Raw genomic sequence first — 72,089 nt, 5'->3', positions numbered from 1 at the left:
AGAGCGGTGCACCGGAGGCAGGTCGGCAGAGCCGGATCTCTGCAGGAGCAGTAGTCGGCCCGAGGAGACTCGGCGGGTGGCTGGTGGTGAGGTGCGCGGCAGCGGGCAGAGCAGAGGTCTGCAAGCCCTCCATCGGACTGTGGAGGAGGTGAAGGAGAGGCTCTCCCTCCCTAGAATCCCACGTGGCGACGGCAGTGAGGCTCCGCAGACACGCTCACCGGAGTTTCTACAGGCAGGACTCTGATAAGTGCGCGGATCGCACTACACAGAAGAGGAAGGTGAGCAGGATAGTGCTGGCCCCGGCTGGACAGGGGATTCCCTAGGGCATCCGCCATAGTACCCCAGTGCTGTTCATTTTCCCGCCAGTGAGAGGACGGTCGCCATCTTGGGGTTGGATCCCCTCTCAGTGAGACACCATCTTGGGGCGGGCTTATTCAGAACACCTGGCACTTTTGCAAATTGTCTCTCACATAGCCCTTACTGCAGAAAAGGAGAAGCCACCTTACCTCCACCACTTCCTGGGCTGTAATTGCGTTTTATTTTCAGTAACACTGGGAAGCAAAACATCAGCTTACCACTTAATAAGCCTGTATTTTCCAACTCTAGTCCTCTGGCGACACCTAGTGCTGGGACCGTGTATGACATCCAGAGGCTCATCTTCCCTGGTTCAGGACACAATATATGCTTCACCAACCTTACGGCCATAATCAAATACACCCTGGAGGGGGCTTGCTGATGGGGAGTTGTGCTTAATGTGGTGATCACTGCACCCCCATGCCCCCCTGAGCAATATAACAGGCAAACAGCGACAGCAGATATATATGGGTAAAAATAAGAAGATTTCTGGGCAACCTTCAAGCTTACACAGGGAGCCTCCTATTGAGGATATGGAACGATTCTTGAACCAGGCACTCCAAACAAGAAACACCAGATCAGCAATGTCGCAAACTCCGCATAAAAATAGTTCCTCTTCAAAAGACCCACAGACCTCTCATAACTCTCCTAGGAAACCAACAGATAATGGTGGTGGAGACGGAGACATGCCTGAGGACATGAATATTGCTGAACTGAGTAAATATATTAAAGCTCTTCCTACTAAAACAGATCTGGAAAGTTTTGCATGCAGGCTTGAGAACTCGTACAAAAAGGAGATACATAACCTGCAGATGGAATTTACATCACGTATAGAGGACGTGGAAAAGACACAAGAAGATATTGCTCAAGAACTTCAGACGCACAGAGAAATCTTAATGGACCATACCAGGGCCGTTTCTTCAACAGGGCGGGCAGGGCGGCCACACGGGGCGCCGTGGGGCCGGGGGGCGCAGGAGAGGCCTCGGGCCCCGGTGGTCCCCTGCCCGCTGCTGCTGCTGTTTAAGGGCTGTCAGGGGCGCGGATGCCGCGCTCAGTGCTGAGCGCGGGCGCGCCCTGCCCGAACTCAGCTGCAAATCTGACAGCTGAGCGGTCAGATCATCGCCTCGCGTCGCCGCGCCCCCCCCCCCGCACCGCACATAATGGTTGCGGCCACCTCGGCGCCGCCACTCACCCATACCTCCCAACCGTCCCGATTTCAGCGGGACAGTCCCGCTTTGGCACCGGGGTCCCGCTGTCCCGCTTCGGGCATTTAAAATCCCGAATTTGCGGCCGCCGGTGAAGCCCCGCCCACTTCCGGGACGTAGAGAGAGCCTGTTTTTTTTTTTTTTTATATAAAAGCTGCCTCCTGACCGCCCGCGCAACACCCCCCCCCCCTCCCGCCCCCTGTGCGGCGCTGCCACGCTGAAGGAGAGAGCCTGCAGCAATCAAGAAGAAAGGTCAGCGATTCACTACCTCTGGCTGTGTGTGCACGGAGCTCCGGCTTCTGCTCTTAGCTGCTATCCCGGCAGAGAAGGAGAGACGGGGGAGGTGCCGGGATAGTGCAGAGCTGTGAGCAGGAGACTGAAGACTTCAGCAGAGAGCTGCACATGGACATCAGCCGCCCCTGCATCACAGAGGAGATTGTGTGTGTGTGAATTGATGTGTGTGATGGCTGCGTGTGTGTGTGTGTGATGGCTGGGTGTGTGTGTGTGATGGCTGTGTGTGTGTGATGGCTGCGTGTGTGTGTGTGTGATGGCTGCGTGTGTGTGATGGCTGCGTGTGTGTGTGTGATGGCTGTGTGTGTGTGATGGCTGCGTGTGTGTGTGTGTGATGGCTGCGTGTGTGTGTGTGTGATGGCTGCGTGTGTGTGTGTGATGGCTGCGTGTGTGTGTGATGGCTGCGTGTGTGTGTGTGATGGCTGCGTGTGTGTGTGTGATGGCTGCGTGTGTGTGTGATGGCTGCATGTGTGATGGCTGCGCGTGTGTGTGTGTGTGTGATGGCTGCGTGTGTGTGTGTGATGGCTGTGTGTGTGATGGCTGCGTGTGTGTGTGATGGCTGCGTGTGTGTGTGTGATGGCTGCGTGTGTGTGATGGCTGCGTGTGTGTGATGGCTGCGTGTGTGTGATGGCTGCGTGTGTGTGATGGCTGCGTGTGTGTGATGGCTGCGTGTGTGTGATGGCTGCGTGTGTGTGTGATGGCTGTGTGTGTGTGATGGCTGCGTGTGTGTGATGGCTGCGTGTGTGTGATGGCTGTGTGTGTGTGATGGCTGTGTGTGTGTGATGGCTGTGTGTGTGTGATGGCTGTGTGTGTGTGATGGCTGCGTGTGTGTGATGGCTGCGTGTGTGTGTGATGGCTGCGTGTGTGTGTGTGTGTGATGGCTGCGTGTGTGATGTCTGCGTGTGTGTGTGATGGCTGCATGTGTGTGTGATGGCTGCGTGTGTGTGTGTGTGTGATGGCTGCGTGTGTGTGTGTGATGGCTGCGTGTGTGTGTGTGTGATGGCTGCGTGTGTGTGTGTGTGATGGCTGCGTGTGTGTGTGATGGCTGCGTGTGTGATGCATTTGTGTCAAAGCTGCATGTGTTTGTGAGCTGCGTGCGTGTGAGCTGCGTGCCTGTGTGTGAGCTGCGTGCCTGTATGTCATTATACAGTATGGAGCATCATGTGTGGTCATTATACAATATGGAGCATCATGTGCGGTCATTATACAGTATGGAGCATCATGTGCGGTCATTATACAGTATGGAGCATTATGTGTGGCCATTATACAGTATGGAGCATCATGTGCGGTCATTATACAGTATGGAGCATCATGTGCGGTCATTATACAATATGGAGCATCATGTGCGGTCATTGTACAGTATGGAGCATCATGTGCGGTCATTATACAGTATGGAGCATCATGTGCGGTCATTATACAGTATGGAGCATCATGTGTGGCCATTATACAGTATGGAGCATCATGTGCGGCCATTATACAGTATGGAGCATCATGTGTGGCCATTATACAGTATGGAGCATCATGTGCGGCCATTATACAGTATGGAGCATCATGTGCGGTCATTATACAGTCTGGAGCATCATGTGCGGTCATTATACAGTCTGGAGCATCATGTGCGGTCATTATACAGTCTGGAGCATCATGTGCGGTCATTATACAGTCTGGAGCATCATGTGCGGTCATTATACAGTCTGGAGCATCATGTGCGGTCATTATACAGTCTGGAGCATCATGTGCGGTCATTATACAGTATGGAGCATCATTTGCGGTCATACAGTATGGAGCATCATGTGCGGTCATTATACAGTATGGAGCATCATGTGCGGTCATTATACAGTATGGAGCATCATGTGGGGTCATTATACAGTATGGAGCATCATGTGCGGTCATTATACAGTCTGGAGCATCATGTGCGGTCATTATACAGTATGGAGCATCATTTGCGGTCATACAGTATGGAGCATCATGTGCGGTCATTATACAGTATGGAGCATCATGTGCGGTCATTATACAGTATGGAGCATCATGTGGGGTCATTATACAGTATGGAGCATCATGTGCGGTCATTATACAGTCTGGAGCATCATGTGCGGTCATTATACAGTATGGAGCATCATTTGCGGTCATACAGTATGGAGCATCATGTGTGTTCATTATACAGTATGGAGCATCATGTGCGGCCATTATACAGTATGGAGCATCATGTGGGGTCATTATACAGTATGGAGCATCATGTGCGGTCATTATACAGTATGGAGCATCATGTGCGGTCATACAGTATGGAGCATCATGTGTGTTCATTATACAGTATGGAGCATCATGTGTGGCCATTATACAGTATGGAGCGTCATGTGTGTTCATTATACAGTATGGAGCATCATGTGTGGCCATTATACAGTATGGGGCACTGTGTGGCCATATTTTTTTGTTTATAATTATTGTATATGAAACAGTGTGATCGGCAGTGCTAAATGGGTGTGGTTGGGATGTGGATATGGGTGTGACTAATTATGAATGGGTGTGGTCAGAGGCGTGGCCTAAAATTTGCCGCGGCGCGCAAAGCGCGCCGCAAACTTTGTCCCTCTTTCCCATCTTCAAAAGTTGGGAGGTATGACTCACCTCCGCTCCGCGCTGGATGAACAGCGAGAATGAACAGCCAGGATGAGGCAGCTCGGCCACTCCCACACTGATAGCAGGGGCGCCGCGCTCTCGGCTGAGCACGGGCGCTCCCTGAGACAGTGATCAAAGAGCTAAGCACACACACTATCACTGTCAGACTAGGCTGCCTGGCTGTTGCCAATTTCAATGCTGGACAGGACAGGCTGCAGTCTAGTCTGACAGTGGTAGCAGTATAGCAAAAATGCCCACCCCCTGCCTATGGATTAGTCCTTCCCTTCCCAGCAGCCCCATTTAGCAGTCTGAGCGCGCTCAGACTCAGAGGGCAGAGGGCACTGACACACTGAACAGGTGAGGGGGTCTGAGGGATGGGATGGGTTGGGCTAGCCTTTTTTTTTGGATGGGGACCCCCACACCTGCCCCCCCCCCAACCACCCTTGGGGCATGCTGATTTGGCATGCCCCACAGCATGAAACCCGGGAGGGGGCCCAGCTGACTTACCTCATCTTTGGCAGTCTGGTGGCATCCTCACCCAGGCGAGAAGTGTTGGAAAGAGTTATGGCAGTAACTGTATACCTGGCAACCAATAATTTAGCTTTTCGAGGATCGTCAAATACATTGTTTACACCAAATAATGGACATTTCCTTGGGCTTATAGAGCTTCTTGGAAAATTTGAACCAGTAATGAGAGATCATTTAAAACGAATTACTTCCCAGGAAATCCATACACATTACTGTGGAAATTTAATTCAAAATGAAATTATCTGCTTGATGGCCTCTCAGGTGAAGAAATGTATTCTAGAAAAAGCCAAAAGATCTAAGTATTTTTCAATAATGTTGGACTGCACACAAGATGCAGGTCACACTGAACAGTTGTCATACACCTTAAGATTTGTTGATATAGATGATGATCACGTAGCAATAAAGGAACATTTTATTGGCTATCGTCCTGCTACTGATACATCTGGGGAAAGTCTCGCCAATCTCCTTTTAGAAGAGATTAGTAAATGTGACCTGGAATTAGAAAATGAACTGGCAGAAAAGCTGAATTATTCGGAAGCTATTAATGCTTTTGCAGCGGCTAAATCTAGAAGAGTCAGTTTCTCATAAATCTGCAACCTACAATTTTTAGGATCTGTTTCCAAAATAATTAATAGATATTATTTACCTACAACTTTGTTCTCACCGTTAATAATTAGCATACTTGTCCCTTTTCCCCAAGTTCTATATAAGTTAAAGGCAAATTATAATTTATTAAAAAAAGGGAAGATACAAGCCTGCTCTCTATTTATTACTCAAGCCCACAAAAATAATGTTTATTATTTTCGGTGCCGGGGGGGGGGGGGGGGGGGGAGAAATTTCCTACTCTCGCCCTGTGTCATTTTTGGGCTAGAAACTGCCCTGGACCATACTATGAAATTAGAGGAAATGTCGTCCGGTCTTGAGGACCTGGAGAATCGCAACAGGCGTAATAATATCCGCATACGTGGTCTTCCAGAATCCGTCGGTCCTCAGGACCTAGACCGCACAGCTCAGAGAATATTCCTGGACATTCTTGGCGACTATGAAGACAACACCATTGAATTTGACAGAATTCATAGATCTCTTGGTCCCAAACCCACGTCTGATTCACGCCCTAGAGACGTCATCTGCAGGGTACATTACTTCAGAATTAACCCCTTCCCGACATGTGACGGTATAGTACGTCACATGTCGGGACCCCCGCTTTGATGTGCGCTCCGGCGGTGAGCGCACATCAAAGTCGCGACATGTCAGCTGTTTTTTACAGCTGACATGTGCGCGCAATAGCGGCGGGTGAAATCGCGATCACCCGCCGCTATTAACTAGTTAAATGCCGCTGTCAAACGCAGACAGCGGCATTTAACTACCGCATCCGGCCGTGCGGCCGGATATGAGCGCATCGCCGACCCCTGTCACATGATCGGGGGTCGGCGATGCTCCTCCATTGTAACCATAGAGGTCCTTGAGACCTCTATGGTTACTGATTGCCGGTGGCTGTGAGCGCCCCCCTGTGGTCGGCGCTCACAGCACACCTGCATTTTAGCTACATAACAGCGATCTGATGATCGCTGTTATGTAGCAGAGCCGATCGGGCTGTGCCTGCTTCTAGCCTCCCATGGAGGCTATAGAAGCATAGCAAAAGTAAAAAAAAAAAGTTTTTAAAAATGTGAAAAAAATAAAAAAAACATAAAAGTTTAAATCACCCCCCTTTCGCCCCAATCAAAATAAATCAATAAAAAAAAAACAAAACCTACACATATTTGGTATCGCCGCGTTCAGAATCGCCCAATCTATCAATTAAAAAAAAGCATTAACCTGATCGCTAAATGGCGTAATGAGAAAAAAATTCGAAACGCCAGATTTACGTTTTTTTGGTCGCCACGACATTGCATTAAAATGCAATAACGGGCGATCAAAAGAACGTATCTACACCAAAATGCTATCATTAAAAACGCCAGCTCGGCACGCAAAAAATAAGCCCTCACCTGACCCCAGATCACGAAAAATGGAGACGCTACGAGTATCGGAAAATGGCGCAATTTTGTTTTGTTTTGTTTTTTGCAAAGTTTGGAATTTTTTTTCACCACTTAGGTGAAAAATAACCTAGTCATGTTAGGTGTCTATGAACTCGTAGTGACCTGGAGAATCATAATGGCAGGTCAGTTTTAGCATTTAGTGAACCTAGCAAAATAGGCAAGCAAAAAACAAGTGTGGGATTGCACTTTTTTTGCAATTTCACTGCACTTGGAATTTTTTTCCCGTTTTCTAGTACACGACATGCTAAAACCAATGATGTCGTTCAAAAGTACAACTCGTCCCGCAAAAAATAAGCCCTCACATGGCCAAATTGACGGAAAAATAAAAAAGTTATGGCTCTGGGAAGGAGGGGAGCGAAAAACGAAAACGGAAAAACGGAAAAAGCTCCGGGGGTGAAGGGGTTAAGGAGGCCATTATGACAGCCTCTAGAAAAAAAGGATCCATTCAATTTGAAGGCCAACCAATTCTACTCCTATCAGACCTATCAAGACGTACTCTATTCTTACGCAAAGCCCTGAAACCTCTGTTGGCGGTTTTCAAGGAGAGGGATATCCCCTACAGGTGGGGGTTCCCTTTTCAACTAATAGCTTTCAAAGGAGGCAAAAGCGCATACTTCCGTCGGATTGGAGACTTAGCCAACTTTCTTGGCACGTTTGAACTCCCACTAATAGAACTTCCAGACTGGCCTCTGGTCCCGACTCTTCCAGATGCTCCTCCTAGATGGCTCAAGGTCCCCAGTTCCAAGAATCGGCGCGTCAATGAGAGCTCCTCTGATCCTCCATGACGCTCTTCTTCTGCGTTCTCATTTATCTATTGGTGTTTATTAGTTTCTGCTCGTTGCTGCAAAGTATATATACACTCTGCTGCGGTTGAATGGCCCCATAGATATTTGTTGCTGATTGATTGATTTTATTAGCGGGGCAGATTGTCCCACTGTTGGTTTGCCTGGGAGGTCTGATTCTGATCCCTGATCATTTGGACACGCAATATCCCGCATGCAGTCGGTATAACATGTATACAAATATATGTGTATATTAGCCTGAACAAGGGCTATTACTCTGTTTAACTTTACTTGTTTGTAAATCCCTATCCATAGGGCTTGCTGAGTTCGCGGAGGGATGGGGGGCTAATGCTTCTCTCGGCTTCCCTTGTCCACTTGAGGTGTACAGGTGAGAGAGGGGGGGGAAATTTTTCCCTCTCCATTTCTCGCTCTAATTTCACAGATGTACAGTTTGACCTGGTGCGCAAACCCCAGCGCACCTTCTTCGTTGTTTTCCATGCTATATTATTTCTTCTTTAACCTGTCTTCTTCCCTCCCCTCCTACTGTTTTTTCCCTATTACCCACGGCTGTCGTGTGCTTTGGCGGATGGGGTGCACGTTATTGCGAGCTGGCACAAAGATATTTGATAATGGATGAAATTAAATTCTGTTCCTTTAATGTAAAGGGACTAAATGTGCCAGAAAAAAGACGTCAGGTCCTATTTGATAGTCACAAGCAACGGATCTCTATGCTACTGCTCCAGGAGACACACTTCAAAACTGGTGCGGTGCCACAGTGTATCACAAAAAATTATCCAAAATGGTTTCACAGCCCAAATCCATTCTCAAAGTCTAAGGGTGTCTCAATAGCCTTCCACAGGTCCTTTGTGCCTGAGATCTTGGATTCACTAATTGATAAAAACGGCAGATTTATCTTCTTACTTATCACATGGGCAGCTCATAAACTTGTAATAGCTAACATATATTTCCCAAACCAAGGGCAGCAGAAGTTTGGAGCCGATTGCAAAAGACGCCTCGAGGAGTTCGCTGGTTCCTCTCCTGTGATGCTTGGGGGCGACTTTAATATCCCAATGAATCCTGCGGTGGATGTCTCCTCGGGTAAGTCTTCATATCCTGCATCTTCCATTAATAAAATAAGATCCCAACTACACAGCATGAGACTGATAGATGTCTGGAGGGTCCTCAACCCGTCAGCTAGGGACTATAGCTTCTTCTCAAAAATACATAATTCTTACAGCAGAATAGATTATTTTTTTATTTCACATAAGCTGCTTGATATGCAGGTGAAGGCTGGCGTGGGGTCGATTCTCTGGTCAGACCACGCTCCTATTTACCTAACAATCTCGCTTCATTCTGCCGCGAGACCATGTTTCTCCTGGCGTTTGAACGAAAACTTACTTCAGGATCACATATGTAAAACTAGGATTGAACAAACAATCACAGAATTCATGGCTGACCACCAGGGCCGGCTCCAGGTTTTCATGGGCCCTTGGGCGACAGAACCTCAGTGGGCCCCCTTGTGGAGCAAATCATGTGGCGACAGTAAAACAGCAGGGACCACAGAGACCCAAATATTTTATTTAGAAAAAAACTATGTAAACTTTATAAAAACACTAGTGCAAAATAGAGAAAGTGCAATATATCAGGGAAACTTTTGATAAATTTGCTTCTCTGTAAGTTGTAAAAGACTTTTTTGACTTTTTTGTAAAAGACATTCAAAGACTGCCGCAAGGAACACGGACATGCTGCGATCTTAAAAGAAGCGCCACATGTCCGGAGTCGCAGGGCCGCCGGGTGCGTGTTACCACGCATAGCGGAGACGGGATTTCATAAAATCCCCTTCACTATGCTGGAACATCTGGACGCTGCGTGTTTGACGCTGTGGCCCCACGCAGCGTCAAACACGCAGCGTTTACTTAACGTGGACACATACCCTAACCGTTCCCATCACCAGATCACACATCTAGCCGGCAGCTTTTGTTTTGGCCAAAAGATTTTGTAAGCCGCCACCATAACACGGTAGACTCTTTTGGTGAGGCCCTACTCTGCTGTAACCTATTAAATATTTGTTAAAATATGCAATACAATTTAGGTATATTTTTATTTATTTTTCAATTTTTAAAATGACCAATAATATCACATAAAAAGAACAAATACCGCTACACCATGACCAGATGACATATTACCACCACAGTGATCGAATAATATCACATACAAAGAACAAATACCGCTACACCATGACCAGATGACATATTACCACCACAGTGATCGAATAATATCACATACAAGGGACAAATACCGCAACACCATGTCCAGACCACATATTACCACCACATAGTGACTGAATACTACAATTCTGATCAGTAATAAAAAAAAAAGCACCACACTATCACCATCAGTGCCATTATACACAGGAGATCTGTACTTAGTATGCAGTGTCTGTGTAGAGGTAATACAGTGATCACTAGTGAGATTATACACAGGAGCTCTGTATATAGTATACAGTGTATAGTGTCAGTGTATAGGTAACACTGACTTACCAGTGACGTCTCTAGGTTAAGTCCTTCATCTTTCATCCAGCACAGACCGCCATCATGTCTTCCAGCCAGGACTCGTCTCTGCAGGAAATAACAGAGTTATCTCGCGCTCCGCTTGTAGAACACATTACTTAATTTTTCCGAACTTCTACATTACACCGCATAAAGAAAAAGAGGCGACATAGTGTCACTCTACACAGTAACAGGACCGCCCCCTCATTTAAAACAGTGTCCTCAAAAAATAAATACATCACTGCAGTAATAATATCCCTTAATTAGTCCCTATGGTAATAATATTCCCCATCCTGGCCCCCGTGTGTCTCATTCCTGGCGTCAGCCATATGTTCTCCCATCCTGCCCTCATGAGTATCCTTTCTGCACCATATGATCTCCCCATCCTGCCCCATCTGTCTCCATCGTATCCATCCTGCCCCATGATCCTGCCCCATCTGTCTCCAATCCTGCCTCCAGTGTCTCCAATCATGCCCGTATCACCATTCTGCCCCGTCTCCAATCAGGCCCCCATTTCTGCAATCATGCCCCCTGTGTCTCAATTCTGCCCCATCTGTTTCCATTCCTGCCCCAGTGTCTCCAGTCATGCCCCAGTGTCTCCAGTCATGCCGCCATGTCTGTCATCCTGCCCCTTGTCTCCAATCATGCCGTTTCTCCTTTCTGCCCCCGTGTCCAGCTTTCTGCCCCCGTGTCCAGCGCTCTGCCCCCTCCTGTGTCCAGCGCTCTGCCCCCTCCTGTGTCCAGCGCTCTGCCCCCTCCTGTGTCCAGCGCTCTGCCCCCTCCTGTGTCCAGCGTTCTGCCCCCTCCTGTGTCCAGCGTTCTGCCCCCTCCTGTGTCCAGCGTTCTGCCCCCTCCTGTGTCCAGCGTTCTGCCCCCTCCTGTGTCCAGCGTTCTGCCCCCTCCTGTGTCCAGCGTTCTGCCCCCTCCTGTGTCCAGCGTTCTGCCCCCTCCTGTGTCCAGCGTTCTGCCCCCTCCTGTGTCCAGCGTTCTGCCCCCTCCTGTGTCCAGCGTTCTGCCCCCTCCTGTGTCCAGCGTTCTGCCCCCTCCTGTGTCCAGCGTTCTGCCCCCTCCTGTGTCCAGCGCTCTGCCCCCTCCTGTGTCCAGCGTTCTGCCCCCTCCTGTGTCCAGCGTTCTGCCCCCTCCTGTGTCCAGCGTTCTGCCCCCTCCTGTGTCCAGCGTTCTGCCCCCTCCTGTGTCCAGCGTTCTGCCCCCTCCTGTGTCCAGCGTTCTGCCCCCTCCTGTGTCCAGCGTTCTGCCCCCACCTGTGTCCAGCGTTCTGCCCCCTCCTGTGTCCAGCGTTCTGCCCCCTCCTGTGTCCAGCGCTCTGCCCCCTCCTGTGTCCAGCGCTCTGCCCCCTCCTGTGTCCAGCGCTCTGCCCCCTCCTGTGTCCAGCGTTCTGCCCCCTCCTGTGTCCAGCGTTCTGCCCCCTCCTGTGTCCAGCGTTCTGCCCTCTCCTGTGTCCAGCGTTCTGCCCCCTCCTGTGTCCAGCGTTCTGCCCCCTCCTGTGTCCAGCGTTCTGCCCCCTCCTGTGTCCAGCGTTCTGCCCCCTCCTGTGTCCAGCGTTCTGCCCCCTCCTGTGTCCAGCGTTCTGCCCCCTCCTGTGTCCAGCGTTCTGCCCCCTCCTGTGTCCAGCGTTCTGCCCCCTCCTGTGTCCAGCGTTCTGCCCCCTCCTGTGTCCAGCGTTCTGCCCCCTCCTGTGTCCAGCGTTCTGCCCCCTCCTGTGTCCAGCGCTCTGCCCCCTCCTGTGTCCAGCGTTCTGCCCCCTCCTGTGTCCAGCGTTCTGCCCCCTCCTGTGTCCAGCGTTCTGCCCCCTCCTGTGTCCAGCGTTCTGCCCCCTCCTGTGTCCAGCGCTCTGCCCCCCCCTGTGTCCAGCGTTCTGCCCCCCCTGTGTCCAGCGTTCTGCCCCCTCCTGTGTCCAGCGTTCTGCCCCCTCCTGTGTCCAGCGTTCTGCCCCCTCCTGTGTCCAGCGTTCTGCCCCCTCCTGTGTCCAGCGTTCTGCCCCCTCCTGTGTCCAGCGTTCTGCCCCCTCCTGTGTCCAGCGTTCTGCCCCCTCCTGTGTCCAGCGTTCTGCCCCCTCCTGTGTCCAGCGTTCTGCCCCCTCCTGTGTCCAGCGTTCTGCCCCCTCCTGTGTCCAGCGTTCTGCCCCCTCCTGTGTCCAGCGTTCTGCCCCCTCCTGTGTCCAGCGTTCTGCCCCCTCCTGTGTCCAGCGTTCTGCCCCCTCCTGTGTCCAGCGTTCTGCCCCCTCCTGTGTCCAGCGTTCTGCCCCCTCCTGTGTCCAGCGTTCTGCCCCCTCCTGTGTCCAGCGTTCTGCCCCCTCCTGTGTCCAGCGTTCTGCCCCCTCCTGTGTCCAGCGTTCTGCCCCCTCCTGTGTCCAGCGCTCTGCCCCCTCCTGTGTCCAGCGTTCTGCCCCCTCCTGTGTCCAGCGCTCTGCCCCCTCCTGTGTCCAGCGTTCTGCCCCCTCCTGTGTCCAGCGTTCTGCCCCCTCCTGTGTCCAGCGTTCTGCCCCCTCCTGTGTCCAGCGTTCTGCCCCCTCCTGTGTCCAGCGTTCTGCCCCCTCCTGTGTCCAGCGTTCTGCCCCCTCCTGTGTCCAGCGTTCTGCCCCCTCCTGTGTCCAGCGTTCTGCCCCCTCCTGTGTCCAGCGTTCTGCCCCCTCCTGTGTCCAGCGCTCTGCCCCCTCCTGTGTCCAGCGTTCTGCCCCCTCCTGTGTCCAGCGTTCTGCCCCCTCCTGTGTCCAGCGTTCTGCCCCCTCCTGTGTCCAGCGTTCTGCCCCCTCCTGTGTCCAGCGTTCTGCCCCCTCCTGTGTCCAGCGTTCTGCCCCCTCCTGTGTCCAGCGTTCTGCCCCCTCCTGTGTCCAGCGTTCTGCCCCCTCCTGTGTCCAGCGTTCTGCCCCCTCCTGTGTCCAGCGCTCTGCCCCCTCCTGTGTCCAGCGTTCTGCCCCCTCCTGTGTCCAGCGTTCTGCCCCCTCCTGTGTCCAGCGTTCTGCCCCCTCCTGTGTCCAGCGTTCTGCCCCCTCCTAAAAGTAAAAAAAAAAAAACACTACATACTCACCGTCTGTTGCCCGTCACGTCCCCTGGAGCTTGCCGTACTGACTGTCTCAGCGCCGTCCGGCCGTAAAGCAGAGCCCAGCGGTGAACCTGCAGTAACAGCGGTTCACCGCTGGGCACCGCTGTTACGGCCGGCCGGTGCTGAGACACAGTCAGTGCGGCAAGCGCCGAGGGACATGAAGGACGACAGAAGGTGCGTATGTAGTGTTTTTTTTTTTTTTTACATGGGGACTTCGGCATCGCTGAAGACAGTTTCAGCGATGCCGAAGTCGCTTGGTCGCTGGAGAGAGCTGTCTGTGTGACAGCTCCCCAGCGACCACACAGCAACTTAGTAAGATTCAGCCTGAATCCCACCCCTGTGGGCGGGGCTTTCAGCGGGGACTCCGTCTCCTCCGTCCCCTCTGTCTCTGGATCGGCGAGTCGGCGGCCAGTCCCAAGTAAGAAAAAAAAAATAAAAAAAAATTGCCGTCGGATCCTAGGGGGGCCCCCAGAAGTCAGGGGGCCCCGGCATCTGCCCGACCCTGCCGTCCGCTGACGCCGGCCCTGCTGACCACGAGAGGGACACCACGTCCCCTACTGTGAAATGGGAGGCTTTAAAAAGTGTAATAAAAGGTGTCCTCATCTCTCACGGTGCTCGCCTGAAGAGGGAAAGAGCGGCAGAAATAGTCAGCTTAACAGAGCAAATTCACCAATTGGAAAACAAACATAAACAAAACCTTGAGGCTAACACATTCGCTCAGCTCTCTACAGCCAGACAAAAGTTGTTAACCATTATAGACCAAAAATCCAGGTGTCTTAGAGAGAGACTCAAGAGCCGATTCTACCAGCTCAGAAATAAGAGTGGTAGGCTCTTGGCCAGAGCCCTTAATCAACGTAATCCCAATACCTACATCCCTTTTATTAGGAGCAGACAGGGGACAAAAGTGTTTCATACTAGGGATATTCTTTCCAACTTTAGTGAATACTATAAATCTCTATATAATATAGCTGGACATTATAAAGACGCTCCACTACATTCGTTACGTAGCAAAATAAAATCATACCTACAGGAACACAAATTACCCATATTGCCTGACGGTGATTTGCTTGATCTTGAAAGGGAATTCTCAGTGGAGGAAGTTTCTGAAACCATTAGAGACTTGAAACAAGGAAAGAGCCCGGGCCCTGACGGGTTTTCAGCAGGTTTCTACAAGTCGTTTAACACATTACTCAGTCTAATATTTCTGAAGGCTTGTAACTCTGTCTCTCTTAGAGAGCCCTTTCCTTCTCAGGCACTCACCGCTCACATAACAGTTCTACCCAAGCCCGGTAAAGACCCCTCTACATGCAATAACTATCGCCCGATCTCTTTGATAAATTTAGATATTAAAATATATGCGAAGATGTTAGCCAATAGGTTACGCCCCTTGTTGCCAAAATTAATAAACCAAGATCAGGTGGGCTTTGTGCCAGGACGAGAAGCAAGAGACAACACAATTCGTACTATATCCCTACTTGATAAGTCGGGTGAGGGGGGGGGATCCCCTATGTATCATGTCAATCAATGCTGAAAAAGCTTTTGACCGGGTGCATTGGGAGTTCATCTTTCAGACCCTAGAGGAAATTGGCCTAAAAGAAAATATGTTGCGCAGGATCTCCGCCTTATATTCCTCCCCTAGTGCACAGGTCAAGGTAAACGGTGTATTATCGGATTTGTTTCCAATCAGAAATGGTACGAGGCAGGGGTGCCCGCTTTCCCCCCTTTTATATGTGCTAACAATGGAGCATCTGGCTGTGGCCCTGAGAAATAACCCCTCAATTAAGGGTATAAAATTACGGTCTGAAGAACATAAACTAGCACTTTTCGCGGATGACATCCTCCTATATATCACATCCCCCTCTACGAGCTTACCAAACATTATCTCGGAACTAAACAAATTCGGCCTTTTAAGTAATTTTAAAATAAACTCCCTTAAATCCGAAATCCTGAATATTTCACTTCCACTCCCCTTGGTAGATAAATTGAGAACGACCTTCCCATTTAAATGGCGTTTTGACTTTCTCACCTACCTGGGTATCAAAATTACAAGTAGAACGTCTAAATTGTTTGAGACTAACTTTGCGCCAACCCTTCAAAAAGCAATATCGGATTTAGAGAAATGGCACAAGCTCCAATTGTCATGGTTAGGCAGGATTAACGCAGTTAAAATGGATCTTCTGCCTCGCCTCTTATATTTTTTTCAAACAATTCCTCTATTCTTACCAGCCTCTTTCTTTTCTCGCCTCAAACAAATAATCACTCGCTTCGTCTGGTCTCATAACCGGGCACGCATCTCCTACTCATTATTAAGTAGATCCAAACTGATGGGTGGCCTGGGCCTCCCGGATTTTGCGATCTATAGTTATGCATCAATAGGATCATGCATCCTGGATCTTTATCACAGTAAAACAAGTAAAAAATGGGTAAACCTGGAAAACGATCTTAATGGTTGTGATTCTCAGGTTGTTCTCTGGTTTGGAGGCAGGGGGACGGGGCTGGATGTTTATATACCCTTTCTCACAAGAAACATATTGCTCCTAATTAAAAACAGAAACAAAGACCTCCAGATTGCAACTGTCCCGGGCCCCTTGACTCCGATTTATGATAATCCCACTTTCCCGGCAGGGCTACATAAAGAGATGTTTTTAAATAAAAGAAAAGATTCCAAACCCATCGTCCATGATTATTTGAAGGATAATCGGATGAAGTCCCTTCGGGAATTATTCCCAGAGGAAGAAACGCACTCTGTTGACTGGTTTTTCTATGAGCAGCTGAAAAGTTATATCCACAAGGCTATTAAACAAACTAATATCAGTAGGCCGCTAACTCCCTTTGAGGTACTCTGCATATCAACAAACCCCTCAGACCACACTGTCTCACTGCTATATAAAATCTTCAAAGAGGGGGGAGCTTCGCCGCAGGGTTGGCCAATGTTTTTCTCGAGATGGGAGGGTGATTTGAGGAGACCCTTATCTTCCGAGGACGGGGGAAAAATCCTTCTCTTCTCGTCTAGATCGTCATTGTGCGCGGTATCACAGGAGAGGAGCTACGAGATCCTGGCTAGATGGTATAGATGCCCATCCATGGTACATGCGGTGTTCCCCACGACACCTGACACCTGTTGGAGATGCTTAAAGGAAATAGGCTCTTACATGCATATTTGGTGGGACTGCCCCCCCATAAAGGATCTGTGGTTGGCTATTTTTGAACTTCATAACAAGCTGTCTATTACACAGATCCAACCTTCAGCGAGTCTAGCATTGCTGTCCTTATGTGACTTATCGATATCTAGATTCAAAAAAGGCATCCTTAGACATTTTCTCACCGCAGTTAGGAATCTAATTCCATGCTTTTGGAAACAAGAAAAATCTCCTTCTCGTGCGGAATTTGTGGCTGAACTCAATAACATTTATAGAATGGAGCAACTGATAAATCAGTCACCTAATAATTTTGAAAAAACCTACAATACTTGGGCCCCTTGGATTGCCTTTAGGGAAACCCCTGAGCTAGAGCTCTGGATTTCTAGAACTTGATGTATCATACAGCTCACTCATGTGAGCCCCCGGATCATTTTGTGGCCTGCGCTTTGGCCGCCGGATGGGACGACAGCCACTCTCCCCCCTTTTTTCTCACATTCCCATACCTTCATCCACCCCTCTCTTCTTCTTTCTACCTCCCTTTCTTTTCTTTTCTTACTCTAATTGTTTGTCTCCCCCATAACTGGTTTGAATATATATTATATTCTTAATTGTTTACAAAACAACTTAATGATAATTACTAAATACCTCTAAGGTTAGTATTTCACAGTTTCAAGACGAATAACAACATTATCAGTCAGACATCTAAATTGTAAGATTTAAGTATTGTAACGTTGTTTTTTCTAATTAATATGTAACAGTATACTGTCTAATAATGCACAGATTTACTAATTTGTATTTTCAAATGTTTTCTTTATTGTTCTGACCAATAAAACTGATTTATACAAAAATTCGATTGGAACTATTAATATGTGATTGGTGAGGATGTGGTGCAGAATTTGAGTTTTTCCAAGAGTGGACCGTGGGAGACTGTGGAAGGTTCAAGGGGTGGAGGAGGAGCTGGGTTCGAGTTGGGCGGAGTTCCAAAGGAGCCATAAAATGTTGCCAGTATGGGGCCCTGAAAGTCCTAGTGGCTAGGGTTGAGCGACTTTCATTTTTTTAAGATCGAGTCTGGTTTTGTGAAACCCGATTTAGTCCAGAGTCGAGTCGAGTGAAGTCGGCCGATTATCGCTAAAAGTCGGGGATCGACCGAAACACGAAACCCAATGCAAGTCAATGGGGAAGCATAGCCGGCAGTGAGTGGAGGCCAGGAAAACACCTACAGTGCCCATTTTACTGCCAAAAACATCCATTCTTGTTTTCTGAAGCTTGTCAATCTTAATTAACTTTATAATAATAGTTGGGCACTGGAAATTGGGGGTCATTTGGCAAAAGTTGTGGGGGTAGGGCTGGTTCAAGGTTTTAGTGGGCCCAGGAAACATGGACTACGTCATGGCGGTGGAGCAGGGAGGGTTTAGTATTTCAACGTTGCAAGTGCTGTGATCCTGAGCAAGCAGGGGGGGCCCACTCGTTCGCATTGGCACTGGCACAGGGCCCCTCAAAGTACGGCGGTGTGTTTGCATGGCGGGGGCGCCTCCCACCAGCAGCGACACTTTTGCGTACTCTGAGTGGCCCTGTGCCAGTGACGTCGCCAACGAGTATGCCCCCCCACCTGATGAAGGAACCTGCACTTTCATCTGCACCTTCCTCTTTGTCCCTGTGTAAGGTGGTATAATATGCGGGAAGGGGAACCTTACTTTCAGCAGGGTCAGATTCTGGCTGTGTAGAGTACAAGGGGAATGTAGTGGTCTAAGTCAATGTACCAGCAGACTCATCTAGCAGTGGCTGGGCAATGGGCAGGATGATGAGGAAACAGATATAGGGCCAAAGAATAAAGTAGGCTAAATGCAGATCAAAATTGGTAACAGGACTAAACAGGCGGCATTGCTTTGTTCAGTGGAGTAGCAAACCCAAGAGCAGCAGACACTGTTTCAAGGGCCTAACCACACTAGTAGGCCAAATGCAGTTTAATATCTGATAGTATAGGCCGAAAGCCAGAATGTGGAAGCTCAGCTTTGTTCAGTTGAGGACAACACCAGGGAGGGGCAGACACCGTTAGTAGGCCCTAACCACCATTTTGTTTTTTAAAAAACACTTAATGAGAGCCAGAAGGTTGAAGCTCAGCTTTATTCAGTTGAGGGCAACACCAGGGAGGGGCAGACACCGTTAGTAGGCCCTAAACACCATTTTGTTTTTTAAAAAACACTTAATGAGAGCCAGAAGGTTGAAGCTCAGCTTTATTCAGTTGAGGGCAACACCAGGCAGGGGCAGACACCGTTAGTAGGCCGGAACCAGCAATGTGTTTAAAAACAGCAGTTAATCAGAGCCGGAAGGTAGAAGCTCAGCTTTATTCAGTTGAGGGCAACACCAGGGAGGGACAGAAGCTGTTAGTAGGCCCTAACCACCATTTTGTTTTTTAAAAAACACTTAATGAGAGCCAGAAGGTTGAAGCTCAGCTTTATTCAGTTGAGGGCAACACCAGGCAGGGGCAGACACCGTTAGTAGGCCGGAACCACCATTTTGTTTTTTAAAAAACACTTAATGAGAGCCAGAAGGTTGAAGCTCAGCTTTATTCAGTTGAGGGCAACACCAGGCAGGGGCAGACACCGTTAGTAGGCCGGAACCAGCAATGTGTTTAAAAACAGCAGTTAATCAGAGCCGGAAGGTAGAAGCTCAGCTTTATTCAGTTGAGGGCAACACCAGGGAGGGACAGAAGCCGTTAGTAGGCCCTAACCACCATTTTGTTTTTTAAAAAACACTTAATGAGAGCCAGAAGGTTGAAGCTCAGCTTTATTCAGTTGAGGGCAACACCAGGCAGGGGCAGACACCGTTAGTAGGCCGGAACCAGCAATGTGTTTAAAAACAGCAGTTAATCAGAGCCGGAAGGTAGAAGCTCAGCTTTATTCAGTTGAGGGCAACACCAGGGAGGGGCAGAAGCCGTTAGTAGGCCCTAACCACCATTTTGTTTTTTAAAAAACACTTAATGAGAGCCAGAAGGTTGAAGCTCAGCTTTATTCAGTTGAGGGCAACACCAGGCAGGGGCAGACACCGTTAGTAGGCCGGAACCAGCAATGTGTTTAAAAACAGCAGTTAATCAGAGCCGGAAGGTAGAAGCTCAGCTTTATTCAGTTGAGGGCAACACCAGGGAGGGGCAGAAGCCGTTAGTAGGCCCTAACCACCATTTTGTTTTTTAAAAAACACTTAATGAGAGCCAGAAGGTTGAAGCTCAGCTTTATTCAGTTGAGGGCAACACCAGGCAGGGGCAGACACCGTTAGTAGGCCGGAACCAGCAATGTGTTTAAAAACAGCAGTTAATCAGAGCCGGAAGGTAGAAGCTCAGCTTTATTCAGTTGAGGGCAACACCAGGGAGGGACAGAAGCCGTTAGTAGGCCCTAACCACCATTTTGTTTTTTAAAAAACACTTAATGAGAGCCAGAAGGTTGAAGCTCAGCTTTATTCAGTTGAGGGCAACACCAGGCAGGGGCAGACACCGTTAGTAGGCCGGAACCACCATTTTGTTTAAAAACAGCAGTTAATCAGAGCCGGAAGGTAGAAGCTCAGCTTTATTCAGTTGAGGGCAACACCAGGGAGGGGCAGAAGCCGTTAGTAGGCCCTAACCACCATTTTGTTTTTTAAAAAACACTTAATGAGAGCCAGAAGGTTGAAGCTCAGCTTTATTCAGTTGAGGGCAACACCAGGCAGGGGCAGACACCGTTAGTAGGCCGGAACCACCATTTTGTTTAAAAACAGCAGTTAATCAGAGCCGGAAGGTAGAAGCTCAGCTTTATTCAGTTGAGGGCAACACCAGGGAGGGGCAGAAGCCGTTAGTAGGCCCTAACCACCATTTTGTTTTTTAAAAAACACTTAATGAGAGCCAGAAGGTTGAAGCTCAGCTTTATTCAGTTGAGGGCAACACCAGGCAGGGGCAGACACCGTTAGTAGGCCGGAACCACCATTTTGTTTAAAAACAGCAGTTAATCAGAGCCGGAAGGTAGAAGCTCAGCTTTATTCAGTTGAGGGCAACACCAGGGAGGGGCAGAAGCCGTTAGTAGGCCCTAACCACCATTTTGTTTTTTAAAAAACACTTAATGAGAGCCAGAAGGTTGAAGCTCAGCTTTATTCAGTTGAGGGCAACACCAGGCAGGGGCAGACACCGTTAGTAGGCCGGAACCACCATTTTGTTTTTTAAAAAACACTTAATGAGAGCCAGAAGGTTGAAGCTCAGCTTTATTCAGTTGAGGGCAACACCAGGCAGGGGCAGACACCGTTAGTAGGCCGGAACCACCATTTTGTTTTTTAAAAAACAGTTAATGAGAGCCAGAAGGTTGAAGCTCAGCTTTATTCAGTTGAGGGCAACACCAGGCAGGGGCAGACACCGTTAGTAGGCCGGAACCACCATTTTGTTTAAAAACAGCAGTTAATCAGAGCCGGAAGGTAGAAGCTCAGCTTTATTCAGTTGAGGGCAACACCAGGGAGGGGCAGAAGCCGTTAGTAGGCCCTAACCACCATTTTGTTTTTTAAAAAACACTTAATGAGAGCCAGAAGGTTGAAGCTCAGCTTTATTCAGTTGAGGGCAACACCAGGCAGGGGCAGACACCGTTAGTAGGCCGGAACCACCATTTTGTTTTTTAAAAAACACTTAATGAGAGCCAGAAGGTAGAAGCTCAGCTTTATTCAGTTGAGGACAACTTGAATTAGGGACTGCATACAGACTTAGCAGGCTGTCCCCTGTGTGGACCATGCATCCAATACATTAACCCATTGAGCCACAAAGGACACGTAACCTTCCGTGGCCATGCCTACAGGTCCATGTGTCTGTTGTCAGGTGTACCTTTGTCAGTGTAGGCCTATTGGAAGGAGGGACCGCAGACAGGCTTCAAAGGCCTAACACAATAAAATGGGCTGGCTGTAGGCACTTTAAAATTGGTTCCAGGGGTACACGGGCAGCAGTGGTCTGGTCTGTGGAGGCCTAGTGGAAGGAGGGACCGCAGACAGGCTTCGAAGGCCTAACACAATAAAATGGGCTGGCTGTAGGCACTTTAAAATTGGTTCCAGGGGTACACGGGCAGCAGTGGTCTGGTCAGTGGAGGCCTAGTGGAAGGAGGGACCGCAGACAGGCTTCGAAGGCCTAACACAATAAAATGGGCTGGCTGTAGGCACTTTAAAATTGGTTCCAGGGGTACACGGGCAGCAGTGGTCTGGTCAGTGGAGGCCTAGTGGAAGGAGGGACCGCAGACAGGCTATCAAAGGCCTAAAATAACAAACAATAGGCTCATGGCAGTTTTACAGCGGTTACATGGATACACGGGCAGGCAGCTGGTGATGAGTGGAGGAGTATTTAAAGTAGGGACCGCAGACAGGCTATCAAAGGCCTAAAATAACAAACAATAGGCTCATGGCAGTTTTACAGCGGTTACATGGATACACGGGCAGGCAGCTGGTGATGAGTGGAGGAGTATTTAAAGTAGGGACCGCAGACAGGCTATCAAAGGCCTAAAATAACAAACAATAGGCTCATGGCAGTTTTACAGCGGTTACATGGATACACGGGCAGGCAGCTGGTGATGAGTGGAGGAGTATTTAAAGTAGGGACCGCAGACAGGCTATCAAAGGCCTAAAATAACAAACAATAGGCTCATGGCAGTTTTACAGCGGTTACATGGATACACAGGCAGCTGGTGATGAGTGGAGGAGTATTTAAAGTAGGGACCGCAGACAGGCTATCAAAGGCCTAAAATAACAAACAATAGGCTCATGGCAGTTTTACAGCGGTTACATGGATACACAGGCAGCTTGGTGGTGAGTGGAGGAGTATTTAAAGTAGGGACCGCAGACAGGCTATCAAAGGCCTAAAATAACAAACAATAGGCTCATGGCAGTTTTACAGCGGTTACATGGATACACAGGCAGCTTGGTGGTGAGTGGAGGAGTATTTAAAGTAGGGACCGCAGACAGGCTATCAAAGGCCTAAAATAACAAACAATAGGCTCTTGGCAGTTTTACAGCGGTTACATGGATACACGGGCAGGCAGCTGGTGATGAGTGGAGGAGTATTTAAAGTAGGGACCGCAGACAGGCTATCAAAGGCCTAAAATAACAAACAATAGGCTCATGGCAGCTTTACAGCGGTTACATGGATACACAGGCAGCTTGGTGGTGAGTGGAGGAGTAGTGCAAGGAGTGTCTGTCCCAGTACTCCCAAAATATAAATAGATGTTAATGTCTCGCAAAACAACCAAAACAAAAAAAAAGGTGGCATACTTAGGTACAGGGGTGGGCTCATCTACTGAGTTTCTGACATAGTAATTTGGCAGTAACTATTTAATGGTGCCAATATAGGACACAGACACAGACTACTTTAAGTTGCATCATAGATGTCTACAAATTTGTATTGTCAGTGCCAGACATTGAATGATGTCAGCGAATAGACTAAAGATTGGTGGAGCTGTGCGACATAATTTTGCACGTGGTAGAGCACATTTTGAGCTGGGGTAGGGGGGAACTCTCTTGAGGCCGGCGGGACCGCCCCAGGGCCCCTCATGTTACAACGGTGTGTCTGACGTTGGGTGCGCACCGCCACCGCCAGAGACACTACATTGTACTATGAGGGACCCAGTAGCAATGCCGTCAACCAAAAGCGAGCACACCCACCTCTTCAGACAAACAGCAGTCTCACGGGTGCTTGCGCCAAGTCGCGATACCACGGCCCTGTGTGGGGAGTTTTGCCATTTAGGGAGGTGTAAACATGTCGTATGCTGTACAATCAGCTGCAGCAAATTAGACATTAGAAAAGTAATTCACAGGCAAGAGCTTTTCATAGGAAAGCTAGGTGTCGGCCGGGCAAGGTGGGGCAAAAGATTTCGAAATCCAGTTGTGGTTCATTTTAATGAATGTTAGATCGTCAACATTTTGGGTAGCCAGACGAGTCCTTTTTTCGGTTAATATTGAACCTGCAGCACTGAATACTCTTTCTGATAGGACACTTGCTGCCGGGCAAGCAAGCTCCTGCAATGCATATTCTGCCAATTCTGGCCAGGTGTCTAATTTGGAGGCCCAGTAATCAAATGGGAATGACGGTTGAGGGAGAACATCGATAAGGGATGAAAAATAGTTAGTAACCATACTGGACAAATGTTGTCTCCTGTCACTTTCAATTGATGCAGCAGTACCTGTCCTGTCTGCGGTCATAGCAAAATCACTCCACAACCTGGTCAGAAAACCCCTCTGTCCAACGCCACTTCTGATGTGTGCACCCCTAACACTCCTAGTCTGCTGCCCCCTGGAGCTCGTGTGAGAACGATCACGTGCGCTGTGTGCTGGGAATGCCTGAAGCAAACGGTCAACAAGAGTTGATTGTTTGGTTGCTAATATTAGTTCCAAGTTCTCATGTGGCATAATATTTTGCAATTTGCCTTTATAGCGTGGATCAAGGAGGCAGGCCAACCAGTAATCGTCATCGTTCATCATTTTCGTAATGCGTGTGTCCCTTTTTAGGATACGTAAGGCATAATCCGCCATGTGGGCCAAAGTTACAGTTGTCAAATCTCCGGTTGTGATTGGTTGAGGGGCAGTTGCAGGCAAATCTATGTCACTTGTGTCCCTCAAAAAACCAGAACCCGGCCGTGACACGCAACCAATTTCCTGTGCCCCCGGGAAAGGTTCGGCATTAAAAATATACTCATCCCCATCATCCTCCTCGTCCTCCACCTCCTCTTCGCCCGCTACCTCGTCCTGTACACTGCCCTGACCAGACAATGGCTGACTGTCATCAAGGCTTTCCTCTTCCTCTGGTGCAGACGCCTGCTCCTTTATGTGCGTCAAACTTTGCATCAGCAGACGCATTAGGGGGATGCTCATGCTTATTACGGCGTTGTCTGCACTAACCAGCCGTGTGCATTCCTCAAAACACTGAAGGACTTGACACATGTCTTGTATCTTAGACCACTGCACACCTGACAACTCCATGTCTGCCATCCTACTGCCTGCCCGTGTATCCTCCCACAAATAAATAACAGCACGCCTCTGTTCGCACAGTCTCTGAAGCATGTGCAGTGTTGAGTTCCACCTTGTTGCAACGTCTATGATGAGGCGATGCTGGGGAAGGTTCAAAGACCGCTGATAGGTCTGCATACGGCTGGCGTGTACAGGCGAACGTCGGATATGTGAGCAAAGTGCACGCACTTTGAGGAGCAGGTCGGAGAACCCAGGATAAGTTTTCAATAAGCACTGCACCACCAGGTTTAAGGTGTGAGCCAGGCAAGGAATGTGTTTCAGTTGGGAAAGGGAGATGGCAGCCATGAAATTCCTTCCGTTATCACTCACTACCTTGCCTGCCTCAAGATCTACTGTGCCCAGCCACGACTGCGTTTCTTGTTGCAAGAACTCGGACAGAACTTCCGCGGTGTGTCTGTTGTCGCCCAAACACTTCATAGCCAATACAGCCTGCTGACGCTTGGCAGTAGCTGGCCCATAATGGGACAACTGGTGTGCAACAGTGTCATCTGCCGATGGAGTGGTTGGCAGACTGCGTTCTGTGGAAGAGCTGTAGCTTCTGCAGGAGGACGAGGAGGAGGAGGAGGAGGGGGTGCGAACGGCTACAGCCAACTGTTTCCTAGACCGTGGGCTAGGCACAACTGTCCCTAAATTGATGTCGCCTGTGGACCCTGCATCCACCACATTCACCCAGTGTGCCGTGATGGACACATAACGTCCCTGGCCATGCCTACTGGTCCATGCATCTGTAGTCAGGTGCACCTTTGTACTCACAGATTGCCTGAGTGCATGGACGATGCGCTGTTTAACATGCTGGTGCAGGGCTGGGATGGCTTTTCTGGAAAAAAAGTGTCGACTGGGTAGCTCGTATCGTGGTTCAACGTACTCCATCAGGGCTTTGAAAGCTTCGCTTTCAACTAACCGGTAGGGCATCATCTCTAACGAGATTAGTCTAGCTATGTGGGCGTTAAAACCCTGTGTACGCGGATGCGAGGATAAGTACTTCCTTTTTCTAACCAGAGTCTCATGTAGGGTGAGCTGGACTGGAGAGCTGGAGATCGTGGAACTTTCGGGTGTGCCGGTGTACATGGCAGACTGAGAGACGGTTGGAGACGGTATTGTTTCCGCCGGTGCCCTAGATGCAATATTTCCTCCTACAAAACTGGTGGTTCCCTGACCCTGACTGCTTTTGGCTGGCAAAGAAACCTGCACAGATACTGCCGGTGGTGCGGAAAATGGTGGCCTTACAGTGACGGAAGGGATGTTGCGTTGCTGACTAGCTTCATTGGCCGAGGGTGCTACAACCTTAAGGGATGTTTGGTAGTTAGTCCAGGCTTGAAAATGCATGGTGGTTAAGTGTCTATGCATGCAACTAGTATTTAGACTTTTCAGATTCTGACCTCTGCTTAAGCTAGTTGAACATTTTTGACAGATGACTTTGCGCTGATCAGTTGGATGTTGTTTAAAAAAATGCCAGACTGCACTCTTCCTAGACTCGGATCCCTTTTCAGGGATTGCAGACTGAGCTTTAACCGGATGGCCACGCTGTCCTCCAACAGGTTTTGGCTTTGACACGCGTTTTGGGCCAGATACGGGCCCGGCAGATGGAACCTGTTGCGATGTTGATGCCTGCTGCGGCCCCTCCTCCACCTCCGCTTCTGAACTACTGCCGCCTGCACCCTGTTCCCCCAATGGCTGCCAATCGGGGTCAATAACTGGGTCATCTATTACCTCCTCTTCGAGCTCGTGTGCAACTTCGTCTGTGTCACTGTGTCGGTCGGTGGTATAGCGTTCGTGGCGGGGCAACATAGTCTCATCAGGGTCTGATTGTGGATCTGTACCCTGAGAGGGCAATGTGGTGGTCTGAGTCAAAGGAGCAGCATAGTACTCTGGCTGTGGCTGTGCATCAGTGCACTCCATGTCAGAATATACTTGTAATGGGCATGGCCTGTTAAATGTTTCACTTTCTAAGCCAGGGACGGTATGTGTAAAGAGCTCCATGGAGTGACCCGTTGTGTCGCCTGCTGCATCCTTCTCTCTTGTTGTAGTTTTTGCTGAGGAGGACAAGGAAGCGACTTGTCCCTGACCGTGAACATCCACAAGCGACGCGCTGCTTTTACATTTACCAGTTTCGGAAGAGGAGGCAAAAGAGCTAGAGGCTGAGTCTGCAATGTAAGCCAAAACTTGCTGTTGCTGCTCCGCCTTTAAAAGCGGTTTTCCTACTCCCAGAAAAGAGAGCGTTCGAGGCCTTGTGTAGCCTGACGACGAAACTGGCTCCACAGCTCCAGACTTAGGTGGAATATTTTTATCCCCACGACCACCTGATGCTCCACTACCACTACCATCATTACCAGCTGACAATGAACGCCCACGACGACCTCTTGCACCAGACTTCCTCATTGTTTTAAAATCTTAACCAAAGTAACTTTATTTGTTGCTGTCAAACAACTTACACGGTGAGCTATAACTTCAGTATGATTTCAATATCCCTTAACAGGTTGGTGAGACCACAAGGAAAATCAGGCACAATGTTACACACTCTGTTTTCTGTGGCACAAAATCACAGAGATGACACACACGCAGGACTGTCACTCAAGCACTAATGTCAATATTAATCTCCCACCTAATTTATTTTTATTTTTTTCTCAGGGAGACTTTAGAAACCAAATAATATTAAAAAAAAAACAAAAAAAAAAACAACAAAAAAAAGGCTTTCTATGGCCCACAATTAGAGAGAGAGAGGTGGCACACCCAGGAGTCAAGACTGGCGCACAAGCTGAAAGGGCAATATTACTCTCCCACTGTTTTTTTAAGTTTTTTTTTTATTATTTTCAGGGAGACTTTAGAAACCAAATAATATTAAAAAAACCAAAAAAATAAATAGCCTTTCTATGGCCCACTGAATGAGAGAGAGAGGTGGCACACCCAGGAGTCAAGACTGGCACACAAGCTGAAAGGGCAATATTACTCTCCCACTGTTTTTTTAAGTTTTTTATTTTTTATTTTCAGGGAGACTTTAGAAACCAAATAATATTAAAAAAACCAAAAAAATAAATAGTCTTTCTATGGCCCACTGAATGAGAGAGAGAGGTGGCACACCCAGGAGTCAAGACTGGCACACAAGCTGAAAGGGCAATATTACTCTCCCACTGTTTTTTTATGTATTTTTTGTTTTTTAAGGGAGACTTTAGAAACCCAATAATATTTAAAAAAAAAAAAAAAAAAAAAGGCTTTCTATGGCCCACTGAATGAGAGAGAGAGGTGGCACACCCAGGAGTCAAGACTGGCGCACAAGCTGAAAGGGCAATATTACTCTCCCACTGTTTTTTTAAGTTTTTTTTTTATTATTTTCAGGGAGACTTTAGAAACCAAATAATATTAAAAAACCCAAAAAAATAAATAGGCTTTCTATGGCCCACTGAATGAGAGAGAGAGGTGGCACACCCAGGAGTCAAGACTGGCACACAAGCTGAAAGGGCAATATTACTCTGCCACTGTTTTTTTATGTATTTTTTGTTTTTTAAGGGAGACTTTAGAAACCCAATAATATTAAAAAAAAAAAAAAAAAAAGGCTTTCTATGGCCCACTGAATGAGAGAGAGAGGTGGCACACCCAGGAGTCAAGACTGGCACACAAGCTGAAAGGGCAATATTATTCTCCCACTGTTTTTTTATGTATTTTTTGTTTTTTAAGGGAGACTTTAGAAACCCAATAATATTTAAAAAAAAAAAAAAAAAAAGGCTTTCTATGGCCCACTGAATGAGAGAGAGAGGTGGCACACCCAGGAGTCAAGACTGGCGCACAAGCTGAAAGGGCAATATTACTCTCCCACTGTTTTTTTAAGTTTTTTTTTTTTATTTTCAGGGAGACTTTAGAAACCAAATAATATTAAAAAAACCAAAAAAATAAATAGCCTTTCTATGGCCCACTGAATGAGAGAGAGAGGTGGCACACCCAGGAGTCAAGACTGGCACACAAGCTGAAAGGGCAATATTACTCTCCCAATGTTTTTTTATGTATTTTTTGTTTTTTAAGGGAGACTTTAGAAACCCAATAATATTTAAAAAAAAAAAAAAAAAAAAGGCTTTCTATGGCCCACTGAATGAGAGAGAGAGGTGGCACACCCAGGAGTCAAGACTGGCACACAAGCTGAAAGGGCAATATTACTCTCCCACTGTTTTTTTATGTATTTTTTGTTTTTTAAGGGAGACTTTAGAAACCCAATAATATTTAAAAAAAAAAAAAAAAAAAAGGCTTTCTATGGCCCACAATTAGAGAGAGAGGTGGCACACCCAGGAGTCAAGACTGGCACACAAGCTGAAAGGGCAATATTACTCTCCCACTGTTTTTTTTCTGTATTTTTTGTTTTTTAAGGGAGACTTTAGAAACCAAATAATATAAAAAAAAAAACAAAAAAAAAAAGGCTTTCTATGCCCCACAATTAGAGAGAGAGAGGTGGCACACCCAGGAGTCAAGACTGGCGCACAAGCTGAAAGGGCAATATTACTCTCCCACTGTTTTTTTAAGTTTTTTTTTTATTATTTTCAGGGAGACTTTAGAAACCAAATAATATTAAAAAAACCAAAAAAATAAATAGCCTTTCTATGGCCCACTGAATGAGAGAGAGAGGTGGCACACCCAGGAGTCAAGACTGGCACACAAGCTGAAAGGGCAATATTACTCTCCCACTGTTTTTTTATGTATTTTTTGTTTTTTAAGGGAGACTTTAGAAACCCAATAATATTTAAAAAAAAAAAAAAAAAAAAGGCTTTCTATGGCCCACAATTAGAGAGAGAGGTGGCACACCCAGGAGTCAAGACTGGCACACAAGCTGAAAGGGCAATATTACTCTCCCACTGTTTTTTTATTTATTTTTTTTTTTTTCAGGGAGACTTTAGAAACCAAATAATAAGAAAAAAAATAAATAAATAAATAGGCTTTCTATAGCCCACTGAATGAGAGATAGCACACACAGCAGTGGCACACAAGCCCTGACTGAGGCCAATATTTTTCTACCACTGATTGATGTAGTGTTTTTGTGTTGAGGTAGAATTTAGAACACAAATCACGGAAAAAATAAATAGGCTTTCTATGGCCCACTCAGTGAGAGATGGCACACACAGGGATGGCACTGTAGCAGAAATGCCAATCTTAATCTCCCACAAAAAAAAAACAAAAAAAAAAAAACAGGGACTGTCCTACAATTACTATCTCCCTGCAGTAATCTCAGCCAGGTATGGCAGGCAGCAATAGGAGTGGACTGATGCACAAATTAAATAAAAAGTGTGGACAAACAAAAAAGATAGCTGTGCAGAAAGGAACAAGAGGATATGTGCTTTGAAAAAAGCAGTTGGTTTCCACAGTGGCGTACACACAGCAATACAGCTATCACGGAGCCTTCTAGGGCAGCCCAATGAGCTACAGCGCTGAGGGGAAAAAAATAAAAATAGCTTCCACTGTTCCTGCACACCGAAGGTGGTGTTGGACAGTGGAAATCGCTACAGCACAAGCGGTTTGGTGGTTAGTGGACCCTGCCTAACGCTCTCCCTGCTTCTGATGAAGCGGCAGCAACCTCTCCCTAAGCTCAGATCAGCAGCAGTAAGATGGCGGTCGGCGGGAACGCCCCTTTATAGCCCCTGTGACGCCGCAGACAGCAAGCCAATCACTGCAATGCCCTTCTCTAAGATGGTGGGGACCAGGATCTATGTCATCACGCTGCCCACACTCTGCGTTCACCTTCATTGGCTGAGAAATGGCGCTTTTCGCGTCATTGAAACGCGACTTTGGCGCGAAAGTCGCGTACCGCATGGCCGACAAGCACAGGGGTCGGATCGGGTTTCATGAGACGCCGACTTAGCCAAAAGTCGGCGACTTTTGAAAATGATCGACCCGTTTCGCTCAACCCTACTAGTGGCAGCCCTGGGTGCAACACCACCCGACTTCCTTAAGGGCTTCTCGACCACTTGGTACCTTGCCACTAGGCCAACTAGGTCATCCGCATTATGAGGGTCACCCTAGGCAACACAGGTCTGCACTGGCTTAGGAAGGTAGTGAACAAATCTGTCCATGACAATCCGCTCGACCATCTGGGCTGGAGTGGACGACTCCGGCTGCAACTACTTTTGGACAAGATGCAGTAAATCAAACATTTGAGAGCGAGGCGGTTTGTCACCATAATACACCCAGTGGTGAACCCTTTTTACTTTGACCGACATAGTCACTCCCACACATGCTGATATTACAGTTTTTAGTTTGGCATACTTTTGTGTATTTTGCAATGCCAGGTCATAATAAGCCTTTTGGGGCTGGCCAGTCAGACAGGGGATTAGCACCTCCGCCCATTGCTCTGGCAGTAGCTTCTCACACTCTGCCACCTTTTCAAAAATAGTCAAAAATGCCTCCACATCATCCCATGTGGTCATCTTTTGCATGGCTCATCTTACCACTTTCCAGACTTACAAGTCATCACCTGGATTTGGGGAAGGGGCTGCTGGTCTCCCACCAACGGATTCTGAGAGGAGTTCATTCTGTCGTTAAGCACCTCCTGTTGCTGTTGCTGCTGTTGTTGGAGCTGCTGCCCCAACAGTTTATTTGTTTTCTGTTGCGTCAGTTGCTACTGTTGATTTACTTGCTGCTGCTGTTGGACCTGGAACACATGCTTGATAAGTTCCCCCATGCTGTCTGACGTTGTTCCCTGGCTTATGGCCACCTTTACCCAGGAAATGTGGTTTGTCTACAGCTGTTACCAGTTTTATTGGATCGTTACCCACATTCGAAGCACCACCTGTTGTTGAAGTGCTCACTCAGCTGTACACAAAGGTAGACACAGGAACAGTCTTTAAGTTCTTCACTGGTTTATAATATACATGCGGTATAAACCATGGTGAAGTAAAAATAAACATGGTCCTTTGGGCAAAAACAGGAAAACAAAACAAACTGGTAACACATTAAACACTTGCTATGTTGCTGTGAGGAGCTCCTGTTATCACCTCTATTTAAGTCCTGTCAGTAATGAGCTGTCTAGATTGGAGTTAGTCCTGTGAGGACCGCGCTCCAGCAACTCCACTTTGGTCAACTCAGCACTAAACGGTCCAGAGTGGAGAGTCCGGTGAGATCCTCACTACAACTACTCCATTCTAGAGCAGAGCAAAGTACTACAGTGCGCAGGCGGAGGGAAAGGTCAAAGAGACCCAGCGCATGTGCACTGTAGTACGTTGCCTTAGGCAGGGAAGAGAAGTACACCTGCGCAGGAGCGCGATGCAGGGGAGAGTGTGTGGACGGCATAGGGATGCATCATCCACACGAAGCAAGAGAGAGGACGACATCGCAAGAAGAAGGGAAACGCCGGGCCAAGACCAATGAACACCCCTCGGACCGGACTGCCACGCAGATGAGTATAATAAAAGGACTTTTTCTTTCTTGCAGGTCAGGTTTGAGACATATATACAGCATTATAGAATGCTGTATATTGGGCCTGAAAAGTGGTAGTTGTAACTCGTATTGGTCAAACCTGGTGACAGGTTCGCATTAAATTTGTAGTCTACATCCCCCTCCTGCTACTAACTAACTCTGAGTGAAGGCAGGGGGAGAACAAACAGCTGATGCATTCAGGAGCCTGCCTAATCTACCATATATCAGGAAAGCCACATATGAGAAGCAGGTACACTGCAACAGCAAAATTATATATTTTTAAAAAATAATTTAATTTGAAAGTTGCTAAGCTTCGCATTTAGACAAATAAATTAACAATAATAAAAATCAATGCAATATGTCCATAAGCAGTTCTCAAAAAAAAAAATCCTATAGCCCATTCTTAGTTTCTACTTTTTGTGCACTTATGAGATTTCTTAGCCCAAAAGTCTGTCCATGTATTCCGTAGCACTTCTCCACCATAATGATGCACTGTGATAAGTTTCCTAAATTTACAGTGGTCGTAATCTAACCTGTAGGTGTTAAATACACCTCGAGGGGGTTCACTAAGTGGAATATGTAGCTCATACAAACAAATTCCGATAAAAGAATCTTCCATGGGGATAACCCTAATTTCTTGGGCGACATCATAAATACTTTTTGCCATATCAGCTGAAAACACATATCCAGGACCTTTGCAATAGGGTGGGTAGGTATCATTTGGATAGACTTCCGGAGGTACATACCACTTATAAGCCTTGTTCCTGAAAGGTCCAGTATTCTTAGCAATATCTCCAGTGAAGTAATTTGTACGAACTGGTAAGTCTGGATAAAGAAGATTATGAATCAGGTAGTCTACATTAAGAAAAATGTCGTTGTCTATCTTCATGACATAACTGGCAGAAGGACAGAATTTGGTCACCCACTCCATACCCATTAAAGTTTTCAAGGTCAAATTGTAATAGGTGTCCATGAAGTCTTGTTGGATGATGTCCCCAAAGATCCTACTTTCCTCCTCTAACATATCCTGGACTCGCTCTGGAACAATATGAGGAAGACCCACTAGAAAAATCCTGACCACCTCAACATCATAAATACTTTCATTTCCCCATGTTTCTCGGATTGTGTGTCTAGACTCCACGTCCTGGGACTGTACAAGGACCATTAAAACAAGGAAAGGCTTCTGGTTTTTGCACTTTTCTGGCTGGTTAATGAGGAACTTGTATGGAAATGGGTACGGAGGGGCCAGTGGGTGCTTGAACGCTGGATAAGTCAAATTATTCACAGGCTTTTTTCTTTCTTGTAATTTTTGAGAATTTTGAGTCCATTTGTTGATTATTTTTATTTTGTCTTCATAGCAGATGAAGAACCCGAACATGAACATAAGGATCCCAAAAGATAAGGGTAGGAATATCCGGAAGCGCATTCGGATATTCATGTTGTCCTCCAAAGATCAAATTCTCACCAGGATTTCTGTAACAATAAGAGAAAATGAAAAAAAAACTATGGAAAAAGTTTGACAGTAAATTTCACAACCCAATATTATATACAGTCCAAGCTTGTACATTTTAAGATGAGCTGTGGTCAGTGGCATAATGAGACTTGTGGGACTGAGTGCAATATCTGGAAAGTTTCCCCGTAACAAAATATGTCAGGCCCAAAGGGAAAAGCCTGACTTCAAGCTGCAGGGCCCGAATGCGAAATCTGTAAAGTTTTGTAAATAGCCTCTTCATCTTAAGAAGTTCTTCGTACTATTTATGTGAATTTACAAAATTATGTTGTTCTCTCCAGTCCATTTCTAGATTGTATAAAAATATTTCAATTTTCTTATCCCTTCTGAGGTTTCTCAGCCTACAAGTCTCACCACATTTTCCCTATATCTTATCCATCATAATGGACAACATTCTTAAAGGGCAACATCTTCTCATTCCCCACGCTTGGCCCCGATAAAAGAAAAAACCTGATACTGACCTTGCGTGTCGGGACTATTCCCACGGTGTTGGCACTCACGATCCCAGGGCTCTTGAGCAGTTGTATGACACGTGGTGTCTGGCGCCCAGTCACCGCTATCATCACTGTCCCCGCCTTCAAACAAATTGAACTCGAAGAGGTAGTTTAGGCTGCATCTGATCTTTGACTTCCTTTTTATGTTCAATTTGACAGAAGACAGTAAGTATTACTTTTTTACTTTATCGGGGCCAAACGTGGGGTATGAGAAGGGGTTGTCCTAGTAGTGCACAAACCTGTTAAACTTAAAATAAAATCCGAATGGTCATAATCAACCCTGTTATCACTTAATATACCTCCTAGATCAGTGGTCCCCAACCTTTCTTACTGTGAGAGCCACATTCAGCTCTGGGAGAAGGTCACATTCAAAACGCCCTCCCTCCACACAAGAGACACTGAGAAACTGGTATAAAGACAACTAAAGCACCATTTCACTTGTAGGCAGGATACTTACATCTGGTGGTGCTCACTTTTTCCTCTGTTTGGTATTCTTACATCATGCATATTCACCTCTCTAACTGGCAGCATCACTCTTTCTCCATCTTACCATGTTTTTCCCATCTCCCAATAGATGAGAATCCAGATATGCTCTACCATGAAGGGATACTGAGAAAAGCCAACATGGCTGTCTGCTAGACCTTGCTAGACCAGCCATTAGCCATACATTGTGGGCCCACAAGTCACATGTGGCTCCCGAGCCTCAGGCTGGGGACCTCTGCTCTGGGGGTAAACTAGGTGGAAAATGGAACAGTTTTGTGAGTATTATACTAAAGTTGTCAGTATTTTTCTGGTGAGTCTACCCTAGATTGCTCCAGACCAAACCAAGGATTTGTTAGAGAAGGAAAGTGTGACCCATGATGACGTGATGTAATAAGACTTCATGGACACCTATTACAATTTGATCTAAAAAATATTATTGGGTTTATAATGCTCACCCAATTCTTCCTTCTGCCAGCTATGCCATCTTCTTCAAAACAAGTTTTTCATCTAAAAACTTTATAACAAAATCTGTTTTAAAGGGAACCTATCACCCCGTTTTTTTCGGTATGAGATAAAAATACTGTTAAATAGGGCCTGAGCTGTGCATTACAATAGTGTAGTTTGTGGACCCCGATTCCCCACCTATGCTGCCGAAATACGTTACCAAAGTAGTCATTTTCGCCTGTCAATCAGGCTGGTCAGGTCGGATGGGCGTGGCTTCTTCCCCCAGATATTGCGTAGTTTTCCGTTGGTGGCGTAGTGGTGTGCGCATGTCCAAGGTCCCCAATCCTGCACGGGGGGGTGAAAATAGCAGCGATGTCCGTTATTCCATTGGTGGTCGGTGGGCGCGGCCATCTTCCTTTGGCCGCGCGTGCGCAGAAGCGGCGCTCTGCTGGCCGCGGCTTCAGGAAAATGGCCGCCGCGATCTCCATCTGCGCACGCGCGGCATCCCGCGGCCATTTTCCTGAAGCCGCGGCCAGCAGAGCGCCGCTTCTGCGCACGCGCGGCCAAAGGAAGATGGCCGCGCCCACCGACCACCAATGGAATAACGGACATCGCTGCTATTTTCACCCCCCCGTGCAGGATTGGGGACCTTGGACATGCGCACACCACTACGCCACCAACGGAAAACTACGCAATATCTGGGGGAAGAAGCCACGCCCATCCGACCTGACCAGCCTGATTGACAGGCGAAAATGACTACTTTGGTAACGTATTTCGGCAGCATAGGTGGGGAATCGGGGTCCACAAACTACACTATTGTAATGCACAGATCAGGCCCTATTTAACAGTATTTTTATCTCATACCGAAAAAAACGGGGTGATAGGTTCCCTTTAAACAACCTTAATTCAAATGAACGTTCCCTTGTATCCACTAATGATGGGAAGTTCAAGTTACCGAATGTCTGTTTTCAGTACTGTGCAATACACATGTAGGGCAGAGTATTATAGATGTAATCAAGAGATCATGTGTTCTTGTTGAGTTGTAGGACTAATAAATATTGTAATTGAAAAATCAATTTAACTGTTTATAGAATTAAAAAATATACAAAAAGTAAATATTCTCAGAAAAAAAAGTTTCTTAATCTAATAAAAAGTAAACTCCCCCCTAAAAAGAAAAACAGTGTATTTGTAATTGAGCGGATCCATTCACGGGACTCCGGTCCAGCACCTAGGTCAGTGGTACCTGGTAACTAGATGGGAAACCCGCAAATCTTTTACCTTCCGGCGTTCACGATCTGGCTTTTGATTAGCTAGGGGTGGCGGGAAATCATCTGTGTGTCAAGTCGCACACATGACATTATGCCAACCCCGATAAATCAAATGCCGTCTGGAGACGAAGGAAGGTAAGAGATTTGCGGGCCTCCCATCTACAGTAGATGCCAGGTACAATTGACATGGGCATTGAGCTGGAGTCTCGCGAATCAATCCTCTCATCTCTATTAATGACCAATACACTAAAAATATAATATATAATTATTTCTACCTCATCAGGAATGAAAAAATAAAAAATTAAAAACTCTGCCTTATATAAAGTGACATAGAACAGAAGTCTTATATATCCCAATGTGCTACCAATAAAGTTTACAACTCATTACAGTAAGAAAAAATGTAATGAAACACTAAAAAAGTTACCAACTCAATATCACTATAATTGTATTGACCAATGCTATAAAACTATCTGCCAAAAATATAGAAAAAACATTGCCAGAACGAAATTTTTTTTTGCCTATTATCACAAAAAATGGAAAAAAGTGATCAAAAGATGATATGTTACCAAACATGATTCAAGTAAAAATTACGTCTTGTCTTGCAAAAAATAAGCCCTCATATGCCTCTATCGACATAAAAATGTTAAACTTACAGTATAACCCTCAGAATATAGTAACAGAAGAAGAAAATATTTTTTTCAGGGTATTTATTGTATAAAAGTAATAAAATATAAATAAAACTGCATAAATTTAGTATTGCTATAATCCTATTCACCCACAGAATATTAACTCTTTATTTGTGGAGAAAATGAAAAACGTAAAATTTAAAATGTAAAAATCCCCAACCGAATTGGTGTTTTTTAAGATAAAAACTATGTATTCCCATAAAAAGTTAATAAAAGTAAGGAATTAGTTTGTATGTACCTAAAAATGGTGCCACTGACAAATACACCTCATCCTAAAAAAGGAAACTGTCATACAGCTACAATGATGAAAAACAAAGAGTGGACACTAAGATCTAATTAGGCCTGGTCCTTAAAGGGAACCTGTCACCTGAATTTGGCGGGACCAGTTTTGGGTCATATGGGCGGGGTTTTCGGGTGTTTGATTCACCCTTTCCTTACCCGCTGGCTGCATGCTGGCCGCAATATTGGATTGCCTTGCGCTGGCATGTACTCCGGAGGACAGAGAATGAACTTCAATCCAATATTGCGGCCAGCGGGTAAGGAAAGGGTGAATCAAACACCCGAAAACCCCACCCATATGACCCAAAACTGGTCCCGCCAAATTCAGGTGACAGGTTCCCTTTAAGGAGTTGTAAGGTTGTGACTTTCTTGTCCATGGGGTATTTAGGCATTGACAAAAAATCCAGGACAATATCTTCTGGTTTACAGCCATAACGTCCGTATCAGTCTGTTGCCTTGGGTGACTGTGCAGCGCCCCAGAGTCCTGGTCGTTGCAGTACTGTGGCTCCGCCACTATGGGGAGCCATGGTGCGTTCGATGGCACTGAAGGAGTTCGTCTGATCAGGTATCACAGACTCCAATACATTTCACAGCAGGGCCTCCGGGGGGAGCTAAGGGTTCTATTCATTAGGCCACTCCCCACCATAGTGGGTAAACTGGGGGTCAGGCAGGAAGTTAGAGGAGTAAGCTGACTGGATTGAACGAAGCAACACCTAGTGGCAGAGGGTGTCGCGGAGTAAGAGACAGTAGGGTCTCTGGCAGGGGTGGGATCCTGACAGAGGCTTGGCAACGAGAAAGAACGAAAAGGGACCGCGCCTGCTCCGGGTAGCGGCGGTGCCCAAGAAAGGACTAGAAGCGAGATAGATTGTGCTGAGTGAGAAACGAGATCAAGCGATAGGAGAATACCAGTAGGGGTCGTGCTGTAAGACCGGAGCAACATCCTACTGAGGCGCATTACCGGTGGCCGGAACGCCGAGGGAGTGGAATAGCATACAGCTTCAAGCCATACTCCAAACAGCGGCAGGACAGTCAGTCTCAGGCGGGCTGTCTAACACATATCACCTATGAAGTCTTGGGAGGCAATTGCGGGAGAGGGGCGTCTCTAGGGTCCCGGAAGAACTCCAGGCCTATCCGACAAACGGGTGCCGTTCTAACTGTAACATCAGGAAGGGACGGAAGATTAGAAGAACATCACTTAATCGAGTTGTGAGGGAACTTAAGAAACAGACACAACGGTTGTGGGGTACTTTCCGTAAGCATAGCAGGGAAGGACTACAACACATAGCGCTAAGAAGGAAGGCACCGATTTCCACCTGTGAAGTGAACTCTGAAGGTGCCATTGGACCGGCCGGACTTGCGCAGCCTGGTGAACCGTATTCTGGACTGAGGACTCAGAGATCTCCAGTAAAGAGGTAAAGAGACTGCAACCTGGTGTCCTCGTTATTTACCGCGACCTGCACCCCACAACTGCACCGTTACAACACCATTATTTGCACCGGACGTCCCCCACTGACAGACAGGGCCACGGACCGGGTCTAGCCACTGTGACAACCCCAAGACTGAGACTCAGAGGCCCGGCTCTGGGTACCCCTCGGCCCTGTGGCGGTGTGGGGGCGCTCCAACTGCACCACCGTATCATTCGTGGGTGCGTCAGGAGCTTTGCTTTCTCTGGCTCTGTATTCAGACTCACACAGACCTGTCCTACATAAAGCCTTGCTGCTTCCAAACAAAACACTGACACAGCCAATCCATAACTTAAAGTTTAAATGTGAATTGTGGTCATGGACCACTCCCAAGACCCTGAGGGGAGGGAGAGATCTGTCCCACTACCATCAGGCAGATCTATCCAGAAATAAAAGCCCATGTCAGGTTTTCCTAAATCTGACTTGGTCAAATAGTTTGACAAAGTCCACATTCTTTTTTATTTTTCATTGTAACCACAGCTGTGGCTCTAATTACAACGCACTCCAGTTGGTTTAGTATGCCTCTATGCGCATCCTGGGGGACACATAATGACTAGTGTTGAGCGAATACATTCGGTACTATTTGTTACTCGCACAAATCGTACGCTATTTGGGCTATACGTTACTCTGCGAGTAATTAGCTATTCGCCTCGGTATATTCGAGTGACTTGCTTGGTGCTTTATTTGCATCCAATGAACATGCTGGGCTTGCTTACAAATCACAGTAATGACGTTGCCATCTTTGGTGTGACATTACTCTGATTGGCTGGCTTTACAGAATCATAGGGGATAATTAAGCCCTGATGGCGCCATCTTACACACATTACATGTGGAAACTGCGTAGTGAGTGCTTAGTGTGAGCGTAGGGAGAGTGAAAGCAGCGTATAGGGAGAGTTTCTGAGTCCAAAAAGGTCTTTTAAGAGCTACTGAGAGTGAAGACTAGGTCTTTGTTAGGCAGAGATAGCATAGTGAGAGATTTAAAGGGCCACTGTCACCCCCCTCCAGCCGTTATAAACTAAAAGAGCCACCTTGTGCAGCAGTAATGCTGCATTCTAACAAGGTGGCTCTTTTAGTTTTAGGTTCAAGTATACCCCAAAAAACGCGATTTGATACTTAGCCATAATTGGTGTCTCTAGCCACGTAGGCTGCTCCTCCCTCCCCAGCTCGAAACGCTCCTCTGCCGTCACTCACATCTTCTTGGTCTTTCTGCGCCGCCCCCTCAGCGCTGTTTACGTTTTCAAACCGGCGCCTGCGCTGTGTAGTACTGTTCTGCGCAGACGCAGTAAGCTCTGGCCGTCTGCCGTCCAAGCCAGGCTTTCACACTGCGCCTGCGTGGGCAGTGCGGCCCCCACCTTTGGAATCAGGCTCGGACTGGCCCACCGGAGAACCGGAGGATCCTCCGGTGGGCCCAGGCACAGACACCTGCTGGTAGGGCCCCCACTGCTCCAGGGCCCCCCCCGCCCGCCCCCCCTTGAAGACGATACTCACCAGGACCCTGCTCCAGCGATGGTCTCGGCGTCTGCACTGCAGCTCGTCCTGCTTGTGCGGTCACGTGGTACCGCTCATTAAGGCCATGAATATGCGCATATTCATGACCTTAATTACAGTATCACATAACCGCACAAGCAGGAAGCAGATGCGATGCTGCGCCGCCGCCGGGAGTCGGGACAGAGCGCGAGGGATGTCGGCACGGCCGTGCAGTGTGTGGGACAGACAGGTGAGTATGAGGACGGGGGTACTGGGGGCTGAAGGAGGACATAAGCCGGCACGCGGTGCGGGTGCGGCGGCGGCAGCGGCGGCGGCGGCGGTGGTGGTGGTTTGTAAGTCTGGGGAAGATTGCTGGTCACACTGGGGGCAGTGCTGTACACTGGGGCAATGCTGGACACTGGCGCAGATTGCTGGACAATGGGGCAGATAGATTTCTGGACACACTGGGGGCAATGCTGGACACTGGGGCAGATTGCTTTTCACACTGGGGGCAGTGCTGTACACTGGGGCAATGCTGTACACTGGGGCAATGCTGGACACTGGGGCAGATTGCTGGTCACACTGGGGGCAGATTGCTGGTCACACTGGGGGCAGTGCTGTACACTGGGGCAATGCTGGACACTGGGGCAGATTGCTGGACACTGGGGCAGATTGCTGGTCACACTGGGGGCAGTGCTGTACAATGGGGCAATGCTGGACACTGGGGCAGATTGCTGGTCACACTGGCGGCAGATTGCTGGTCACACTGGGGGCAGTGCTGTACACTGGGGCAATGCTGGACACTGGGGCAGATTGCTGGACACTGGGGCAGATTGCTGGTCACACTGGGGGCAGTGCTGTACACTGGGGCAATGCTGGACACTGGGGCAGATTGCTGGACACGGGCAGATTGCTGGTCACACTGGGGGCAGTGCTGTACACTGGGGCAATGCTGGACACTGGGGCAGATTGCTGGACAATGGGGCAGATAGATTTCTGAACACACTGGGGGCAATGCTGGACACTGGGGCAGATTGCTTTTCACAATGGGGGCAGTGCTTTACACTGGGGCAATGCTGGACACTGGGGCAGATTGCTGGTCACACTGGGGGCAGTGCTGGACACTGGGGCAGATTGCTGGACAATGGGGCAGATAGATTGCTGGACACACTGGGGGCAATGCTGGACACTGGGGCAGATTGCTGGTCACACTGGGGGCAGTGCTGTACACTGGGGCAATGCTGGACACTGGGGCAGATTGCTGGACAATGGGGCAGATAGATTTCTGGACACACTGGGGGCAATGCTGGACACTGGGGCAGATTGCTTTTCACACTGGGGCAGTGCTGGACACTGGGGCAATGCTGGACACTGGCGCAGATTGCTGGACAATGGGGCAGATAGATTTCTGGACACACTCGGGGCAATACTGGACACTGGGGCAGATTGCTTTTCACACTGGGGGCAGTGCTGTACACTGGGGCAATGCTGGACACTGGGGGCAGATTGCTGGTCACACTGGGGGCAGTGCTGTACACTGGGGCAATGCTGGACACTGGGGCAGATTGCTGGACACTGGGGCAGATCGCTGGTCACACTGGGGGCAGTGCTGTACACTGGGGCAGATTGCTGGACACTGGGGCAGATTGCTGGACACTGGGGCAGATTGCTGGTCACACTGGGGGCAGTGCTGTACACTGGGGCAATGCTGGACACTGGGGCAGATAGATTTCTGGACACACTGGGGGCAATGCTGGACACTGGGGCAGATTGCTTTTCACACTGGGGGCAGTGCTTTACACTGGGGCAATGCTGGACACTGGGGCAGATTGCTGGTCACACTGGGGGCAGTGCTGGACACTGGGGCAATGCTGGACACTGGGGCAGATTGCTGGACACTGGGGCATATTGCTGGTCACACTGGGGGCAGTGCTGTACATTGGGGCAATGCTGGACACTGGGGCAGATTGCTGGACAATGGGGCAGATAGATTGCTGGACACACTGGGGGCAATGCTGGACACTGGGGCAGATTGCTGGTCACACTGGGGCAATGCTGGACACTGGGGCAGATTGCTGGACACTGGGGGCAGATTGCTGGTCACACTGGGGGCAGTGCTGGACACTGGGGGCAGATTGCTGGTCACACTGGGGGCAGTGCTGGACACTGGGGCAATGCTGGACACTGGGGCAGATTGCTGGACACTGGGGCAGATTGCTGGTCACACTGGGGGCAGTGCTGTACACTGGGGCAATGCTGGACACTGGGGCAGATTGCTGGACAATGGGGCAGATAGATTGCTGGACACACTGGGGGCAATGCTGGACACTGGGGCAGATTGCTGGTCACACTGGGGGCAGTGCTGTACACTGGGGCAATGCTGGACACTGGGGCAGATTGCTGGACACTGGGGCAGATTGCTGGTCACACTGGGGGCAGTGCTGGACACTGGGGCAGATTGCTGGACACACTGGGGGCAATGCTAGACACTGGGGCAGATTGCTGGACACACTGGGGGCAGTGCTGGACACTGGGGCAGATTGCTGGACACACTGGGGGCAGTGCTGGACATACTGGGGCAATGCTGGACACTGGGGCAGATTGCTGGTCACACTGGGGGCAGTGCTGGACACTGGGGCAATGCTGGACACTGGGGCAGATTGCTGGACACTGGGGCAGATTGCTGGTCACACTGGGGGCAGTGCTGGACACTGGGGCAGATTGCTGGACACACTGGGGGCAATGGTGGACACTGGGGCAGATTGCTGGACACACTGGGGGCAATGCTGGACACTGGGGCAGTGCTGGACACTGGGGCAATGCTGGACACTGGGGCAGATTGCTGGACACTGGGGCAGATTGCTGGTCACACTGGGGGCAGTGCTGTACACTGGGGCAATGCTGGACACTGGGGCAGATTGCTGGACAATGGGGCAGATAGATTGCTGGACACACTGGGGGCAATGCTGGACACTGGGGCAGATTGCTGGTCACACTGGGGGCAGTGCTGTACACTGGGGCAATGCTGGACACTGGGGCAGATTGCTGGACACTGGGGCAGATTGCTGGTCACACTGGGGGCAGTGCTGGACACTGGGGCAGATTGCTGGACACACTGGGGGCAATGCTAGACACTGGGGCAGATTGCTGGACACACTGGGGGCAGTGCTGGACACTGGGGCAGATTGCTGGACACACTGGGGGCAGTGCTGGACATACTGGGGCAATGCTGGACACTGGGGCAGATTGCTGGTCACACTGGGGGCAGTGCTGGACACTGGGGCAATGCTGGACACTGGGGCAGATTGCTGGACACTGGGGCAGATTGCTGGTCACACTGGGGGCAGTGCTGGACACTGGGGCAGATTGCTGGACACACTGGGGGCAATGGTGGACACTGGGGCAGATTGCTGGACACACTGGGGGCAATGCTGGACACTGGGGCAGATTGCTGGACACACTGGGGGCAGGACTGGAGGCATGGGCAGAATGTAGATACAGGGCATGATTGGAGACACGGGGCAGAATGAAAGACATGGGGCAGGATTGGATCATGGGGCAGGAAGGATACGAAGGAGACAGAATGGGGCAGGATGGGGAGATCATATGGGGTAGAATGGATACTCATGAGGGCAGGATGCGAGAACATATGGCTGGAGCCAGGAATGAGATAAACGGGGCCAGGGTGGGGAATATTATTACCATAGGGGCTAATTAAGGGATATTATTACTGCAGTGATGTATTTATTTTATGTTTTGAGGACACTGTTTTAAATGGGGGGGCGGTCCTGTTAGTGTGCAGAGTGACACTATATCGCCTTTTTTTCTTCATGTGGTGTAATGTAGAAGTTGTGAAAAATTAAGTAATGTGTTCTGCAAGCGGAGCTCGAGATAACTGTGTTATTTCCTGCAGAAACGAGTCCTGGCTGGATGAAGTGACGGCGGTCTGTGCTGGATGAAAGATGAAGGACTTCACCTAGAGACGTCACTGGTGAGTCAGTGTTACCTATACACTGACACTATACACTGTATACTATATACAGAGGTCCTGCGTATAATATCACCAGTGATCACTGGATTACCTATAGACTATATACAGAGCTCCTGTGTATAATGTCACTGGTGATCACTGTATTACCTGTACACAGACACTGCATACTAAGTACAGATCTCCTGTGTATAATGGCACTTAGGCTGCCGTCACACATTCAGTATTTGGTCTGTAATTTACATCAGTATTTGTAAGCCAAAACCAGGAGTGGGTGATAAATACAGAAGTGGTGTGCATATGTTTCTATTATACTTTGCCTCTTATTGATCCACTCCTGGTTTTGGCTTACAAATACTGATGTAAAATACTGACCAAATACTGCTAGTGTGACGGCAGCCTTATGATGATAGTATTGTGGTTTTTTTTTGGTTTTTTTTTATTACTGATCAGTATTGTAGTATTCAGTCACTATGTGGTGGTAATATGTGGTCTGGAAATGGTGTTGTGGTATTTGTCCCTTGTATGTGCTATTTGGTCACCAAGTGGTGATAATATGTGGTCTTGACATGGTGCGGTGGTATTTGTCCCTTGTATGTAGTATTATTCGGTCACTATGTGGTCTGGTCATGGTGTGGTGGTATTTCTTCCTGTGTGTGGTATTATTGGTCTTGGTATAGTGGATTGTGTTGTGTATGGTGGTCATTTGTTCTCTCTGATATTAATTAGGAGAAGATTCTTTATTTCCATTAGAGTTTTAATGCTTTGTACACAGCGGCGGAGATGCACTTACAGGGGTTTCCTGTGGAAAAAAGTAATCACCTCTCCACAGGATAAGTGATAACGTATTGATTGGTGGGGGTCTGACTGCTTGGACCCACTCCGCAAAATGTGGAACTTTTTATCCCCATTAGACTGGAGTGGCATGTCCGACTAGATCACTGATCCATTCATTCCCTTAGTGGCTGCACTTGTTTTTTTCTGGAAGCCCCAAAGAGAATGAATGGAGCTGCGGTCAGAAATCCCACCTGCCGCTGCATTTTAAAATAGTGATAAAAGTGTCCTGTCAGGGATAAAACTTCCCCATTCTTCCGATCGGTGCAATTTCTAATGGTCGGATCTAAGCGATCACCTCTCCTGTGGAGCCCATGGATCAGTGATAACTTGTTTTAACCAAGAACCCCATTAATGTAAACTACCGTAATTATACATCCCAGTTGTTGGGGTACACGGTAGATGTGCAGCAGCCGCCGGTGTTTTACAGCCGATGCTCCACTATAATGACAGATATTTGCATATAGTTGTAGGGTGGGCCCCTAGAGTCCATTCCTCTGGTGGGCCCCAGACACCCCAGTCCGACGCTGTTTGGAATCCCCGCCCCGCACTGTGTTATGCATTATGCACAGTGCGGGGCTGGTATTCCTGGGCATGCGCACAGCGTGTTGCATCCTGTTAGCCCGGTCCCCCGCCTTACTGCTTCTGGATACAATATACAGATTGTGCCTCCTCCTCCTCTAGCAATCGCCGGGCAAGAAGCAACTTTGGAAACTTGCCTGCTAGGTGAGTAAAGATCACCCCCAATTTATTATCAGATCAAGACCCATAAATAACACACCTAGACACAACACACACCACCTAGCAGGCAAGTTTCCAAAGTTGCTTCTTGCCCGGCGATTGCTAGAGGAGGAGGAGGCACGATCTGTATATTGTATCCAGAAGCAGTAAGGCGGGGGCCCGGGCTGACAGGATGCAACACGCTGTGCGCATGCCCAGGAATACCAGCCCCACACTGTGCATAATGCATAACTCAGTGCGGGGCGGGGATTCCAAAGGTGGGGGCCGCACTGCCCACGCAGGCGCAGTGTGAAAGCCTGCTTTGGACGGCAGACAGCCAGAGCTTACTGCGCCTGCGCAGAACAGTACTACACAGCGCAGGCGCCGGTTTGAAAATGTAAACAGCGCTGAGGGGGCGGCGCAGAAAGACCAAGAAGATGTGAGTGACGGCAGAGGAGCGTTTCGAGCTGGGGAGGGAGGAGCAGCCTACGTGGCTACAGACACCAATTATGGCTAAGTATCAAATCGCGTTTTTTGGGGTATACTTGAACCTAAAACTAAAAGAGCCACCTTGTTAGAATGCAGCATTACTGCTGCACAAGGTGGCTCTTTTAGTTTAGAACGGCTGGAGGGGGGTGACAGTGGCCCTTTAACACGAGGGAGAGGGAAAGGCAGGCAGGGTGTTAGCATTGCAAGCGCATGCTGCAGATCTCTACTAGGTTGCATTGTGTATACTGTAGGAACAGATTGTGGGAGTAGGGAGAGAGGCAGGGTTTCAAATCCAGTATCATAATATACAAAACAGCTCTTTTCAGAGCAAAATAATATTCCTCAGTACCAGCATATGCTAAACAAATATTTTTTTTAGAGCTAAATAATATTCCTGCGTAACAACATATGGAGCGCCCCCAGACGCAGGGCCGCGGGGTACTCGGTACCGGGCCTCTCTGTCTCGGTCTTGGGGTCGTCACGGTGGCTAGACCCGGTCTGTGACCCTGGTAACGGGCGTCCAATGAAAGATGTGATGGTGGTGCGTGGTGTAGGTCGCGGTGAATAACGAGGACACAGGGTTGCAGTCTCTTTACCTCTTTACTGAAGGCTTCAAGATCCTCAATCCAGAGTACTGCTAACAGGGCTGGCTGAGACCGGCCGGTCCGATGGCACCTCCAGAGTTCCCTTTGCAGGTGGAAATCTGTGCCTACCTTCTAGCGCCTGTGTGTTGTAGTACTTCCCTGCTGAGCACCACGGGATAGTCCTCACAACTGTTGTGTCTGTTTCTGATGTTCTTTTTCTTGTGTCTATTTCTGATGTTCTTTCTCTTGTGTCTATTTCTGATGTTCTTTCTTACAACTTATATCTGTTCTGATGTTCTTCTCCGTCCCCCAGATGATATGGCTAGGACGCACCCGTATGACGGATAGGCCTGGAGTTCTTCCGGGACCCTAGTGACACCCCTCTCCCACAGTTGCCCCCTATGTCTGCTTAGGTGATTTAGGTGAGACAGCCAACCTATAATTAACTGTCATGCCGTTGGTTTGAAGTAATGCTTGGAGCCCAATTCTTCCTCGGCGTTCCGGCCACCGGCTACGCGCCTCAGTAGGATGTTGCCTCGATCTTACGGCATGACTCCTACTGGTGTTATCTTTTTTTTGCTGTTCTCTCGTTTCTCACTCTTCACAATAAACCTCGCTTCTTGTCCTTTCTTGAGATACCGCCGCAAAGTAGTGCAGGTGCGGTTCCTTAACGCTCTGTCTTGTTCGCTAGGTCTCTGTCAGGATCCCACCCCTGACAGGGACCCCCCTGAATCTTTCCCCTGCAACACCCCCTGCCACAGGATGTTGCCTGGTTCCAACCCAGTCAGCTTCTCACTAACTTTCTATCCAACCCCCAGTTTTACCAGATTGTGAGGAGTGGCCTAATACATAGCGCCCTTAGCTCCCCCTGGAGGCCAGACTGTGAAGTGTATTGGTGTCTGTGATACCTGGTCAGGTGAACTCCTTAAGTGCCATCAGACGTACCATCACTCCCCTTAGCGGCGGAGCATCAGTACTGCAACGACCAGGACTCTGGGGCGCTGCACATATACTAAACATTTTTTTAAGAGCTAAATAATATTCCTCTCCTGTTGCTGAAATACTAAACTGCTTTTTTTTTTTACAGCTAAATAATATCCCTCAGTACCAGCTTATACTAAATCGCTCTTTTTTTACAGCTAAATAACATTCCTCAGTGCCAGCATATACTAAACATCTTTTTTAGAGCTAAAAAATATTCCTTTCCTGTTGCTGAAATAGCGTATATTTATCTAGCAGTTGTGTGACTGGCTCAAAGTCTGCTGAGATATGCAAATGTCACTATTTACCAGTAATTTTCCTGAGTCTGTTGTTGATGTGTGTCATAAAGGTGATATAAAAAAGAAATACTCTGCTACTGGTTCAATAAATATGATTATACACAACCTCAGGTAAAGAAGTGAGGAAAGATGATGTATTGCAAGTTTTTTAAGATTAAAAATCAAATCTGTATTGTTATTAGATTATTATAAAAGAAACAAAAAAAATGTTTAAAATTCAAACTATGGAACATGAGGAAGCACGCTAGCATGGAAGTAAAATGCTGAGAATTATCAGAATTATATGCACAGATATGACTACATGGCCGCCATCAGGGCATTACTACTCTGACTGGCTTCTGGGACCCGGAGAGCAGAGGGGGCCCACATTGAGCCCCCTCTCTTCTGCTCACTGGGCCCCAGCGGCAGGATTATGCCGATGCCAGGGGTGGATATACCGCCGGTGCAACTGCATGGGGGCCCAAAGGTGGAGGGGGGCCCCTGCAGACAGGGGCATACTGCTCACAGTATGCAGCTGCTATGGGGCCACTGAGTGAAGATTACAGGTGGGAGTGAGAGGGGCCAGTGCCATGCAGCATCTCCTCACAGAGTAGAGGTCGGGGAGGAGGCTCACTGCATGGGGCAGCACAGCAGCAGCAGGGGGCTGATATAAGTCCACTCTGCTGTGTCCCCATCCCATACAGTAGGTTCTGTAGCCCTCTCCAGCTGATCTCTGCACTATGTGGCTGACCTCCTTCATGGCTCATCTGAACACCCATAGATTTTGCTTCTTGGTGAGTGTTAGCCTGATTCTGTTGCCCTGAGCTCAGATCTTCTGCTGCCTGACCCTTTGGACCGTGTTCTGACTATCCCTTTGTCTTATCCTTTGGCTTTTGCTTCGCTACCTATTCTTATTGACACTAGACTGTGACCTGACTAAACGTCTTCGTCTTTTCCCTTGGTTATCTACGTACTCTCTTGGTATTGACCTAGGAATGTCTGACTCTTCTGCTACAAATACAACAGCTCAAAACAAGAAGGGACCAAATTCAGGAATATAAAGATCTGAGCTAGAATATCTTTGAGCTAATATCAATATCTGAACATATCCTGGTGAAGTGTCACTGGATGTGCTGCTGATAATTATATCCAATGAATATTTTCCTTGAAAACTTTATTTTAGCAGGTTGAAAGAGTCAACACGTTTTGAGGTCAATGCAGGACCTCTTCATCAGGGCAAAAACCTTGACTAGGTTTTTGTCCTGATGAAGAGGTCCTGCGTTGACCTTCAAACGCGTTGACTCTGTAAACCTGCTAAAATAAAGTTTTCATGGAAAATATTTGTTGGGTATAATTGTTAGCAACGCATTCAGTGACACTTCTCCTGGATATGTTCCTTCTCTAAGTCCTACTTACTCATAAGCGTTTGATACATGTTGCTTAGTTGCAACACCACCAGGTGAGCAGATCCATGTTGGTTTCTGTGTTTGTTTTTACATTTAAAACCCTACTGTGTGCTCGTCCATTCCCCAGTTTTCCCAACTAATATCAATATATGGACAGTAATAAAGGGTCTATTCACCCAGTGATAAAGATAAGATGGTGGTCAGTGCTCATATTTCTCACCACTCTATGATATCCATTAGTAGAACCAATCCTACTTACTTTTTGCAGTCTTCGTTCTGTGTCGTTCTGAGTTTCTTAGAGACGCTCACTCTCCTTCATTGCTGTAATCTGCGGATACTCTTTGAAAACTGGTCTGCTCTTATGCAAATCTGCTCCACACTCGTTTCCAATAGAAAGTGGATGACGGAAGATGAAATACAGAAAATAAATCAGAGACAATGGGTGGAATCTGGTGAGAAGATTCTCTTCCTTCATTTGTAAAACCTTTAACAATAAAATTCATCACTTTGCATATCTATAATTCCGGAAGATTAAAAGGCTCATGAATGGAAACAAACTAGTTTTGTCTTTCCGCTTCATCTATTACACGATACTGAGTCACAACTGAGCAATAAAACATGCACCTATCACAACGTATTTTGAGGTCATTAATCAAAATATAAAAAAAAAGATTAACGATTAACCGCTTAACACCTCTACAAATGTTTACTGTTGCACTTTTGCTTTTATCTCTCATTCTTCTAAGAACCATAACTAATTTATATTCTTCCTTCTAACATTACTAAACTACGATTTATTTTTTTTTGTGGCACAAGTTGAACCTTGAGATGACTCTATTCATTTTACCATTTTTGTAATGCACTTGGATATTTCGTCCTATTATTAAGTTCAGTAAAACTGTTTGTCGGCTTCTGTTTTTAAGGTGCTCAGTGTGCGGTAATAATCACTTGGAAATATGATTTTTTCAGATATCAATAATGTATCTAAATGGTTAAACAGCAAAAACAAGCTCAAAAGTACATAAACGTAAAATGTTGAGAAAAGATCAAATCATTTGATAATTTAATTAACAGATAAAACTAGGATGATATGTAACCCTATTGTCTAGTACCATTACATTGGACTAATTTTTATGCTGGTTCCACCCAGTTTTTTTTCTTCTGTATTTGTTATTCTGACATCAGTCATCGAACTCCCAGTGTAACAAACTATTGAGCAGATTTGCGTTATGAATGTTCAGTCTTAACCCAACAAAGGCAAAAGACGCAATGGAGAAGGCATAATAATAAATAGTAAAATAACTACCACAAAAAATAATTATATTATATTAATTACTTATATTAATTAATTATATGACAAAGAAGAATATTTTCACAGTTCCTAACAAGAAAAGCTAATGGCATTTTCACTTGTTTGGATCCTGGATTGCAGAGTTTGTAATTCTTTTAAGAGTATTTTTTTGGGGAAACTTGAGCTGCCACATGGAACATTGTATTTTCCCTTAAAAGTAATGCCTCTTCACAGCTCAGGCAGAACTTTAAGAAACTTTAAACATGGGAAATACTCCAATTTTTGTTTTAAAAAATACCTTCCTTTAACTTCTTTTATTTGCTCCTATTTTGTCTGACTGTTTCAGTATCATGATGCAAATGGACAGAAAAAAAAACAAAGGTATGACCTGGGATATAAATTGGTGTGCATGCAGCGTGTAAGCGCATGTTCACACTAGCCACTGAACAAAAAAAAGCAAGGACAGGAACATAATGATTAAATACCCTTCAGTAAATAAATAAATAGCATAGTGCATGAAAATAATATACGATATTTAGTTAACATGTTTTTTTTCTAAAAAAAAAAACGAAAGTCATCCCGCCTCATCACGGTGACGGTAATTTGGACTGTTCTAACTCTAATATTAAAATCCTTACTGTTTGTCAAGTTACAAGCATGTCGGAAAGGGCTGAGAAGGACTGAGCCTAAGTAGTAGAAACACAGCAGAGGGAGCCCACCTAAATAATGCCCAGCTCAAAGGAAAGGCAGGCCACACCTTTATATGTACATGATGCAAACAGACAGAAAAAAACCCAAAAGTATGAACTGGGATATAAATTGTTGTGCATGCAGGCTAGTGTGAACATGCGCTTACAGGCTGCATGCTGTTTTGGTAGCTGACAGCCAACAGGAGTGCAATATCTCCCCAAATTATTAATATCTCATACTCATGTTTGGTGTTTATAGACTACTTATAGGATGTTTGGTAAAAAGTCAGCCATATTGATTCTCCAAGATGTTCCTGAGGGAAAATATGGCTCAGAGTAGAAATTAGATAAAAAACTGAGGGTTAATGGCATCCAATGAGCCATTCTCCACTTACCTCAGCTGAGGGAGAGGTGAGAGGTCTGGTAGACCTTTTATAATATTTCGTCTAACAAATTTTATTGGGAGGCCCATGGAGGAGCAACTAGTATTGCAGATCTGTCCCTAACTTAGCAGTGTTATTCTTAATCACATAAATGTAGAAAGGATGAAGGGATCTGCTCACCTGGTACAGTTGCACCTAAGCAACATGTAAAAACCACATGTATCAGCTGCTGTGTAAGGGGAAGAACCGGACCAGGCATACCTTTTCTGTTGTGGAACCGGAACTGTCGGGGCAGTCACCCAAGTTGCACGGGGGAAAGCTTAATACCCCGGACTGACCTTTGCACTCAGTGTAAGTGCACTCCGAAGACCGTGAAGGATGTTTGGGCCTTTTTGGGATTGACCAGATACTACAGGCGGTTCGTAAAAAACTTCACTCATATCATGAATCCGTTGTTAGAGCTACTGAAAGGGGTGCCCTCTGAAGCAAAAAACAAGATGATTCGGTGGGGAGAGCGTCAGGAGAAAGCATTTCAAGGCCTTGACGGTGGCCTTGACAGAAGCACCCGTCCTAGCTTACGCTGACTTCTCTCAACCTTTCATTCTACATACTGATGAGAGCTTGCATGGACTCAGAGCTGTATTGTCCCAGATTCAAGATGGAAAAGAGCGGGTGATTGCCTACTCGGGTTGTTCCCTCCACGACTTCGAACGAAACCCGGACAACTACAGTTCGTTTAAGTTGGAGCTATTGGTATTAGTATGGGCCATGACAGAGAAGTTCTCGGAATACTTGTCTGAGTCGGAAGTCCTAGTGTGCACTGCAATAACCATTCTGCCGCCTCGCCATCGCCAGAGCAGCCGCCTCTCCATCACCAGAGCTGCTGCACCTCTGACCTTCTGTCTCTTCCCCACTATCCCATAGAATGTAAGTCCGCAAGGACAGGGTCCTCTCCCCTTTGTACCAGTCTGTCACTGTAAACTTGTTTACTGTAAATGATATTTATAACCCTGTATGTAACCCCTTTCTCATGTACAGCACCATGGAATTAATGGTGCTATATAAATAAATAATAATAATAATAATAATAATAATAATAATAACAACCCTCTGGTTCACTTGGAGAACGCAAAGTTGTTTACTTTTGAACAGCACTGGGTGGCGCGAATGGCCAAATTTTGGTATAAAATCGCCTACAGAAGGGGGGCCGAAAACACTCATGCAGATGCACTCTCTAGAGTGACACATGAGAAGCCTAGTCTCAACAGGGATGAGGAGTTAGAGGCTGAAGAAGTTCCTGAGTTTTGAGATTCTGCCAGGACGTTGGCAGCCATGCAGGAACAGGTACAAGCAATGCCCCAGGAAAATATATTAGGGCAGCCTCGTGATGAGTGGGTACGGATCAAACACGAAGACGGAGAGCTTGCACAAATATGACAGTGGGTGGCACTTAAACAACTGTCCCGCTTAAGTGAGAGGGAGGCCTTGTCTCCCAGGTCATTACAAATTCTTCAGCAGTGGGAGACAATGCAATTGAAGAAAGGACTGTTATATCAGAAGATCCGATTACAACAGGCACAGTCCGTCACTTGGCAGGTGGTGATTTCCGAGATGCTGTTGCACAAAGTGGCCATGGAGGCAAATGAGAGAGGAGCTCAATTTGGCAGGAAAAGACCCAGTGGCTACAGAAGCTAGTCTACCATCCCATACTGAAGTCAGTAGTAGAAGAAGTGTGCCAGCTCTGTAGGAGCTGTGAGTTGGCAAAACCTACACAGACAATCATGACTTTGGCACCTTTGGAAGTGTTGATGATTGGCTATTTGACCATAGGCCCTGCTCATCAAGGGTATGAACATTGCTTGGTGATGATTAGTGTTGAGCGATACCGTCCGATACTTGAAAGTATCGGTATCGGAAAGTATCGGCCGATACCGGCAAAGTATCGGATCTAATCCGATACCGATACCCGATACCAATACAAGTCAACTGGGACTCAAGTATCGGACGGTATTCCTGATGGTTCCCAGGGTCTGAAGGAGAGGAAACTCTCCTTCAGGCCCTGGGATCCATATTAATGTGTAAAATAAAGAATTAAAATAAAAAATATTGCTATACTCACCTCTCCGACGCAGCCTGGACCTCACCGAGGGAACCGGCAGCGTTGTTTGCTTAAAATGCGCGCTTTTACTTCCTTCCGTGACGTCACGGCTTGTGATTGGTCGCGTGCCGCCCATGTGGCTGCAACGCGACCAATCACAGCAAGCCGTGACGTAATTTTCAGGTCCTCAATGCCTAATTCTAGGCATTCATGATTTTAAAATTACGTTCCGGCTTGTGATTGGTCGCGTCGCGGTCACATGGGCGACGCGACCAATCACAAGCCGTGACGTCACGGGAGGCAGGAGACGCGCGCATTTTTAAAATTACGTCATGGCTTGCAGAAATAGGCATCAGGACCTGAAATTACGTCACGGCTTGCTGTGATTGGTCGCGTCGCGGTCACATGGGCGGCACGCAACCAATCACAAGCCGTGACGTAATTTTAAAAATGCGCGCGTCTCCTGCCTCCCGTGACGTCACGGCTTGTGATTGGTCGCGTCGCCCATGTGACCGCGACGCGACCAATGCCGGAACATAATTTTAAAATCATGAATGCCTAGAATTAGGCATTGAGGACCTGAAAATTACGTCACGGCTTGCTGTGATTGGTCGCGTCGCGGCCACATGGGCGGCACGCGACCAATCACAAGCCGTGACGTCACGGAAGGAAGTAAAAGCGCGCATTTTAAGCAAACAACGCTGCCGGTTCCCTCGGTGAGGTCCAGGCTGCGTCGGAGAGGTGAGTATAGCAATATTTTTTATTTTAATTCTTTATTTTACACATTAATGTTGTTTCGATACCAATACCCGATACCACAAAAGTATCGGATCTCGGTATCGGAATTCCGATACCCGCAAGTATCGGCCGATACCCGATACTTGCGGTATCGGAATGCTCAACACTAGTGATGATAGATCATTTCACTAAATTTGCCGTCTTGACCCCCACTAGGGACCAAACAGCGGAATCCACAGCACATGCCATCTGCAAGAACTTCATCCAAGTGTACGGATGTCCAAAGAGAATCCACTCGGACCAGGGTGCCTGTTTTCTGGGATGAGTAATGGAGGAACTCCATCGCTTATACCAAGTTGGAAAGTCTCGGATGACACCCTACCATCCTCAAGGTAATGGAGCATGCGAGTGGTTCAATCGGACTCTCATTCAGATGTTGAGAACCCTAGAGGAGGACCGCAAAGTGCGGTGGCCAGAATTCATAGCAGAGTTGGTGTGGGTCTATAGCAGCCGAGAAAATCGCACCATAGGGTGCACTCCCTACACCCTACTCTTCGGCAGACTGGGAAAAGAGATTACAGAGCTGGAACTGGACCCAGAGGAGGACAGAGGTGTCCATCTGGGTACATTGTCATCGGCTGCAGACATTACATCGTCTGGTACAGACCAGGTTCCAAGAGCTGGAACATCCTAAGATAGTTCCTCTGTGAGGGACAGTTCTGCAGGCCGGTGATTGGGTGTTAGTTCAAGACAAACATCCTAGAGACAAACTAGAGAACCGATAGGAGAAAACACCGTATTGTGTGAAGTGACGAGTCAGCTCTGAAGGACCCGTCTATGAAGTTCAACCTGAAGGAGAAGAAAATGCCTCTACTCGTGTCGTGCACTGAAACAGGCTACGTCCCTGCGTGTCAAGAGACCCTGCAAGAAAAGAAACCCAGTACTCCTGAGGATCTTCCTTCAGTCACTTATGATTGTGAAGAGGAAGAATGTCTTGAACCATCCCAAGTAGGTCCAGAAGAAGAACAGATACCTAAGGCTTCTGAGATTCCTGAAATGGCTGTTTTATCAGAGCCGGGTGCGTCCCTGTCCTCATCAGTCCAACTAGACTCAACCACTCAACTTGATTCAATGGCTACTACTAGTTTACAATGTTCTGAACATTCGACTGCAGGAAAAGCTCCTAACCAATATGAGCAAGACCATTTTGTTTGGCAACAAATCATCCAAGGAATAGGAGAATGTCAACGCATCCTACTAGAACTCTCACCCGTGGAATGGCGAGCACAAAGAGAGGAGGAATGTAAGAGGAAGAAGCGGACCAGGTGTACCTTTTCCATTGTGGAATTGGAACTGTTGGGGCTGTCAGCCAAGTTGAATGGGGGAAAGCTTAATACCCCGGACTGACCTTTGCAATGTTAGGGGGCGCGGCTATTCTTAAGAAGCTGCAGCGCACGGGAAGCAGGGCAAACTTGGCAGGAACATGCAGCACGCAGGAGGACATAGTCAGGGCTCCGACCAGTGTGGAATGGGACACAGCAGGCCCAAGCCTAAAGGGCCCCAGATCCTCAACCAGAGACTGCCGACAGAGACTAGCGAAGTATACGATGACAGCGGAGACTGTGAGTGACAAAGTCCCCTGTCAGGACTTAGACGCGCGCGCGTGCTGAGACAAGAGCACCGGGTGACCCGCTGTGAACTGTATCCTGATATACCCGCTTTCATCTGCTGAGTTACATCCTACTCTGGCAGTGTTAGAGACTGTAATGGTACCTCTACTCCGTCTTCTGGACCCAGGACACATGTCAGGATGACCAGGATTCACTGCCGCCGCCAGGACCCCCGTCAGGACGACCAGTATTCACCGCCACCACCAGGAACCGCAACGCCATCTTCCTCAGGACTATGTCGAACCCCTTATGCGCCAAATCCTTGGTGCTACCGCTTGAATACAGGATTCCAGATTCTGACGTCGCCGTACTGATAAGTGCAACATTACTGAATTTAAATTGCCCGCACCTGTTTTATTCCTAGTTAACATTTACTGCTCAAACCAGTTTAACCTCTTTTCTCCCTGTGTGGAGTATCCACTGTTAAATAAATCCCACGTTAACCCTTGCTCTGCCTCCAGTCCGTTACTGCATCCCGCAACCTGCTCACACCTGCATGCCACACGTCCAAACGACTTAGGGAGAATACATACCCGGGTGAAGTGTCAGTGGATGCACTGCTGATAAATTTGATGAACAGATGATATCCTTGAAAACTTTATTTTGTAAACCTGGTCACATAAAGTTTTTAAGGATATAATCTGTTCATCAAATTAATCAGCAGCGCATCCAGTGACACTTCACCTGGATATGTATTCTTAATCAAAAGTTCCCCCAGATCCAATTCATAAGATATACTTTATCCCTTTTTTATGTTGTTTTTGTCTTTATGTTTGTCTTTGTATTGTTCAATCTTTTAGAACTTTTTTTTAAGTTTTTTACTCTTTTTTGCATATTAAATCAAATTTTTACTGCTCTAAATGTACCTACAGATCCTGAAGAGGCGAGAATAGCCTGATTGTGTTACCCTGTATATGCCAGGGTGCAAAAAAGCAGGTTCTCGGGAATGCTGGGTGGTAGTGTGTGACCCAGTGTAGACATCTTGCTGTCCCATCAAAAAGGTGAGTGGTGGCAGGGAAAATGGTGGCTGTGGATGTGAGAACTGGTAAGCTTAGCTAATTGTTGGCCTATTGTGATAGGTAAGTGGATGAGTTCGTGTGCGACACAGAGTAACCCATTACAAAAGCATCCAAGGCACATGTATCGAGAGCGAGTGATGTCCCACAAATTGTCGGCAAACAGTCAGGTAATTTTTTTTTGTTAGACGAGTAAGTGCCTGGATTATTTTTATTAACCTTTGCACTTAGGGACTCTTTGAATCCTTCCAAAGAGTGCTCCAGCCCACAAGGACAAACTCAGGGCTTCAATATTTTTAATAACATCACCAGTGAGTTTTGTGATTATACTTTGGTATGAGAGTTGAATAATACAGTAATAAGATAATTAAGTATTATCTGTATTATCTGCCTGTCTACTAACTGCTCACATAGTGCAGAGCTGGGACAGTCTTTGCCTGATTTTATTGCTCTGGTCATCTCGGATTGGCAGTATTTTGTCTAAGGCTGTGTTTATGTTTATGTAATTGGTTTCAGAAGTTCCCCGTGTGTCAGTGAGCACTGCAGTCCTCAAAGTAGAGATCGGAAAATGTGCGCCAAGCTCAAATTTGGCGCAAACGTTGTACATTCGGGTTCATGTTCAGATTCCCGAGCATTTTTCCTAAAAATTGGCAAAATTCGGCCAAAGGTTGGTAAATGATCAAGTTTCCACTAGTGCTTTTGTTAGGACTTTGTCTAGGATAATAATGATGAATGAACAACCTTCGAAACACGCGTTGGGGCGTGGACCACACTTGTGACCACCACATATCAGTTAATCCATCTCTGTCTAATGGAACTCTGCTTAAACAAATTAGGGCAGCACAGGGACCAATGAGACATATCTCTTTTCAGTTGCAGTAGTTCTTAGATTTGCTGTATCTTTTACCATATTATTTTTATACTATAAAAAACATTTTCAACATTAATTTCACCATTATAGTACAATTGATTTATCAGCAGCAACTCTGAGTGCACTAAAATTTGATTATATTATCTCGGTATCAACTTGATCATTGTAAAATGTCCAGATGAAGGAAAATAACAGCGCACTCACCGGTGTTGAGCCAAAGCGATTTATTCACATGCAATCATGCGGTGCAGGGAGGGTGGTGAACACATTGCGGATGACAGCCGTTTCGTGCTATCAAGCACTTCAACAGATCCAGTGATGAATGGAGGGGAGTTGGGCTTTTTTAGCTACGGAGGCTTAAAGCCCTTCCCTCTTCCTCCTACGTCATAATGGACAAGTGGCCACTATCCGGAGAACAATAAGTGAGACAGTGAAATAACTTTTTTTAAAAAGATAAAAACAATAGCATATAGTTAACAATATCACTATAGGAGAAATGAATCACAATTATATTTGCACAGGACTTTTTTTTTACAAAAAAACAGACATATCTATTTTTTCGTTGAACCCTATTGGTCCAGACGCATTCGCTCTTAGAATCCATTTAGCTTCGTTACGTAGCAACATACGATTTAAATTACCTCCGTCTTGTGGCAGGGAGGTTTTTTCTATTCCTGCAAAACGAAGTGTTTGGGCATCACCCCCATGCTGTTCATTTATATGTTTTATTAGGCGGGGAACCCCTTTTCCTGTACGTATTGAATTTAGGTGCTCTCTGAAGCGTATGAACATTGGGCGAATTGTTTTTCCAATGTAGAAAAAACCGCAAGGACAGTATAGAATATAAACTACATAGGTTGTTCTGCATGAAATGAAATCGCGTACTACGTGTGTTATTGGGCCAATTTTTAATGAAGCACCTGTTAGATGGTAACTGCAATAATTGCAGTGCCCACATCGAAAATTACCTTTTGGAGCTGTAGTTTGCAGCCAATTATTACGAGAAGAGGTCACCCGATTGCGAACTATAAGATCCCCTATATTCTTACTGCGGCGACAGGCAAATAAGGGACCTCTTTCTGTCATTTCTTTTAATACGGGGTCTTGACCAAGAATTTGCCAGTTTTTACGGATTGCTGTTCTGATTTGTGCATCCATTGGCCCGTATTTAAAACAAAAAAATGAATTTTTTATCCTTTTTTGATCCCTTTTTCGTTTTGTTAACATTATCCCCCTTTGCTTGTTCCAAAGCTGGATTTAAGACAGATTGAGGGTACCCCCTATTCCTGAACCTCTCATAGAGTTCCTGAGATTGTCTCTGGAAACCTGTGACACTGCTATTTATTCTCTTTACTCGCAAGAATTGGCTATAAGGTAAAGCTTTTTTCACATATGATGGGTGGGCACTATTAAAATGCAACAAAGAATTACTGGAAGAGGATTTACGATGTACTTCTGTGTATAGATTTCCTTCAACTATTTTTAAATTCACGTCCAAGAATGTCAACTCTGAACCTCCAAATTGATAAGTGAACCGCATGTTCATGGTGTTGGACAGCCCCAGGTACTCCACGAACTTCGTGAAAGAGACCTGGTCGCCGTCCCACACCACGAACACGTCATCCACGAATCTGACATAAAATGTTATGTGTTTCAGATATGGGTTCTTTGAAGAGTATATATACCTTTCTTCAAATACAGACAGGAAGAGGTTAGCCAGGGTGCACGAGACAGGTGTACCCATGGCCGTACCCTCCACCTGTCTGTACCAGATGTTGTCAAATTTAAAGGTGTTATTTTTCAAAATAAATGTGAGGCTTTCACTAATGAAAGAAACAGTATTTTCATCTGTGGGGGTGCTTTTTAAGATTTCTTGGATAGCCTCCACACCCATATCTTGTGAGATACGGGTGTAGAGGCTCTCCACATCTATTGATGCCAAGGAGAAGCCCTCTTGCCAACTAAAGCCATTTAAGGTTTTTTAAAAATGTTTAGTGTCCTTTATGTACGACGGTATGTCACATAATAGGGGGCGCAGGAGCCAGTCTATATATGCTGATAAAGGTTCCGTTATTGAACCTATACCGGACACGATAGGGCGTCCCGGCGGTTCAAGACCCCGTATTAAAAGAAATGACAGAAAGAGGTCCATTATTTGCCTGTCGCCGCAGTAAGAATATAGGGGATCTTATAGTTCGCAATCGGGTGACCTCTTCTTGTAATAATTGGCTGCAAATTACAGCTCCAAAAGGTAATTTTCGATGTGGGCACTGCAATTATTGCAGTTACCATCTAACAGGTGCTTCATTACAAATTGGCCCAATAACACACGTAGTACGCGATTTCATTTCATGCAGAACAACCCATGTAGTTTATATTCTATACAGTCCTTGCGGTTTTTTCTACATTGGAAAAACAATTCGCCCAATGTTCATATGCTTCAGAGAGCACCTAAATTCAATACGTACAGGAAAAGGGGTTCCCCACCTAATAAAACATATAAATGAACAGCATGGGGGTGATGCCCAAACACTTCGTTTTGCAGGAATAGAAAAAACCTCCCTGCCACAAGACGGAGGTAATTTAAATCGTATGTTGCTACGTAACGAAGCTAAATGGATTCTAAGAGCGAATGCGTCTGGACCAATAGGGTTCAACGAAAAAATAGATATGTCTGTTTTTTTGTAAAAAAGTCCTGTGCAAATATAATTGTGATTCATTTCTCCTATAGTGATATTGTTAACTATATGCTATTGTTTTTATCTTTTTTTAAAAAGTTATTTCACTGTCTCACTTATTGTTCTCCGGATAGTGGCCACTTGTCCATTATGACGTAGGAGGAAGAGGGAAGGGCTTTAAGCCTCCGTAGCTAAAAAAGCCCAACTCCCCTCCATTCGTCACTGGATCTGTTGAAGTGCTTGATAGCACGAAACGGCTGTCATCCGCAATGTGTTCACCACCCTCCCTGCACCGCATGATTGCATGTGAATAAATTGCTTTGGCTCAACACCGGTGAGTGCGCTGTTATTTTCCTTCATCTGGACATTTTCTCATAAATTGTTTTTTTCGTAAAGCAGCACCCAGGTGGAGCTTGTATAGCGATCATTTTTTTCTATTGTGGCAAAAAAAGGCATATACGGTGTGTTATTTTATACTCCTGAAGCAGTAAGGGTCTAACTTATAGCGGCTGTGTGATTGCAATACCTCTGGACTGTGGATCTTGATCATTGTAACATCTATTCTATCACAGTGATATATTGCGACTAAATCTTCTCATTTAATCACCTTTTTATTTTTTTATTTTTTTCAGTGTATACGGCAAAAATTAAGAGACCACTGCAAAATGTTCAGTTTGTCTGATTTTTCTCTTTATAGGTATATTTTTGAGCAAAATTTAATTTTTTCATTTATTCTATAAACTACTGACAACATGTCTCCGAATTTTCAAGCAATAAATTTCGTATTTTTTTTCTGAAAAGGAGAAGTGGTCAAAATTAGAAAAAAAAACCCAGTGCTTTCAGACCTCAAGTAATGCAAAGAAAACAAGTTCATAATCATTTAGAAGCAACAATACTAATGTTTTAACTCAGGAAGAGTTCAGAAATCAATATTTTGTGGAATAACTATGATTTTTAATCACAGCTTTCATGCGTCTTGGCATGCTTTCCACCAGTCTTTCACACTGCTCCTGGCATAAAAATGTAAGCAGTTCTTCTTTGTTTGATGGCTTGTGACTATCCATCATCCTCTTTATTACATTCCAGAGGTTTTATATGGGGTTCAGATCTGGAGATTGGGCTGGCCATGACAGGGTTTTGATGTGGTGGTCTCTTAATTTTTGCCAAAGCTGTATTTTTTCTTAATTATTTTTACAACAATCTGCACCTTGCACATAGCACTTTTTTGTGTGTTATATATTTTTCTATATATATTTGTTCAATTTTTGTTGTTTTCTAAAATGGACATTTATGGATAATATCACTAGATTTTTTTTAATCTCTTTTAAGTCCTTTTAGCCACTACTGTGAATATTATATATTGCAATTTATGATGTTGTATTAGGTGGGTTGTCCTGGGATTTCTTTTTCTTTCTTTTTTGTGCGAAAACGGACATTTTACCTTTTCACAATATTTGATTACTTTTTGCTATATGCACCTGATTTTGGTGGCCTTTTATAAGTTTTTAAAATGTTTTTTTTATGTTATAAATAAGTGCCATTATATGTGCGGGAACATCTTGTGCTGATAGTATTACTTACCAATATTAACAAAGGTATTTTAAGTTGTATAACTATCGTCTGTTTATTTCAGAAATTATGTTTGTCACATATAATCTGCCATATTTATTGCAAGTGGTCAACATCCCTTTTAATTAGTACGTGTTTCTAGGATAATAATTATAATTTTAAAAAAAGAGGCAGCACTCCATTATTCCAGTGAAGAAATGTGTTTAATTTACCCACAGGGTTTAATTTACCCACATGTTCAGGCAAGGTTTCAGCTCGCAATGAGCCTTTCTCAAGCAGTGGGTATGTCCATGTGCTTCATATTTATACATATCTTAAACATCCTTAATTGTGTCTAATTATATATGCTTTATAAGGTGCTTTTTAAATTACATCTCCATAAAGTGCATACGTGCAAAAAGTATATAGCCATCTTTGTGCTACTTAAAATATATTAAAATATACTACATTTCCTCCTATTTCCTCAAGTTGTACAGTACAATATGTATTAAACTCTTTACTTTACCCTGCGGACGCATGCTAGGTGTGGAGGACGCCATCATAGTTTCTCGGCGTGTTGTTAGGCCTACTACGCATGTCTCAATACGTCACCACTACGGGATGGATAGCCGGCCAATCAGCTAGATTGTGTGGCATTCTCGTCATCACTATACCGCCATCTTTGTTGTGGCTTCTCTTTTATACCATTATATAGAACTTCTTGTGCATTATATTAGTACCATATAGATTCCTACCCTGACGCACCGGACGGCACCTTATTCAGGCTGTCTCCGGGAGTCATGTAGTACTCGGGTACGGCAATTAACCTTTTCCGGTCAATATACCGCAGCCATAACCACAAAAGGTAGTAACACCCTAGTCCTGGTTATTTTTGCACATGTTATTGTGTCCATATAGACGGCACCACTGTTTCTTAGTACGATTATTTTTTTCTAATACAGTTGTTTTTTTTCTTTTTTTGATCAAACCACTATCCATCTCCTCACGGATTAGTTAATAAATAAACACCAATGCTTTATATTACTATGCATTAATTTATTTAAAGAGAATTTAAGGAAATTTCATAAGGTCCTATTCGTCCTCCACACTTTCATGCTCCACCTCAATGCATCTGAAAAAATTAGGAAATATAAATATAAAAATTAGAGATATATTCTATTATAGATAATAACTCTAATATAGTACCAAAGCGTCCTCACATCATCTGATCAACAAGTCACGCATATTCTTTCTAGACAATAGCATGTATCTTGAAATCTACGTTTAACCCTTTAGGTCTGAGGGTATTGAGTTCATAGATCCACATAAGTTCTTTTTTCTTTAAAATTTGCTCCCTATTCCCTCCTCTGCTTTGGATAGGCACTACATCTATGATCTTACACTTGAGCTCTTTTTCAGAATGGTTGTGTTCTGTAAAATGTTTAGGTACTGGGAGGTCCATTCTCTTTTTCCTAATGGTGTACCGGTGTTGGTTCATTCTAACTTTAAATTCACACGTTGTTTCACCAATGTACCATAAATTGCAAGGGCACATTAGTAGGTAAACAACATGATCCGAGTTGCAAGTTAAGTATTGTTTAATTTCATATATTTTCTTTGTTTCCGGGTGCTGAAATGTAGGCCCTTTTATCATGTGTACACAATTGACACATCCCAGACAAGGAAAACAACCTTTCTTGTTTTTGCCTGTCAAGGTTACTTGTGTGCTTTTTTTTTAAAAGGTCCTATATCCGATTTTACAAGGTAGTCTCTAATGTTTTTGTTCTTTCTATATGAGAATAGGGGTGGCATTTTAAACTCAAATATAAACTAATTTCTTTTGAGGATAATTTCCAATAGTTTTAATATAAACATTTTTCCTTCGGTAGTGTACTTAGCTATATCCAATTTTTTCTCCACTGCTTTTAATCCCCGTTCATGGTCGATAGATGTATACAGTGATACTACGTCAAAAGACGCCAGAATCACTTCCTGATCCAGTTCAACCCCTTCTAGTTTCTTAAGAAAATCTGTTGCATCTTTTATGTATGATTTACCATTTCTTACAATGGGGTAGGATAATAATTAGTGATGAGCATGCTTGCCACTACTCGGTACTCGCCCGAGCATCACACTGTTCGAGATGCTCGAAGCTAGCTGAGTATTTCTGGGGTTGCTCAGCAGGAGCTCAGGTCCCCTCCCTGCATGTTTGGCATGCTTTAGAGAGACAGTAAACATGCAGGGATTGTCTACCACACACAGTAATGCCACAGCCATGTTGGATGTGGCATTACAGTGATTGGCTGGCCGTACAGTGTCATCATCAGACCTGGCACTGCCATGCTAGTCACAGTCTTCTCTGGAATCAGGCAGTGTAGGGAGAGGTGCTGCTGACCTAGGGAGAGATTTGCTTGTTTCTTAGTTATTGTACGTATACCAAAATATATTATACACATATCCATCTCTACTAACAATCCTTCTGAGGACTAATGCAGCTGCATAGATATCAGTGCTAGGCAGGCAGGCAGGCAGTGTATGTAGCAGGCTTCAGTGCATCTAGCAAGAAGTCCGTCCCAGTTCTGTCTGCAGCCAGCATCCACTGAAGGAGCTTGTCTGGGAGATTTGGTTTGCAAGTGCAGAGCTGTTTGGTGAGGAGGAAGGTGCTCTGCTCGAGGCTCCAGAGGAGTTGTCATTTCCAGCCTCTCTTTCCCCAGGGAGAGGCAGGTCTCCAGGGGAGCCTTGGGCCCCGGCCTGTCCCGGTGAGGACGGGTGGACCATGGAGTCCAAAGAAGACAGCGTACAGAGGTCTGGGAGGCTATCGGCCGGTCAATCCAACAAGGGGTTGGTTTCTGCTCCAGGTGTTCTGAGGAAAGGAGGCACTCCATGGACAAAAAAGAACCCTGGTGAGTAGGGTTGAGCGACCTTTACATTTATAGGATCGGGTCGGGTTTCACGAAACGCGACTTTTTCAAAAGTCGGGTCGAGTGAAATCGGCCAATCCTATAAAAAAGTCGGGGTCGGCCGAAACTCGAAACCCAATGCAGTGCATTGGGTTTCCAATGGTTCCCAGGGTCTGAAGGAGAGGAAACTCTCCTTCAGGCCCTGCGATCCATATTTAAGTGTAAAATAAAGAATTAAAATAAAAAATATCACTATACTTACCATCTGATGCAACCTGGTACTAAGCGGGAACCTTCCTTCCTTAGAATCAGCCTTCCAGGACCTTGCGGTGACGTCGCGGTGACGTCGCGGCGACGTCGCGGCTTGTGATTGGTCGCGCGGCCGCCCATGTGACCGCTCGCACGACCAATCACAAGCCGCGACGTCACCGTGACGTCACCGAGGGTCCTGGAAGGGCTGATTCTTAGGAAGGAAGGCTGCCGGAATGAAGCCGAGGGTGAGTATATTCCTATTAGGTATATACTCACCCTCGGATGCGCCCTGCTTCTTTCCGGCAGCCTTCCTTCCTAAGAATCAGCCCTTCCAGGACCCTCGGTGACGTCACGGTGACGTCGCGGCTTGTGATTGGTCGCGCGAGCGGTCACATGGGCGGCCGCGCGACCAATCACAAGCCCCGACGTCACCGCGACGTCACCGCAAGGTCCTGGAAGGCTGATTCTAAGGAAGGAAGGTTCCCGCTTAGTACCAGGGCGCATCAGATGGTAAGTATAGCGATATTTTTTATTTTAATTCTTTATTTTACACTTAAATCTGAATTCCGATACCAATTCCCGATATCTTAAACATATCGGGAATCGGTATCGGAATTCCGATTCCAGATTCAGAAGATCGCCGACTTCATGGCCGACCCCACACAGGGGTCGGGTCGGGTTTCATGAAACCCGACTTTGCCAAAAGTCTGCGACTTCTGAAAATTGCCGACCCGTTTCGCTCAACCCTACTGGTGAGTCCATGGACACATTTTCCTCACGCATTGTAGCGATGCTGAAAAGCTATGAGGAGACGAAGAGGTCACTGGGGAAGATGAATGAGGAATTGCGGCAGGCAAGAATCCTCCAGAACAGAGCCTCAAAGAAAAACCGTGAGGTAACTATCCTGGAAGTAAACAGGTTGAAGGAGAAGATAATGGAGCTGGAGTCCCTCCAGGAAAGCATCAGGGAAAGTGCTGGTCCGTTTCTTGAGAAATTCACAAATGACCAGCGCTTTGCGGCTACGCAAGGGTTAACCCCAACCAAAAGGGCTCAGTCCAGAGAGATGCCTGTATCTCCGCCCAGCATCACACCCAGTGCCCTAGCTGCTACCCTGGCCAGAGGGAAAAGGAGTGGGTGTGGTCTCATGGTAATGAGTGGGCATGGCCTACCGGAAAGCTGCCAGTGGGGTGAATTTCTATCTTTTTCATCCGGACTTGGTCAGCATCTATGGCATCTATTTACCTCCTGATGAACCGCAAATTGCGGGGAAACGCGTCGGGATACATTCGGATCAGATAAGTTCGATTCCCAGTATTATCTTGTTATTCACCTCTTTCCACCATGGTATTTGTCAGTATGACATTGTCTCAGCAAATTGTTCTGGGATGCCCTCAGGTGTAGTAGTACCAAGCCCTAGAAGGTCATATACATGATATGTATTAGGGGCTGCGCCCACGTTGCGGGAAGTAAGTGGATAATGTGCGGGTGGTACCCGGGGTGGAGGAGAGGAGACTCTCCTCCAGGCCCTGGGAACCATATTTGGGGTAAAAAAAAGAATTAAAATAAAAAATCATGTTATACTCACCTCTCAGCGCTGCATGCGGCCGGCCGGTCAGAGTTGCTGTGCGAACAGGACCTGCGGTGATGTCGCAGTCACATGACCGTGACGTCGCGGTCACATGACCGTGACGTCACGAAGGGTCCTTCTCGCACATCATCTTTGGAACCAGACCGCCGGGTGCAGCACCGAGGAGATCGAGATGTCAGAGTGTGAGTATATAAACTTTTTATTTTATTTTAACATTACTATTGATGCTGCATATTGCTGCATATGCAGCATCAATAGTATAGGCGGAAACCCGCAGCGGAAACCGCGGAACAAACCGCGATAAATCTGCAGGGATAACCGCAGCGGTTTTGCCCTGCAGATTTATCAAATCCGCTGCGGGAGAACCCGCAGAGGTCACTCGCAAAGTGTGAACATGGCCTTACTGTGGAAAGTGTCTCTGGTGGGAGCAGTATTAATGGCTGATCACGGATGCTTTTGTTGTCGTATCTTTAATTTTGTCATACAATATTCCTGCTGAATTAAGTCTATTAAGTGTTTATATCCAAAAGACTCTCTTCATCCCTATTTTGTTTGCATATTGTTTTCCAACCTTGTGGCAAGGGTTGTGAAAGGGAAGATAGGGATAGACTACGGCGAGTGGGGGCTCCAGATCGCTCTTTAGGGTGCCAACCTCCACAGCGAGGTAGGTAATCAGTTAGGCAGTTAGGCCTATCGCAGGGATTTTGTAGGCAAATTTTGGTAATCTATTTATGGTATTTAACCTGTTAAGTCATACTGGGTGGGTGATCTTTTTAAATATTTATAATAAAATTCAGTTTTATGGGCAGTGGAAGCATTCTCGGTGGGGGGGGGGCACTCCGGGGCCACCCGAGAAGGGCAAGAATGTGTCTGTGAGTGTGCCTGAGGGAATGGATGGCATGGATATGTCTGTGAGTTTGAAGTGTGGGATGTCTTCTGCGGAGAGTGAACATGTAGCACAGGGGAGTGGGAAAAAGCTTGCTGTCCCACCTGATCACCCATGATGGCGGCACTCAATCTATTGATGCTGGCGACCATTAATGTCGCCAGCATAAAATCTGATGCAGCTAGGTACACGGACTTTGATTTTCTCGGTTGCCTTGATACTGACATTTTATTTTTGCAGGAGACCAGGCTGACAGATCTCATGTCCTTGCAGAAAGCAAGGAGGGAGTGGTCGCATGGGCCCTCCTACTGGTCTCTTGCGACTGAGCCATATAGCAGAGTGGCAGTTCTTTTTAAAACAGCAGATGTAGTATGCCGACGGGTTAGTGAGTTGGAAATGTGGAGGTGCTTAATCCTGGTTGTACTTATGAAAGGACAGGAGCTTCGGCTCATAAACATCTATGGTCCCCAGTCTAAGTGGGATCTTAAAAGTCTTTTTATAAGTATTAAACCTGTTCTGTTTTGTAGTCGACAGGTGGTCTTTGGAGGAGACTTCAATAATGTCTCAAGGCTCCAGGACAGAGGAGGCTCCAGAGACCGGTTGGCTTACGATAGCGTCACTTTGAATCATATAGTCAGTGAGTCTTGCCTGGTAGATGTCCACATTTGGAACACTACTGGCCACATGAAGTTCACTTTCTTTAGAGTTAGTCAGTGCAGGTCTAGAATAGACAGGTTTCATTTGAAGGAGGAAGCCATCTCTTCACCTATGTTTGTGGTGGAAGTGGAGTTTTCTGATCACTGTCTAATTATATTTTCATTGAATGTCACAGAAACCCTTCAAATGGGAAGAGGCTTGTGGAAGCCTAATTGTCACTCCTTGAGGAATCAGCTGTAAGACGGTCTTTTGAGGATATCTTTCAAAGACAGGTATCGCTGCTGGGCCTTAGCAACTCTAAGTCGGAGTGGTGAGAAATGTTTAAACACAGGGTGGCAAAATTCTTCCGCCAGCTCTCTAACCTCAGAAGCCTGAACAGGGAATGCCTGTATCAAAGCCTGAGGAGGAAACTCGAGCAACATGTCTCAACTGGAGGTGGCCGAGAGGACATCTCCAGAGTGAAAGCCTTGCTAAAGAGATGCCAGTACGATAGACACACATCCTTAGTTTTTGAGAGGGATTTCAGGAAGTACCGCTTGCCCAACCCCTACAGGAAGTGTATGATGTCAGAGAATAGTAAGGTCATGGTGGGTCTGAAGGACAGTACTGGGTACCTGGTAAGGTCCAGATCAGAGATCCTGGAGGTCATCAGATCTGACTACTCGCATCTTCTAGGAAGGAAGAATCTAGATTGAGACGGGATGTCGGCTTTCCTGGCTGACACTGTCCCTGAGTCAGGGGTAGATGTCGTGATCTCAATGGCAAGAGAACATAGCATCAGCATATATATGAACTAGCTCTTGGAAGATGGGAACTGAGCTGACCATGAACTAAACCTAACGCACAACTAGCAGTGGCCGGGTAGCATGCCTACGTTGATTCTAGATGCCCAGCACCAGCCGGAGGACTAAATAAAGCTAGCAGAGGAAAATATTAGTCCTAGCTCACCTCTAGAGAAATACCCCGAAAGGAGACAGAGGCCCCCCACATGTATTGGCGGTGAGTTAAGAAGAAATAACAAACGTAGTATGAAAATAGGTTTAGCAAATTTGAGGTCCACTTACTACATAGCAGAAGACAGAAAGGACACTTTCATGGTCAGCTGAAAACCCTATCAAAACACCATCCAGAAATTACTTTAAAACTCTGGCATTAACTCATAACACCAGAGTGGCAATTCCTGTTCACAAGAGCTTTCCAGACACAGTAACGAAACTACAGCTGTGAACTGGAACAAAAATGCAAAAACAAACATGGACAAGAGTCCAACTTATCTAGTAGTTGTCTAGGAGCAGGAACAAGCACAGAGAGGCTTCTGATAACATTGTTGACCGGCAAGCAACTAACAGAGCAGCAAGGTTATATAGCGACTCCCACCTCCTGATGGGAACAGGTGAACAGAGAAGATGAAGACACAGTTCAATTCCACCAGTAGCCACCGGGGGAGCCCAGAATCCAAATTCACAACAGTACCCCCCCCTCAAGGAGGGGGCACCGAACCCTCACCAGAACCACCAGGGCGATCAGGATGGGCCCTATGAAAGGCACGAACCAGATCAGAGGCATGAACATCAGATGCATTCACCCAAGAATTATCCTCCTGGCCGTATCCCTTCCACTTGACCAGATACTGGAGTCTCCGTCTGGAAACACGAGAGTCTAAGATTTTCTCCACAACGTACTCCAACTCACCCTCAACCAACACCGGAGCAGGAGGCTCAACGGAAGGCACAACCGGTACCTCATACCTGCGCAACAATGACCGATGAAAAACGTTATGAATAGAAAAGGATGCAGGGAGGTCCAAACGGAAGGAAACAGGGTTAAGAATCTCCAATATCTTATACGGGCCGATGAACCGAGGCTTAAACTTAGGAGAAGAGACTCTCATAGGGACAAAACGAGAAGACAACCACACCAAATCCCCAACACAAAGCCGAGGACCAACACGACGGTGGCGGTTGGCAAAAAGCTGAGTCTTCTCCTGGGACAACCTCAAATTGTCCACCACCTGCCCCCAGATCTGATGCAATCTCTCCACCACAGCATCCACTCCAGGACAATCCGAAGATTCCACCTGACCAGAGGAAAATCGAGGATGAAACCCCGAATTACAGAAAAACGGGGACACCAAAGTGGCAGAGCTGGCCCGATTATTGAGAGCGAACTCCGCCAATGGCAAAAAAGCAACCCAATCATCCTGGTCAGCAGACACAAAACACCTCAGATATGTCTCCAGGGTCTGATTAATCCGCTCGGTCTGACCATTCGTCTGAGGATGGAAAGCGGACGAAAAAGATAAATCTATGCCCATCCTAGCACAGAATGCCCGCCAAAATCTAGACACGAATTGGGTCCCTCTGTCAGAAACGATATTCACAGGAATACCATGCAAACGAACAACATTTTGAAAAAACAGAGGAACCAACTCGGAAGAAGAAGGCAACTTGGGCAGAGGAACCAAATGGACCATCTTAGAAAAACGGTCACACACCACCCAGATGACAGACATCTTCTGAGAAACAGGCAGATCTGAAATAAAATCCATCGAGATGTGCGTCCAAGGCCTCTTAGGAATAGGCAAGGGCAACAGTAATCCACTAGCCCGAGAACAACAAGGCTTGGCCCGAGCACAAACGTCACAAGACTGCACAAAGCCTCGCACATCTCGTGACAGGGAAGGCCACCAGAAGGACCTTGCCACCAAATCCCTGGTACCAAAAATGCCTGGATGACCTGCCAACGCAGAAGAATGAACCTCAGAGATGACTCTACTGGTCCAATCATCAGGAACAAACAGTTTATCAGGTGGGCAACGATCAGGTCTATCCGCCTGAAACTCCTGCAAGGCCCGCCGCAGGTCTGGAGAAACGGCTGACAATACCACTCCATCCTTAAGGATACCTGTGGGCTCAGAGTTACCAGGCGAGTCAGGCTCAAAACTCCTAGAAAGGGCATCCGCCTTAACATTCTTAGAACCCGGTAGGTATGACACCACAAAATTAAACCGAGAGAAAAATAATGACCAGCGCGCCTGTCTAGGATTCAGGCGCCTGGCGGTCTCAAGATAAATCAAATTTTTGTGGTCAGTCAATACCACCACCTGATGTCTGGCCCCCTCCAGCCAATGGCGCCACTCCTCAAAAGCCCACTTCATGGCCAAAAGCTCCCGATTCCCAACATCATAATTCCGCTCAGCGGGCGAAAATTTACGGGAAAAGAAGGCACAAGGCCTCATCACGGAGCAGTCAGAACTTCTCTGCGACAACACTGCCCCAGCTCCGATCTCAGAAGCGTCGACCTCAACCTGAAAAGGTAGAGCAACATCAGGCTGACGCAACACAGGGGCAGAGGAAAAACGGCGCTTAAGCTCCCGAAAGGCCTCCACAGCATCAGGGGACCAATCAGCAACATCAGCACCCTTCCTAGTCAAATCGGTCAATGGCTTAGCAATATCCGAAAAACCAGCAATAAATCGACGATAAAAGTTAGC

At 46.7% G+C, this 72,089-nt stretch overlaps 1 protein-coding gene across 1 annotated transcript; it reads right to left on the bottom strand.

The window, feature by feature from the left end:
- Positions 1 to 32,239: 32,239 nt before the first annotated feature.
- Positions 32,240 to 49,736, bottom strand: LOC143773292 (beta-1,3-galactosyltransferase 2-like). Its single transcript, XM_077260775.1, has 2 exons — positions 49,591 to 49,736; positions 32,240 to 33,430 (listed from the first exon to the last, which is right to left on the bottom strand). The coding sequence occupies exon 2, from the start codon at positions 33,393 to 33,395 to the stop codon at positions 32,361 to 32,363; it is 1,035 nt and encodes a 344-aa protein (XP_077116890.1). The 5' UTR covers positions 33,396 to 33,430; positions 49,591 to 49,736; the 3' UTR covers positions 32,240 to 32,360.
- Between the last annotated feature and the right edge of the window lie 22,353 nt (positions 49,737 to 72,089).

This window comes from Ranitomeya variabilis, chromosome 5 (genome assembly GCF_051348905.1).
Source record: "Ranitomeya variabilis isolate aRanVar5 chromosome 5, aRanVar5.hap1, whole genome shotgun sequence".
In the NCBI taxonomy this organism is placed as follows: domain Eukaryota; kingdom Metazoa; phylum Chordata; class Amphibia; order Anura; family Dendrobatidae; genus Ranitomeya; species Ranitomeya variabilis.
The sequence above is the reverse complement of the archived record's forward strand: the minus strand, read 5'-3'. Positions and strand labels throughout refer to the sequence as shown.

What these genes read in the sequence shown, in the direction of transcription:
- LOC143773292 (XM_077260775.1), bottom strand. Translation starts at nt 33,395, where the DNA reads ATGAATATCCGAATGCGCTTCCGGATATTCCTACCCTTATCTTTTGGG.